The sequence below is a fragment of the Sorex fumeus genome, unplaced genomic scaffold (genome assembly GCF_029834395.1).
Source record: "Sorex fumeus unplaced genomic scaffold, SorFum_2.1 ptg000043l, whole genome shotgun sequence".
In the NCBI taxonomy this organism is placed as follows: domain Eukaryota; kingdom Metazoa; phylum Chordata; class Mammalia; order Eulipotyphla; family Soricidae; genus Sorex; species Sorex fumeus.
The window spans coordinates 6793615-6865703 of NW_026606100.1; the positions used below are offsets into that span (position 1 = coordinate 6793615).

Consider the following 72089-nt stretch of genomic DNA (forward strand, 5'->3'; position numbering starts at 1 on the left):
TGGGAGGAAGACACAATCTCCTGCCGAGCTGGAGCTGGGACAGTCCCCAGTCATGTGAACACATTACCTAGAGAGGGGGGCGACTGGTAGAGGTACCCGATTTATCACCACTGACGGCATGAAGGCCCATGACACCAGAGTTGGGTCTGTCCTGTTGGCTTACGGTACAGATGGGGACGCTGAGGCCCTGAAAGAAGACGTCTTCTGTCCTGCTCCCCAGCATCTGCTGACCCAGCCCAGGGACCAGGTGTTAGGATGGCAAGAAATAGAACCAGCACGGTCAGTTCCACACCCTGAAATGACCACGCCAGTAGAGCAGAGCCGGGCAGGTTGGCAGGGGCGGTATGGGCCCTGGGACCCCTGCAGACTGGTTCCAGCCCTGCAGAGGAAGCTGTCCAGGGCCCGGACAGCTTCCTCTGCAGGGCTGGAACCAGTCTGCACCCAGTGTGGGGAGCAGCCGTCTCTAGAATCAGATGCAGGGCAGTGATAGTACAGAAGGTCAGGTGCTTGCCTTGAACGTGGCCCATTGGGTTTGATCCCTGGCATTCCATATGGTCCCCAAGTGCCGCCAGGAGTAAGTCATGAGCACTGCCCATATGCGGCTAAGCATCAGATGTAGAATCAGAAGAGATGGGAGGAGGGATCCGGGCTGGCCATGGCAGCTTCTCCGTACAAAGGCAAGAAGATTGTTTCTGTCTGTCAAGGATCAGTGGGCGTCACATGGCAGGGGTGTGGCTTCGAAGGGAAGCATGGCAACGTCTGTGGGAAGAAGGGGGGTGAACGAAGCTCATGTGTCAGGTCCCTTCCTGCATTCCCTGGTGGCATCAGCTGTCACTAAGCTACAACCACACTGCAGGCAGCTCCATCCCAGAGCCAGGGGGCCCAGGTCACAAGACGAGGCTGGGGCTGGAGTCTCGCAGTGGTGCCCTAAAGATGCAACAACTTTGTATTTGAGCCACACCAGCAGTCCTCAGAGCTCACGCCTGGCTCTGCTCTCCAGGTTCACTCCTGGAGGGGCTCAGGGGACCACAGGGCATGGCTGGAGATTTAACCAGGGTAGGAGACATGCAAGGCAAGTGTACTATCTCTTTGGCCCCCAAGGCTCAATAATGTGACAGAATGGAAAACTGGCTTCCCAGGGCCTGGGAGAGAGAATAGTGGTGAGGGTGCAGGCCTGGCAGGTATCCCACTCGGGTCTGATCCCCTAAGCATCACTGGGTGTAGCCCCGGAGGCCCCTGGAGCACTTACTAGGGTGGCCTGAGTATCCCCAGCACTACAGAGCCTGGGCAGCAAGCACCCTCAGACCCTGTGCTGAACTGACAGCCCAGTGGGCTGAACAGCCATGGGGACCTCAGGGCTCCTGAGCACTGCTTGGGAGACACCTTCAAAATTAACAAACAGAAAACTGGCGGGCCACATGGTACCTGAGATTGAACTCAGGACTCAGGACTTCGAATAGGTAAGGCATGCCTGGTCATCCCAGGAAGGTCGGACACAGGCTCGATACACAATGCATGGTCTCAGACTCATGGAGACTCGGGAAACACCGTAGTACAAAGCTCTTCACTTACGGAATGTTAGAAAAGTCTCTTTTTTTCTTGTAGCCAGTAAAATTAGAAAGGAGAAGATAATGTCAAAGTTCACTTTGGAAGCAAAATTTCCCCTTTGGAAGTGGAAACGAAAATGTTTGGAGAACAAAGGCAATATTAGTGTATTCATATAAAAAGACAGAATTCAGAAAAACTGGAATTTAGAGGGAAAACTACATTCTCAAGTGAATTTTCCATTAACAGGATGAAAAGGGCAAAGAAAAAAGCTGAGGGCAACTCATACTGGCTCAAGAGAAAGAAAAGAAGACAAAAAACAAAAAACAGATCCTGATAAGATCATGACCCTTCATTACTTATGGGATATGTCTAAAGAAATTATTCACGAAAGTTTATAGCCAAAGTACACAGGCATATACTTGAATCTAGGAAAAATAATGGAAGACAGCGAGGCTCACCACTACACCAACGCTGCTAGGAACAGTAAAGGGACTGGACAGCACAGGTAGAGTGCTTGCTTTGCACACAACCAACCCGGGTTCAATTCCCGGCACCCCACAGCGCCCCCTGAGGAGCACTGGCAGGAATGATCTCCGATTACAGAGCCAGGAGTAAACCTGAGTGCCAACTGGGTGTGGTCAAAAACAGAACAAAAAGTGCATCTGAAATAAAGGCACTAGAAAGAAAAATCTGAAAAACAGAGAAGTTTCCATGCCAGTATTAAATACCAGATATGCCAAATGGTACTAAAACACAGAAAGGCAGCTTGGTGTACACACACTATTTTTGGAGGAGGAAAAGATATCAGAGTGTAGAGAAGCTTGTACATTCACACACACACACACACACACACACACACGTGTACACACACACTATTCTTTTGGGAGGAAAAGATATGAGAGTATGGAAAAGCTCCTATATTCTCACACACACACACACACACACACACCACACACACCACACACACACACATTTTTCTCTATCGTTTAGAAAAGCTCACTCTCTCTCTCTCTCTTTCTCTCTTCTTTGTTCTCTTTCCTATTTTCCACTAAAATAGGAAAAAAACAAATTTCCTTTCAATGGTTTATAAATGGGCTGGAGCAACGCGCAGCCAGCCCGGCTGAGCCGGGTTTGATTCCTCCGCGCCTCTTGGAGAGCCCAGCAAGCTGCTGAGAGTATCTCGCCCGCACGGCAAAGCCTGGCAAGCTCCCCGTATTCAATATGCCAAACACGGTAACAACAAGTCTCAAAATGGAGACATTTCTGGGCCCGCTCGAGCAAATCGATGAACAACGGGAGGACAGTGTTTGTTTGGTTTCTAAATCATATTCCCACATTCAGTCTCCGGGAATAGAATCCCCTCACTGGATCAGCCCCCTTTGTGAGTTCTGCTGTTTGCGGGACATGTCTGCAATTTCCCTCCAACAGGGCAGGGAGAGCTTTAGCTCTCACCCAGTCTAAGCAATCTCCTCAGCCCAAGCCCACTCCCTGGACCACATGTCACTCTGCTTAGCCACACTTGTTGAATGGCTGTTTCCTTAGATTACACCCAATCCTAAGTCACCCAAAGCTGGTGGCATCGCGCCCTGGGTTTCCTGCTCAAATATGTTATCCCGTAAGGGTGCATTGGTGTCAGACTTCTGGAGGCCTCGCAGGACTTGACAGTGCCTCATTTGTCAGTGCAGGGCACTGCTTCCTTTTGAATGTTGCCACCGCCCTTCTCTTCCCTTCATCTGTCATTTCTGTGGCTGGATGACTCCTGCTCCTTTGTATATTATTTTTATTCTCTTTGGAGGCTTCCAGAATCTTTGACTTAAAATGCTGATGTCTTTCTTCAAACAATACACAAAATTTTAATTCAAAGTGTGCAGGCGCTGGAGCCAGAGAGCCTAGTGGTAGAAATCCGGCTTCGAACCAAGACAGGGGCCACACAGTCCCCTAGCAACACTCCACATGCTGAGTGTGAGCCTGGCAGCCCTGAGCACAGGGTGCAAACCCCCCACACCCTGCAACTGAAGCAACAAGAGCAAAGGAAAGAGGAAAATGCAAATGCCTTCCTTTCCTACCTATGCACACAATTTCTATCTCCTCTTATCTGTTGCTTTCTCCTCTCCTTCTGATACTCGTAATTAGACACATTTGGCTGCTTCTCTCTCACTTGGATCCCTCTCTAATCTGCCATCTCACTGACCCCTTCCCCTTCTCTTCTAAGAGCCCCCAACCAATCTCCTGCCTTGAGAGGTTCTTCTGCTCTCTCTTCGGCCTCCCCATGAATTCATTGTTCTGGCATTTACATTCTTCAGACCCTACATCCCCAGCTGGTTCTTTTTCATCTCCGCCTCCATCTAGCGTCACATTTTCAATATCCTCCTGAGGATCTTTATTGTGTGTATGTAAATGATTCTCATGTTTGGTGGATTTATCTGTTGCTTCTGTTGTTCAGCTCGTGTTTTCTCCCTCTTCTCTCATCTAATCCCCACTGCCCACCCCTGCTCCCCATGTTCTCGGGGAAGGTCAGCTACCTCATCCTTCAATCCCAGTGCCACCCAGGGACCACCATGGACTCTCCCTATGGGTGGAGAGGTGCCCTGGACGGCCAGTCCATCAAACCACTCACCAGGCAGGTCTCGGTCTGCTCTGGCATTGCCCAGAGCCCTGGGAGGATGGGGCACCATCCCTGAGAAAATACTGGACTGTCTACTGCTCCAGATCAGTAGGGGGAGATCAGGCTACCTTCACGCTGCGTCGTGAGGTAAAGTAGCTATGCCCGTTGGAATGTCTTTTGCTTCCCTCTATGGAGCCTGTTGGGCTCTGTCTTCTGGGGATTTCTCGGGAATTTTCATCTTTTCTGGATCTATAAACAATTCCTTTTGTGTCATCTCCCAGGTCTGGGCTCTAGGAGATTGTGGGCAATTTGCCACACACAAATATAAATAAAATGGAATCTCTAAATTATATAAAAACTGTATCAATGTCAACATCCTGATTACCATGTTAAATTATATTTGTATAAAATATTACCACTGGAAGAAAGGAGGCAAATTTGTAAAACTGTGTGGCTGGAGTGACAGCACAGCAGATAGGGCGTTTGCCTTGCGAGCAGCCAGCCCGGAGGTTCAATTCCTCCGCCCCTCTCGGAAAGCCCGGCAAGCTACCGAGAGTATCTCGCCTGCACGGCAAAGCCTGGTAAGCTACCCGTGACGTATTCAAAATGCCAAACACAGTAACAACAAGTCTCAAAATGGAGACGTTGCTGGGCCCGCTCGAGTAAAATCGATGAACAATAGGAGGACAGTGACAGTGTGTGTGTATCTACGATCATACCACATACAATCATATTAATATGTAATCATATGTACTACATAAGATGAGACCAATAAAATCCCAAACTGGGAAATGAATAAAACCTACTTAATATAATAAGTAATTGTATATATTTGCTCGAGCGGGCCCAGTAATGTCTCCATTGGAGACTTTGTTGTTACTGTGTCTGGCATATCGAATACTCTCGGTAGCTTGCCGGGCTCTCCGAGAGGGGCGGAGGAATCGAACTCGGGTCGGCCATGTTGGCCGCTTGTAAGGTGAACGCCCTAATAAATAACATAAATTTTCCTCTGGGTCCCTATGTAACTGAGATAGCAATTCCTTGAACCAAAGTACTGACAGTGTTTCCTATACCTTTTCTATCTATTAGACTAACATACAAAATGTGTAAAATAAGATAAAATGTCTATTAAGACCAGTAATCAATCAAAGAACATAACATATGGCAGACAAAATCCAAATTATACCCTTCTCTAAAATACCATATTAAAGCTGAGTTTCAACTTACTGCTGTTTCCCCTTTTGGAAGACTCATCATAACAGAAAAAGCAAGGAGCTTATCCACAATCATCAAACATCCATCCTTAATAAAAACGATTACAAAGTTAACAGGAAAATATTTAATGATTTTTTTTTTTTTTGCTGGCACAAACAAACTGAGTCAGATGAAAGAAATGTGAGGGAAATATAAAACCATAAATTAAATTATTTTCAATTTTGGCATAACCCAGGCACTAGGAATGAACAGGTGTCCTATCAGCAGTTTTCATTTTTCCTTTCAAAGGCACAGTCTGGCTGGTGTATCCAATAAAAAGGTCTTCCTTGTTCTTTACACAGTAACACCGGAAACACCCACCTGTGCAGGTGCAAAGGGCGATCCGTCTCAGCTCACTTAGGCTGCTCCGCTGGTCCCTTTAGGCTGGACTTCTGATTTCTTTTTTCTTTCTGACCTTGAATTCGGAACAGCTTCTTCCTGAGATCCTTCTGTCGTTTCAGTTTTTCTTCTTCCTCTTTCTGCTTCATTTTGAAGTGTTCTTTATTGTGCTGGTGGCGCTGCTCCTTGGCCTTCTTCATCTTCTGACTGTGCACTGTACTCAGAGCATCAAGCAGTGCGAGGATCTGACAGGGACAGAATCAGAGAGCGTCAGAATATTCTTAGAGCTACAGCATATGTACTTCTAAATTTCAGGCAGCCTAAACACCTCAGACTAGTTGTATCAAAACGAGAGTCAATTCATACTACAAATAAATATCAAACTAGAGTAAATATACTCTGAACTAGGAAATTACATATGCACGAAGATAAAGTAGGAGTACATTTGCTTGATATTCAAATCAGGGCCCTCATCACACTAGCTTTGTTAAGTCTCTCTGTGGACACTGTGTACAGCTCAGATAGGGGATGTGTACTATTATTCCCCTCTAAATAGTTGAGCATGAGTAAACCAAGACAGGAAAGAGACTGGTCCTTTTTCTTCCCTGATGAAAAACAATACAACAGAGATGCCAATTGTTTCACCAAAAAACTAATTTTCACACGCAAATGCAGGCAGCAAGCAGCTGTCCCTTGACAGTACCTTCCTTTCATGAGGCTCCCGTATGACAGCTGGTCTCATCCTGTCCTTCGGCGTCTTGCCGGCCTTTGCTTGAGTCTTAGGCTTGCTCTTAAATGGCAGGGCCTTCTGCAAGGCTTTCGGAATATGCAGAGAATTAAAATGCTTCTTTTGCCTCATGATTGGCTGAAAAGAAAAAGAGCAACATAATTAAATCATAATCGACGTGTTTTAAAATTTGCAACCATTTGACTTCTCCACAAAACGAGTAGCACCAATATCTGCTAACCACAGAAATAATAGTCAAATGTGGACCGTCTCAACAGATACATATTTCTGGGCAAAAGAGGGGAACCAAGAGAATTTATTTGTATCTCTTTCCAAGAAAATTAACTGTGCTCATTTCTACTGTATAGTCTATGACCTATCACAACAGAGCAGGTGAATATATCTGAAGTTTTGTGTTTTTTTTTTTTTTTGGTTTTGGGGTCACATCTGGCTGCTCTGGGTTTACTCCTGGCTCCAAAGACCATATGTGGTGCCCAGGATCAAAGAGGGATACAACTCAATTGCCTTATCCTCTGTACTATCTCTCCAGCACCAACATGTTCTTTTAAAGGAAAATTAAGTCTGTCCTACAGCACTGCAGCATTTTTTTTCCAGGCTAAGTAGAATAATTTCATTTCCCCCCCGTTCTATTAGTCTATCTTAAAGCTCTTCCTAACAACAGCCAAAGTAATCCTATCATTTTAATTCCTCAATAATATGTCTCCAATTTTATTGTTTCTAATGAAAAGTCCAGTTGAAAAGAAAAAACAGTGAGATCTAAATAACAGATGGAGGCAAAACATTCTCAGCATTTAACTCTCTTTTTGTGCAGTACTAGGGATTGAACTCAGGGCCTTGTACATGCAAGGTAGTCACTGAAATACATCTCTAACTGCTACAGAATTTTTTCAGGTTGTTTTAAGTTCTATGCCTAAACTGATATGCACAAAGTTCTTACTTTTTAATGCAAAATTCTGCCTCTGAGATAGTTAACTAAGGCCAAGTAAATTATACGGAAACGACTTCTGCTACCTCCTTAAATATATTATCAAAGGTATTATCCATGATGTCCATGTTTTTCATCCTTTTAAAAAAGAGCAAAAATCAACAGGCTGGACTATGTCCCAAAGTGATAGGAATTCATAAAAGGAATTCATAAAAGATAACTCAAATTTTAGAAATCTTTTACTGAGAAAATAGTGACCGACCAAACCCTGAACTATCCACTTATTATAAAACATTAGGTATCTTACACATAAAAACAAATAAGGTCTTAGAGATCACAATCTAAATGAAAATGAGAATCCAGACAGTCACTGAGAACGTTAAAAAAAAAAAAGAAAACCAACTAATGGTGAAGATGTGAAATAACTAGAACTCTGATAAGCTGGTTGTGGGACATTACTCAGTATGACTTCAGAATGCCATAGGCATCATACATTGAAGCTGAACACAGGAATATCTTGCAATCTGGCAATCTCATCCTTGAGAATCTGTATAACAGAAATGCCAAACTTGAACGCTAAACAGATTTCCTGAAAACTGTCCATCAACAGAGAATGTAACACTATTATGGAGATCTACTTGACAATGATAACCAATGAATGTCTAAAGAATAACGAATCTTATAAAACTTAAAAATGCCAGGCAAAATAGAATATATAAAATCCTAAACTAGGAAGGAGTCATTTATATTAGCAGATAGGATAAGGGCTACCTTTGAGGTACAGGTGGGGGGCGTGACTAGGAAAACAACATCCCAAGAAAGAATATCTGTTAGACTGTCAATTCTACTGCTAGGTTCAAGTGATGGTGACGTGGGTGAGTTTGAAACTGAGTCATATACTTAAGTCTTGTAAACTTTCCTTTGACCATATTAACTATTCAATAACTCCTTTTCCTTTCTCCCAAACCCACAATGATTAATAAAAATACACTGTTTTGGACTAGAGAGACAGTTCAACACGTAAAGTGCTTGCCTTACATGAGGCTGACCCGGGTTCAATCTCTGGCATTTCAAATGGTTCCCTGAGCCTCACCAGGAGTGATTTCTGAGTGAAGAGCCAGGTGTAACACCTGGGAATTGCCAGATGTGACCTCCCACACGCCCAAACAAAACAAAAATAAAAACAAACAAGCAAAAAAATACATTGCTTTTAAAAGCAATGCGTGTGTAAGGTGGAAAAATTAGTTCAATGCACAGAAAATCATTAGTCTCACTTTCCTGTGTTCTTTTCAAAATAGTCCATGAATATAGAACATGTTTTATTCAACAAATTAACTTTACTGTCAGACTTTCTTATTTGAAAATTCAAAACACAGGAAACATCTGGACCACTGGTTTCCAGAGTTTACATGTGGCTGTACCTTATAGAGAGAATCCTTGTTGGGCTTTAGTTTGACACCATGAGCAAGCCGTAGCTGGCCAGTAGTCCGCATTCCTGACCAGGTGTCTTTTTCACCAACGGGTTTCAACAAAGATGTGACTGGATTATAGAAGGCTGGAATGGAAACAGGATACCAAGTTCTCATGAAGACGATATCTGGAAAGAGAGGAAATTTTCTTTAACATTTTCAAAAGAATACCCATATCAACTTGCCAAAAACCAAATCATTCACCCTAAATTTCTCTAGCAGGCTGTACAGTATTTATAGCAGAACTTCATCCAGTAAAGTATTCACATATATCACAAAAACACTGAATTGTTATGAACCAAACAGCCTCAGACATAGCACAACGCATAAGATGATCCAAATGGGAAGAACTAGTGTTGATTGATCTTTCAAAGACCTAAACTGTAACCTCTAACCCCACTGGCTAGAAATCAATAGGGAAGGTTAACAAGCTATTATGAATATACCACAAAGGATATTTACCGCTCATCAGTAACTTATCCTCAAAGCTGGCCCGGAAAGCTCCCTCTGGAGCCCGGAGGGCTTTCTTGATTTGTCCCCTTATTCCACTGACGGTTCGAATAACAGCACCTTCAAATTTTGCCACTTCTAAGGCAGAATTAAACATTCCCTACAGGTACAAAAACAAAAAGAAAAAAACCCCACATACAATTAGATACCTTACTTCTTAGTTCAGACATCCAAGCTCAGTTAAAATTTAACATTAATTGAAAGCCAGAGATAGAGCAAGGGTTAAGGCACTTGCTTTTTGTACATGGCCAGTTCAGATTTGATCTCTGGTCCCCTGAGCATTGCTAGAGCCAGGAGTAAGTCCCGAGTACTTCTGGGTGTGACCCCAAAACCAATCAATCAACCAAACAAAAACACCAACAAAAACCACCTGTCCCACCAGGAAAACAAAGCAAAAAAATCTCACTGAAAGGTTTTAATCAAAAAGAAAAAAAAATCAAAATATTCTAATTTACCCAAGTAGAATCACTATCTCAAAAAGAATGAAACTCTGCTGTATTTTCCCTAATTAGTATTAATCAAGAATCTAATATGGGATTATTATTAGTTATTAGATATCTGATTTTTCTCCTCCTTTTTGGGTCATACTCGGCAATGCACTCCTGGCTCTGTACTCAGGAATTACTCCTCGTGGTGCTCAGGGGACCATATGGAATGCTGAGAATCAAACCCAGGTTTACCACGTGCGAGGCAAACGCATTACCCGCTGTGCTATTGATCCAGCCCCAGTTATTAGATATCTTTGAGAAAGAGAGGATAACTGTTAAATATAATAGGCATAGACAGTCTTAGTTGTTATTTTACGAAGCTCCACTGCAACCTAAATCTATCAGGTGACACTTTCAGAAAATAGAGTTAGATAAATACTAGTGGTTTTACTCTATATTTTAAGAATGCTTAATGGTTATCTTAACCATTTTTAACAGAAGCAACTCCACTACCAAAATTTCCCACATACATTGCTCTTTCATAGTTTTATAAGGAATACATAATAGCCTCAAGTGCTAAATATTTTTCTTTACCTTCAGATTTCTGAGCATACTTCAAGATAGACTGATACAAGGAAGTGAACAAAAAATATCCAAGACTAGTTTTATAAAAAATTTCAAATACTCAAAAAAAAAACCCAAAAAACCAGAGCTTTTCTTAGAAGCATTGTTTATCCTCCTTTAACAAGAGTTATAATAAATACAATATAGAGATATACAGACCTTAATGAATGAAGTATTTTTGAAAATTTTATATGGAAAGCCAGTGAGCTTTAATTTTTTCACAATTTTTATGGATTTATCCAGATCAAGGACAACTCCTGTGGCAGCTATCCGGAAATCTGGCTAAAAAGGAACCCCAAATTATAAGAATACCAGTAAAACAAAAATAATTATCTTTCATGCAACAAATAAACAAAGTGCATTTTAATTACAATTACAGAAGAAAAAACAATCTAAACATGCGAAACTATTTGTTACAAGCATTAATACTTAGATTACAATACATATAACACAAAAATAAAACTAGTAACAATGTCTTGAGTATTTTCATTAGTGACTTCATAGCAACAATTTCATAATGGCCTTTTCAGTATGAAAAGAAAGATGAAAATCTGGTTATAATGTTTAAGAAGTTAAATTTTAGGCTTCTAGGGTGAATTACACCTGCTATTTTCTGTTAAATGGGGCCAATAAAACCTATTCTGGTTGATAGAATAAAGACTGTGGACACAAAATTAGCATTACGAGGGGCTGCTCATATTTAGCTGGTATCAAATGTATCCTCAGAGGTTTGTATTGGTGTTTAGCTGCGTATCACTGAGATCTTTTTAAAGAAGCCCCAAAATGCAAAATAAAATTGAGAGAAATTACTATATACTCTAAAACCAACAATTTCCTATGTAAAGTTTCCAGTAAAATCCCACATACTGCATAAAATAAAGACATGTGAAATATTTACCATTGTGCCACTGACAGACTGTATTGCCAGGAACCCTGTTCCCTGTGGAGTGATGGGACCTTAAAGAAAAAGGGGGAAAAACTATAAAATAAAATATTTTGGATTGTTTTAAACACTTAGTGTAAAAACAAAAGACCAAAAAAAAAAAAAAAAGAACTGAACTTTATAATAGAAAAAAGCAAAATTATAATGCTTAAACTCAAATGGTTTAATCTACAAACATGATATTCTAATCCTATTTACCCCAAAATGTTGCCCCACAGTGCATGTGCTGTGGAGTATATTTTAGAAGCCTCTGCCTTCCATTGTGGTCTTCGATATAATACAGTGGGATGGTCTGAAATCTCCTCCACCCTACAGAAAAAATGATTGGATCTCGGGACTTGAGGATTTTTTTATACCAGCGATGTTTCTTCAGACGCATCTGAATGGAGAAAAGATTTCAGTAAGATTATTGATGGAGATATGCCCAAAGACTCTTAATCGACAAGCAGGTTGCATAGAATCTTACCTGCACATATCCAACATTGCCTTCACTATTGCCCAAACCACCCAAAATAATTGGGTAATGTGGGTCAAAGTTAAGCACAAATTCACAGGGAACATTTTCTATCTCAATTCGGACGTACATCCCAGGTCGAAAACCTTCATACTGAACTCTGGCATCATCATCTTGATCTTCAAATTCTGCTCGGTTAAGCTATATGTTTGAAGAGGTGAAAAATACACAAACAGTATAAAAATCTATAATTATTGTTCCTTTTCATAAATGTTAGATTGGCATATTGAATACTTTTTAAATAAAGGAACCACAGAGATTTATTTACATTTTAAAAGTAATAGGCCTTCTCTTTAGTCTGTTCAGGATATGTCCCAACCATTGTCTTCTCTGTTGCTTCAAAATACATGAACTATAAAGAACTATGTAAAGAGCCCTTGACGTTGGTCAGAAACCTCAAATCCCCTCGCTTATACTAGGTTTTCTTTCCAATGGTTTCACTCTTCAAACACTGAGTACTTCCTTCTCATCCTCTTTCTCAGCCTTTGGCCGCTTCCTAATCTACTCCAACACGAGTCTCAGAGAACCTCTACCGGGGTTTACCACCACATGTGCTCTTTTATTACAGTTCTACACTGTTCAGCCCAAAACAGCCTGCTCAGTACTCTAAGCAGGAGCAACGGACTATCTCTATGTCCACACCTGGCTGCATACTCCAAGTAGCCTCTGAATTCTGCCCAAGATGGTTTTCAGAATCCCCTTCCCCAGAGAGCAGTGGTACAAACACGAGCAACAGAGGGGCAAGAGTCATTTAATGACTCCTGTGATTTAATGATGGTTCCAGGAAACAGTAACCAGGTGCTAAAGGAATGCTGCCTCCATCACTACACTTAGAGCTCCTCCAAGTGGCTGCTGTTATCTCAACAATTTCTGCTTCCTCAGCACTAAATTCTTGGCACAAAATATGCCCTGATTTCTCCTGTGGATTCCTGACTCAAGAAATAATGAGATGATATTAGACATACTGTGTCTTGATCTAGGGGTCCCAAGGAGAGGCACAGAAGCAGTTCAGGGAGCAGAAACCTAAGCACATTCACTACAACAGCACTGAGATGAAGAGAACAGGCACTAAGTTTTCTTACCTGTGCTTGCTTATGCATTTCTCCTTTGAGATCATCAAAGTATGTGCTCTCTCCTTCATCATATTCTGCATCAAACAACTCCTTCAATTTTCTCTTCTTCTCCAAATGTTTTTCCTTGGCGCTTTCTTCTTCACTGGGGTCGGTTTTTTCCTTGACTTCTTCCTCCTCATCTTCAATCTTAAATTTCCAGAAGAAAAAAAGATTTTCAAGAAGAAAAAAAGAGTTTGTAGAACTCTTTTCTTTAATATGATAGAAGACTGAAAACAAAATGCAGCCTTTGGTGTATATACCGGGCACTACTACAAGAGGCATTTAGCCTGCATTACAATTAATTGTCACTGTTTAATCTGGCTGAGAAGGGCAAAACATAAATAAAAATTACAAGTACCCCCAAAACTCAGCTACTCCAAGCACCATTCTAGAAAAATACTAGAAAAAAATAGGAAATTTTTATTTTTGGGGGGCACTTAAATCTGACAAAAGGAGAAAAGGTGCTGGAGAGATAGTGCAGGTGTTCAAGTGTTGCCCTGCCAGCAGATGACTCATGCCAATCCCTGGATCATAGCTCCCTGAGAGTACCACTGGGTGTAGGTCTTGGAATTGCTGGGGAGCCCTGGGTCATCCCTAGCACTTTATAAGGCCAAACAGCATCACATCCTTGGGCTTCACAATGAATCACTGGCCTGGTTGGTGGAGAGCTGCCAAGAGGCATCCCAGGCGACCTGAAAATCCCATGTAAAACCAAATAATAAAAAAGGAGAATAAGAAAAATAACGGTGGAGAGGAAGACAATGCCCAGAGGTAAAATATCAATGACTGAAGAATCATGACAAGAAGTAGCAGGCATCATCCAAAAGGTTATTTGATTTTTGGAAGGAAATACATTCAGTCTGTAACAGATGAGAAGATTCATGTTTTTTAATATGGGCCTCTCTCAGAACAGACTGACCACGTATCAAAGGGCAGTGGCTGAGGGTTGGCATGGGAGTCAAACCTGAGAATCCGAGTTGGGTTTTCCTTTGTGCACATCCCCCGTTTCCAAGTCTTCAAAGTCACCATAGAGCTCCTCTAGGGAAGAACAATCAAATGACTGTGAACAAGGTTGCATATGGCACTACAGACCTCCAGGCACCAGTGAGCTCTGCATCCCCATCTTTCATTCATTTGTCATCTTTCATTCATTTGTAACTGGATTTGGGGGCCAAAACCAACTAATAAATGTGTGTAAGGCCAAAAAAAAAAAAAAAGGAACAAAAATGGAATGGCAAACAGTGGGTAAAAAAGAAACATCAAGTCAATATAGTATACAGTTACTGAAAAGAATGAGGTTGCTTCAGATATGTGACTCAGAAGGATGTCAACACTTGTTTGAGTGACACATCTGCTGCAGAACATGTAAGAATAGTGACATTTTTTGTTCTAATGAAAATATGGTGTCACTCTCTTTGACTGAAGACACAATTCATAAGCTTGGAGGGACAACTCAGCACCTTTATGTTCCAAATTCTACTTTCAGTGTTGTACATTTTTGCTTTGGAACAATCTGAAAACATTGTTATTTTCATCTATACAGAAATGTAGAAATTAAGCAGAGGTTAATCCAAAGAGGTATGAATGTGGAAGAGATTAAATAGATCACAGAAAATGAGATGAATTGCCTTAGATTCCATAAGGAATAATATATTTGAGAAATCAGAATGGCAGAGGAAGAGTAGATATCAAATAGTACAGGGACAGCCTTATAGCTAAGATTTGATATGTGTGTATAGATATATGCACATGCACACAACACACACATAAATAGATCATGAACCAACATTATCCCTTATCTCCCAAGTTTAATGGAGATGCTGTGATTTACAATACTGTTAATAACAGAGTTTCAGGAATACAGTGTTTAATCACCCCACCCAGCACACATGGGCCTGCATCTCTCCAATGTCTCGGGTTCCCCCTTCCCCCAGTCCTCTCTGTTCAACTCAATTCTGCAGGCCAACTCGGAGTCTGCTTTATAAACCAACATTATTCAATCAACAGTGATAGAAAATGATGATCTGTTAAAATTATACAATTTGCCACCATGTGGATGGAACTAGTGAAGATAGGAGGTGGAGACAAAGAAAATTATTTCTCTCATCTGTAGGATATAAGGAAACGTAGTAAGGTGATAACAAATGCCCAAAGGCAGGAGGCTGGAGAATTTCCAACAGATGTGAATTTATCAAAGTGGGGAGGGGGAACAGGAGAGGTCCATGGTAGAGGGAAGCTGAAGTCTGACTCTCCAGTGGTGGCAGAACACTGACGCATGACACACATCAATACAACTTGGGGGGAAATAGAAAATATTTGAGGGAGGGGGAGTTGATCCTTTGGCCAGAGAACAGCTGAAAGGGATGGAGTGTATACTCTGCATGCGAGAGCCCCCAGTTTGACCATATGACAAACCATATGGTGCCCACCACCACTGGGAAGTCATCCCTGAGCACCTTCAAGGTGCAGTCCCTGTGGACTGCTTAGTGTGGTCCCAATAAAGGTTTGATTTTGACCAAAATTCCAGACTGGATCAAGTTAAATATATCAAGGAGAACTATAAAAAGTGACTCTCATGCTAGTCAAGGAGGAATTAAGAGCTTCAGGAATTGTGCTTTGAGGGTTCACTGTGAAGTAAAGGCCTTGCGCCATTTATTTATTTTTACAGGGGGTGGTTTGGGTCACACCTGGCTGTGCTGTGGAGACTAGAGGTGGTGTTGGAGATTGAAGCAGGGTCACTTTGCAGCAAAACAAACACCCTACCTGTTGTACTATCGCTCTGGCCTCTTGTGTCATTTCTAAGAGTTCTCTCAAGGTAAGGACCCTTGGTCAGTGTACACGAGTCAACGTTTGGTCAGCATATGATCAACTGCTTTGCAACCTTGGGTTCAAAGAGTCTGGGGATAAATTGCTTAAGGAGCTTTACTGATCAGAGTTCATTGATAATAATGAGATTGAGGAGTTGAGACTGAGCTCAGCTCTTGAAGCAGGTTATGTACTGGAGTATCCTACTGAGACTAGCACAATGTGAAAACTCCCAATAAGAGTAGGCTCCCAGGTTCCTGGAGTTCAATGCCAGACACAGCGGCAGGCTTGCAGAGGGAGGATGGCTGGAGTGGCTCCTGGCCTCGGAGACCTGGACTGTGTGGAAGCCAGCACTGATGGAATAGTTCATCCTTTACCAGTAAAAAACTAGATCTGTAAGCACTGTCAATTTGGGTCATGCTTATTTTAATAATGGAAATCAATAAACTTGCCCTAATTAGTGCTGTGCAAGAAAGATTACAGATAAAAATGAAATGAACCTTCCCATCCAACATATAGTTGATAGATCTAACTACACACTATTTTAAAAGTTATTTAATGCTCAGGTAAACAAAACTTCACAGTGTAATAATAAGAAAAATATTTGTAACAAGGTTAGGATAAATATCTTTTAGAGCTAATTTTAAAATCAGCATACCCCCCAGTAGAGCCAGAGAGATAAGCAGGTAGGGCACTTGTCTTGCATGCGACTGACCTAAATTTGATCCCCAGCATCCCATATGGTCCCCAAGCACTGCCAAGAGTTAAGAATCAGGAGCACGCTCTTAGCAATGCTGGGTGTGGACCCAAAACCAGAACTGAACAAAATTATCCCCCAAACCTCACATTAACATCTTGTTGAAATAATGGGCAAATGGGGCTGGAAAGACAAGTGAAAGGGAAGGAGTGTTTGCTCTGAACCACCTTCGCCGCCTGCCCGTGGCACTGACTGCTGTCGTGGTGAGGCGGCTTCTGAGCAGTTGCCCCTCAGAGCCCAGTGCTGAGTTTGTTGAGAGTGACCCCTACACTCCTCCCCTATATGGTCAAAGAATACGAACAAGGAATTCACTACTGTAGTCAATATGCCTTAAAGTTCACGGATCAGGGCATACGTGCCTGACTGAGGTTTGGTCCCCAGTACCACGCGGCCTCCCAAGATGGGCCAGTGTAGTTGTGGAAGTCCATGAGCACTGCTGGGGTGGCTGTGGTGGTCCCCGGCATGACAGAGCCTGAGCAGCACTGCATCCTTGGGCCCTAGCACTGAACCTCCCACTGGCTGGCCAAGTACTGCCAGGAGTGGCCCCAAGGTCTCCTGAGCACAATTCGGAAGACAACACCCCCCCTCAACAAAAATAAAACAAAAGATTTTACAAATTCTCAGTACTGTCAGTTACAATATTAAAAACATCTACCAAACTAACAAAAATTTTCTCATGGGTATTAATCAATATTGAGTAAACATAGTACACCAAGTGTAGGTGATCCTTGAATAAAGCGCGGTTGGCTCAAACCCTGGGAGCTGAAAATCCTTGTATAACTCTGCATGCATGGATTCAATCAACCTCTATCTTGAAATCTACAGTGAGAGGGAAACTGAGGATAAGTGAATCTATGCAGCTGAAACCTCTGTATCTTAAGTATCCACTAGATACATTATGTCATAGTATATAAGAAAAATTCCAGAAAAATCTTTTGATAACTGTGATCCTACAATTCTAAATCCAAAGTGTCTCATCAATTCTATATTTCATGATATCTGACAAAAAACACAAATGTGATTCAAAGGTTATTTCAAGGTAGACCAGTGTAGTTATTCATAATCTGGACAGAATTGTGTATCAAACATTAGAGCTGTAAACTGATTTAGAATGACAAAATACCTAAATCATAAACATTACATTTAAAAAATTAATGACACAATTTATAAGATATGATTATGACTAGGAAAGCATATATATATATATATATATTTTAAATGACCACAAATACCTCAGCAGGGTAACATTATTTTTAGGGACAGTGGGAGTTATGGTATGATGTTCTTTTTAGTAAATTTTTTATAAAAATGCACAATACTCTTTGTCACCCAAAAAAAAATTTTTTAGTACATTTTTCACACATGAAAACCTCATTTTAAGAAAACAGAGGACAAGATTTATGAAAAACTTTTAAGATTCACATCTAATAAATCAGTTAACCAGGGACAGAAAACAAGATGAGCATAAAAGCAGAAAACACAATTTTACCCCTAACCCTTGTAAGAGATCCCAAAGAGAATTTCATAACCATTTTCAACTTGACTACAAAAGTGGTAAGAGAGGGTATAAAGTCTTTTCCTAAGATGTTACTTACCATCTTCTGCTAAGATCTTGGCTGCATCTTTATCCTCTTCCCACTTCCCAGTCACAAAGCAATCTCTGATACTGTTCATAACCTTACAGAGAAAAGACAGCAATGAGCTGGTATAAAATAAGTGCTACTAAGAAACAGTAGACATATGGGTAGCCCAACAGATACATGAAGAGATGCTCAACATCATTAATATTCAAGAAAATGCACACAAGAGCTATAATCAGGTATTACCTTACACCTGTTAGAATGGCTATTCAGGAAAAAAAATCACAAGACACAACTTATTGAATTTTTTTTCTTTTTTATTAGCGAAACACCATGAGGTACAGTTGCAGACTTACAAACTTTCGTGCTTGGGTTTCAGTTATACAATGATCGAGTACCCATCTCGTCACCAGTGCCCATTCTCCACCACCACTGATCCCAGTAGCCCTCCCACCTCCACACCCCATCCCCCCCCCCCCATCCTGCCTCTGTGGCAGGGCATTCCCTTTTGCTCACTCTTTCCTTTAGGGTACTTTAGTTTGCATTAGCGGTATTGAGTGGCCATTGGTTCGGTTTATAGTCTACTTTCAGCACGCATCTCGCATCCTGAGAGAGTCCTCCAAGCATCCTTTACTTGGTGTTCCCTTCTCTATCTGAGTTGCCTTTTCCCCCAGCATGTGCTGCCGGCCTCCAAGCTGTGGAGCAGACTCCTGCTTATCTCAACCACTCTTGGGTGTTCAACTCCCATTCTGTTACTTTATATTCCCCAGATGAATGCAGTCTTTCTATGTCTGTCCCTCTCTTTCTGGCTCATTTCACTTAGCATGATATTTTCCATGTAGAGCCACTTGTATGTAAATTTCATGACTTCATCTTTTCTAACAGCTATATAGTATTCCATTGTGTAGATGTACTAAAGTTTCTTTAACCAGTCCTCTGTTCTCAAGCACTCAGGTTTTTTCCAAATTTTGGCTATTGTGAACAGTGCAGTAATGAACATAGAAGTGCAGATGTCTTTTCGACTGTACTTTTTTGCCTCTCTGGGATATATTCCCAGGAGTGGTATTGCTGGGTCAAATGGGAGCTCAGTTTCTAATTTTTTGAGAATCATCCATACTATTTTCCAAAAGGGCTGAACCAGACAAGACACAACTTTTATGTACTGTTGGTGGGAATGGAAATAGGCCCAGTCATTATGAAAAGTATTGTGGATTTAAAATTCAAAACAGATTAACCATATGACCTAAGAAGTCCACTTTTTTTTAATGGATGAATAAAGAAATTATGTGGGTGTTGAATATACTTTCCCTACTGAGTATGAGACAGAGGGGTGTGTGAGTGTGTGTGTGTGTTTGGGGGGGGGGAAGATAGAGATTGGGGGCAATAGAAAGGGAAGAAACAAAATAAAAAGGGGTGAAAGGAAAGAGATAAAAAGGTACAGAGGGGGCCAAAAAAACAACTTTCTGTTACAAAATTAAGTCACAGAGATGCAATGTACAGCATGGATGTCTATAGCCAAAACATGGCGCTATCTGAAAGTTGCTAAAAGAATCTTAAGTTGTCACCAAGAAACAAATTTTTCTTTAATTAAGCAGAGCAACAGATGTTAATGACTGACTCACTGTGATCATTTCGTACAGATGAAAATATTTAATTATCTTACTGTATACATGAAGCTAAAGTCAATTATACCTCAATTTAAAAAACAGTAGATGAATCCTGGCCTTATAGTACTTTTCAAGAAACCTCTACAGATTCCAGATGGGTGTCTGAGAAAACTATGTAACATTTATCAGAGATAAATGTTATAACATAAAGCAGGAGACAGTGAAAGTACTAATTGTCCACTGACAATTTTTCTTCTTTTTTTTTGCCACTCTCAGCAGTGTTCAGGGCTTATTCCTGGCTCAGGTGTCACTCCTGGGGGTGCTCAAGGTACCACTGTATTACTGGAGGTTGAAGTGAGTTGAATATGTGCAAGGTCCACTAGACCATCTCTTGAGCAAGCCCTAGTCACTCACTTCTAGTATCAACAGATATTTACCAAATCAACCGATTTTAAATGTTTACTAGTGTTCCTATGGCAATGCAGTTAGGAGTTTCAGAAAGTTGATCTTACCAATTGTTAATTCAAACCTATCAAGATGTTTCAAACCTTAATTCCTCTGACTAGTGACAACATTCTGATAAAGACAAAGTGTCTTGCGTGAACACAATAACGCACTAATGCAAAGAGTCAGGCCGAAGTGGTAATACAGCAGGTACGGTGTTAGCATTGTACATGGCTAAGTCAGGTTGATCCCTGGCATCCCATATGGTCCCGCAGCATCACCAGGAGTAATTCTTGAGCACAGAGCCAGGAGTAATAACTGAGCATTGCCAGTGTGATCCCAAAACCAAAAACCAAACAATGCAAAGAGTACTGATAAAGTTCATAGTCCCAGATGATCAGTATACACATGTAGGGGTGCTAGGGAGAGCTCTCAAATACAGCATAAAACCTTGTAAGCAAGTTTCAGAGTCTGCTTCCCAAGGAGCCAATCTAAGATAGATTTGTGATTGATTTATTTTGTTATTTGAGTAAGTTGAGGTAGTCATTTATCACCATGGTTCAAGACAGAAACCTTACTGTAGGTCCTTATTTTTACCTCTACCACATTTTGGTCATGGCTAAAATATTCCATATACTACTTCAAAGAGTAGCCTTGAGGTCAACATGATTAAAAGAGATATAATAGGAAATTTTCACTAAAGTTTGTTTACCAACTCCTTGCCAACATTTATGAAATGCACTGAACATCTTGCTCTGTCCTAAGAAGCTTTGTAGGCACTAAGTGGTAAGCTGTTCTAAGAAAGCATTTGCTTTTAGGAAGCATAAAAACTGACAAACAGGGACCAAAGTGAAAACAAACTAAAAAAAATCAGGTCCTGCATGATAATAACAATCAATAAACTAAGAAACAGTAGGGTGCCTCCTTAACCTAATTAGGGGATTATTTAAAAAGAAATAAAAAATAAGACCTCCTAGGCAGGCGAGATACAGCTCAAAGGTCCGAGAACATGCTTTCAATGTGGAGGCCTGGTACATCATATGGTTCCTGTAATGCCATTAGGACAGACCCCCTCCCCCCCCCCCAACACAGACTAGAGAAGCCCCCGAGCACTGCCAGGTGTGGCTCCAAAATCATGTGGGGATTAAAAACACTGTTAAGATTTCTTCTATTTTCACCAGTCTGTGGGAACAGAAAGGCCAAAAATCACTGTACTAGAAGTTCTAGGGAATTAGAGGTAGGAAATTGAAGTAAGAGGCATCTACTTGAGGAAGATGTGAGTGGGGGGAAGGAAAAGAAAAACGTGTTCATGAGAGAGAACACGAGCTTGACCAGCAGAGCCACAGAGACCAGCAAGAGAGCTGCGTGCTCAAGGGAGAACAAGGGCTTGAGATTGGTCAAGCACAGCTCGATGGACTTAGCAATACAGACATTTCTTTAAAAGACCACATGAAAACATGCTTGATAAATTAGCCAGCAGGGAAAGGAAATTAGGAACTGCAGTGAGATACTACTTCAAACCTTGAGGATACCTATAATTAAAACAATTAAGTATTGGTGAGGATGTGAAAACAGAACCCAAGTACACTGCGAGTCTTTCTGGTTTGGGAGCCACAGCAAGCAGTGCTCACGGATCACTCCTGGCAGGACTCACTCCTGGCTCTGTGCTCAGGGATAACTCCTGGTGGGGTTCAGGGGATCAAACCTGGGTCATTTGCATAAGGAAGCACCTGACCCATTGTACTATCTCTCTGACCCCTCAAAATCTAACTATACTTTGAACATGTTGATAGCTTAGGCTGCAAATTTTGCTGTTTCTGGGGAAAACCACTGTTGTAAAAATGAGAAACTAACAACAGGTAGGTAGACAATACTGAAATAACAAAATCTATTACAACAACTCAGTTCTCACAAAGGCTAACATACTATTTACATTTAACCTTACCTCCTCTAAATCCCAATCATGAGGGGCCTCCACGTGAAACCTGGAGCAGTCCAAAGAATCAGCCTTGTGCTTACACTCCCTGGCCGGCTGGCTGACACGAAACAACCCTCCAAGCTCTTCCCCATCATCACCATCTTCTTCATTATCTTCTGTCACTAAAAAGACCACCATGATGGAAAAGTAAGAATGACTCTACCCCCAGAGAACTCAGAACTGATTGTCCTTGTTTGTTTAGTGGCCGGGAGACAACAGACACAAGCAGAAAGGTCAGGACATCTTGGCAGAGTGTGTTCTGCAGCAGAATTTACTGAGAAGGCAGAATATTAGAAGTTGAAAGAGCTCCCAATTATCACAGAATTTTCCTCCAAGAGAGCTCAGTGTTAAGTAACTAAAAACAATTAGGCAAAACCTGGCTGGAAATTAGAACACACCAATCCCCTGACTCTATACTTCCAGCTCATATGTCTAACACTACAATCATGTGGTAATTGGGGACCACAATATAAAACTACCAATTTATACAAAACATCTTTAATGGACCAATATTTTGGGGGTACTAAAATATACATAAAAAAATTTCTTAAGGATTTTGTATGGAGCTACAAAAATGACATAACAGGCAGTATTTCTAATAAAGTTTTATGGCAAATCCATAATTCTACTTTATATAACTATTTAATGGTATTCATGGGCTACTGATATAAAAACACCTGCCAAATAAAAACTGATAGCTGGGAATAGTTTACAGTTAACAAAAGCAATACTCAAATCCTCTAACCAATTTTCTCAAATTCCATTTCAGAAAATGAACCAAAATGTTTCTAGATCTAAACCAGAACTCTTTTTTACCTGTTCCATAAATGAGCTTTCGGAGGTTTGGAGTTGTCTGCTGCTGCCTTAGAAATGCTTCCGCTGCTTTCCTGGAAAGATCTTCCTTCCACTTGAGGGCTCCTGAAAAAGACCAAGGCCAACTCGGGTTACGTCTGTTTATCTGTCCTCAGCTTCAAGCTCACTGCTCATTCATCCTGAAATCCCATAATGCAATATGGAATTTGAACAGTAAACACATCTCCCAAAGAGTAGATCCCCAAATCCAGGCATTCTATTTGTAAAAACACTTTCAACTTGAAGCTTCTAAAGGCAGCTACCATAAATCATACCTGAAGTTTCTACAGCAGAGTTGTTTTCTTCCTTATAATCATCTTCCTCTTTGAGTAAATCTTCTATATCACTGGTCTCATCAATTAAGTTCTCTGAACTCAGTTTCTGACCACTGATTACTTGAGGTGGCTTAGGAAACTTTTCCCCATTATCTTCTTCATTTTCTGAATCCTCTTCCTCCGCACTGAGAGAGGAACTTTCTTCAGATTCATCTTCAGATGCAAATGCCTCTTCAGCTGTACAATGACCTGAATCTGAAATGGTGACGGTTGTTTTTCGCAATGCTGAAGACTTCTCCAGATTCAAACTGTCCCTCAAACCACTAGCCTGTAACTGTCCCACCTTACCACCTTCTCGGAGAGCCTCAGGCTCTAAAATACCCGTCTTTCCTACAGGGGAATCCTCGTCACTGCTTTCATCAGCTTCCTCTGCTTCTCCATCCTCTGAACCCCTCTCCAGGTCATCATCGCTATCAGCAAATGCTGGCAAATCCACCTCAGCATCTTCTTCCATCTCTTCAAGTCTCTGTCGTTTGACACGTTTCCTGGTCACACAGTCTTTATCAGGCATTTCAGCATCTTCCTCCTCTTCTGTTTCATCATCAGTAGAGCTATTTTCCAATCTGTCGTCTTCAGACATTTCTTCATCATCTTCATTATCACTATCGCCAGACTCATCTTCTTCATCTCCAAAAACAGCTTTCCGACGCACTCGTCCAGTTTTCAAATCCACATGTTTTTCCTCTTTTGGCATCAACAGTCTGTATTAACAAGTAAAAACAAAATACGTTAATCTGTACAATAATTGGCTGATCTACAAAAAGGAAGTCATAAATATGCAAATAAGACAATGAGGAGCTAGATTCTATTTTATTATTAGTTGAGGGAGGGGATTTTAGACTGCACCCAGCAGTGCTCAGGGGTCACTCATAGTTGTACTGCGGGTAGTGTATGTGGTACAGGTACCAAATCAGGGTAAGACGCAAGTGGAGCACTTTAATGCTTGTGCTACCTCTCCAGCCCTGAGGAGTGGTTTTAATAAAACAGAATGATTTAAGTTTTAAAAAATGAAAAACAAAAATAGAAAAACCCTTTAATGTTTAAAAGGGAAGTGAGGGCCAGGAGAAGAATAGCAGTACTTGTCCAAGGCAGGTTTAATTCCTGACACCACGAGCTCCTCAGCATTGTCTGGCAGAGCCCTGGAGGCTACCAAGCAGTTTGGTGTGGCCCTGAAGGCCCCAGCACCTCCAGGGTGGCCCAGGTCAATCTTGGTACCGAAGGCCTAGCTGCCCACTTGGGAGAGAAGTGAATATTTAATAAAATATTTAGAAAATTGACCATTTCTAAGACTGAAGCTAATTTCAGGTCCAAAGAAAGATCACATGAGGCTGGAAAATCTGAGCACTTGAGTCAGAAAGTAGGTAAGTGATCAAAGGCCAGCAGGGATGTGCCAAAAGGAGGGAGGGCATAGAATGAAGACAAAATATCATGACCAAAAAGATCAGTGATAATAGAGGGACTAACAGAAAATGGAATTTTTAAAAAAGTTTAACAGTCAACTATGAGACCATTAAGAAGGGTGGAACTAAAAGTTCTGTTTAAAAAAATACTAGCAAATGTTGGAAAAATAACAAGAATATTGAAAACACTACGTAATACAGTGGGTCAGCTCTCTGTCGCCCAGTGGTTTCCATATTGTGGATTCAACCAAGCTCAGATTGAAAATATCTATTATGCAATTATGCCTATGATGGTTCCAGCTATACCGAACATGTATATAGAATGTTTTCTTATCATCATTCCCTATTCAATTCTATTTAGATACCATAAGCAACCAACGAATAATTTAAAACACACATGAAGATGTGTGTAGATTATATGCAATTATTTGGAGCAACGAAGGATTTGAGAATCCATTGGGTCCTGGGAGCTAGTCTCCCCCAAATACTGAGAGATAACTATCTGATAAATAAATGTTCAAGATCCAAAAATCAAAGGCTAAAAAAAAAACCACTATGAAGCTATTTAACGTAACAAGATATATAAAACCGTGGGGGGTGGGGGGAATCAGGAAAATATTAAAAACTGTACTAAAAGAGAATGGCTGTTAGAATACATGAAGAGCAAAATGATGACTATAGAAAAGGGAATGTTCACAATGTGACTACAAACACTTTGTACGAACTATGACTGTAACTATGATAGAAAGAATATCCAAGAAGAATGACTATTGAATACTTTAAAAAATGCTAACAACATAAACTGTCATAATGGGGATCTTAAAGTTAATAGTTATTATCTTCCAGGTTAACTAAGCAGTGTATGTGCACTATCATATTTTTAATCGTCAGTACTCACGTTGCTATTATGGAATGGAGACTTTTTCCCCAAACTAGTGAGCAAGCCTCTTATACTCAACTATTATGGCATACTCTCCACTAGGGGGCAGGATGATCCCAACCGCCCTCTCCCACACACACACACACACAAATTTCTTCAATCTCTACATATTTAAGACAATTAAAAACTACATAACTACCATCATTTTTTGATTCATACTGGGAATCATAAAACACAATAAAACCAATGTACCCCCTTTATACGTGGAATACAACGTTCCAGTCCAGATTGAAATTCACATGAATCAGACAATTAATGGCTATCAATCCACCATAGATTCCACAATATAATCTAAGTAAAACTTTCAGAGATAAGATACGAGCAATTTGAATGGCTGTGTCCGCCCACCCCCCCCCCCCACCCCCCAAATAAGCTTTCTGACTCTGCTTGTTCTCTGCATTTTGGATACTATCAAGTGGTCTCAGGTCCCTAAGGAAAATTAAAAAAAAAAAGCAAGCAACACTAACATCTGAGGTGTATCTGAGGTTTATCAAATATTGACTTCTACATATTTCTCCCATGTAGTATTATATGAAACCTCAGAAATAAATGTACATAAAAAGCCAAGTAAAACAAAAGAACTTGGAGTGAATTCCACTGAGCTGTGTAGTAACTGTGACATAATTATTTATGATTTAATAGAAAAAAGCCAACTTACCCTTGATTATTTATATCCTCTGACCCCAGTGGTTTGGAATCAGAAAAAAGTGTCACTCTACTTGAAGCCATTTTGGCATCAATGGTGGCATGAGTGGAAATAAGATTCTGGACCAGTTCATGGGTGGGCCTCATCTCATCCTGTAAAGACCACCAAGGAAGAGTGAGTGAAGAGCACACAGGATTCTGAAGACAAACAAGACTTATTGTTTTTGACCAGTTTCTCAAAATTATTCTAAACATACTTTCTGGGAATACTTTTTACCTCTTCAGAAAAATTTTAATTAACAAAACCCTAGGGGTCAGAGAAATAGTACAGTGGGCAGGACGCTTGCTTTGGACACAGCTGACCCAGGTTTGCTTCTCTGCATCCCATAAGGTCCCCTGAGCCTCTCCAGGAATGATCCCATCACAGTGAGGCAGGAGTAAGGCCTGAGCACCGTGGGTGTGACCTCCTAAAGAAAACAAACCCTGTAATTTTTATCAGTATTTTAACACTTTTGGAGTACATGGACCTGATAAGCTAAACATGCCTAGAAAGACCTTAGGTACCAATTTATTTGAAATCCTATTTAAAAACTTTCAAATGAAAATATGAATCTGTTAAAAAAAAAACCTGCTATGTTTTGATCCCAAATTTATAAAAGAGATCGCTCACAGTAAATAAAATTCCAAGTTGAGGGTGCTCACTACAGCAATGTTTAAGCCAGGGGAGGTTAACCTCGTGATGCTTCTAGAGCTGGCTCATATAAGAGATGCCACACAACTTTGAAATGACAGGGCAGCTGTCTCTATAAATATTAGCAGATAGGCCATCTTTGAAGCGTTCAGCCTAAGGACCACATGGAGGGTGCGGGAACCACAGATCCCGGAGGGGGAAAAAAAAAAAAAAAAGGTTCCAAAAAGAGCCGAGATCACCGGCAAGTTCCAGATGGAGTAGGTGCCGCATCCTGCCTCCCCCAGATGGAACCCCGGTGACCAGAAGCCTCTACAAACGCAGCTCGAGTATGCGGGAATGAGGACTTTTTCTCAAAACCACCCAATCTTTCTCCCTGAAAATCAGAGTTAAGTTTGGAGCACGGCCACAGCCCCAGAAACACAAGGACTTAATGCAGAACCCAGCAGCTTAGAGCAGAAAAGTGAACGGACGATGCGTTAACCCAGGCCATCATTTCTGCCCAGAGGGGAAAGGGTGTTGCCCCATTCGCCCTCTCTTCTCTGGAAAGAAGGATGGCGGCCACATGGGAGCCTTGTGGACAGCAGGTATGAGCCGGGGGTGTGGGGGCGACTAAAACCTCACGAGAAGGGGGGGCGTTCCGGTCCGTCCTTCACGCCCTACCGAGGTCAACACTTGCCCCCCACGAGCGGCTCCCCAGCACGGCCACAGTCCCTGAAGCACAAGGACTTAATGCAGAACCCGGCAGCTTGGAGCAGAAAAGTGAAAGGACTATGCGTTAATCCAGGCCATCAAGTCTGCTGGAGGGGAAAGGGTGTTGCCCCATTCGCCCTCTCTTCTCTGGAAAGAAGGATGGCGGCCGCATGGGAGCCTTATGGACAGCAGGTATGAGCCGGGGGTGTGGGGGCGACTAAAACCTCACGAGAAGTGGGGGCGTTCCGGTCCGTCCTTCACGCCCTACCGAGGTCACCAGTTGCCCCCCACGAGCAGCTCTCCAGCACAGCCACAGCCCCAGAAGCACAAGGACTTAATGCAGAACCCAGCAGCTTGGAGCAGAAAAGTGAAAGGACTATGCGTTAATCCAGGCCATCATGTCTGCCCGGAGGGGAAAGGGTGTTGCTCCCTTCCGCCCTCCTCCCTCTGGAAAGAAAGATGGCGGCCACATGGGAGCCTTGTGGACAGCAGGTATGAGCCGGGGGTGTGGGGGCGACTAAAACCTCATGGGAAGGGGGGCGTTCCGGTCCGTCCTTCATGCCCTACCGAGGTCACCAGTCGCCCCCCACAAGCGGCTCTCCAGAACAGCCACTGTCCCAGAAGCACAAGGACTTATGGAGCAGAAAAGTGAACGGACTATGCGTTGATCCAGGCCATCAAGTCTGCCGGAGGGGAAAAGGTGTTGTCCCATTTGCCCTCTCCTCTCTGGAAAGAAAGATGGCGGCCACATGGGAGCCTTGTGGACAGCAGGTATGAGCCGGGAATGTGGGGGCGACTAAAACCTCATGGGAAGGGGGGCATTTCGGTCCGCCCTTCACGCCCTACCGAGGCCACCAGTTGCCCCCACGAGCGGCTCTCCAGCACGGCCACAGCCCCAGAAGCACAAGGGCTTAATGCAGAACCCAGCAGCTTGGAGCAGAAAAGTGAAAGGACTATGCGTTAATCCAGGCAATCATTTCTGCCCAGAGGGGAAAGGGTGTTGCTCCCTTCCGCCCTCCTCCCTCTGGAAAGAAAGATGGCGGCCACATGGGAGCCTTGTGGACAGCAGGTATGAGCCGGGGGAGTGGGGGCGACTAAAACCTCATGGGTCGGGGGGCGTTCCGGTCCGTCCTTCACGCCCTACCGAGGTCACCAGTTGCCCCCCGCGAGCGGCTCTCCAGCACGGCCATGGCCCCAGAAGCACAAGGACTTAATGCAGAACCCAGCAGCTTGGAGCAGAAAAGTGAATGGACTATGCGTTGATCCAGGCCATCAAGTCTGCCGGAGGGGAAAGGGTGTTGCCCCATTCGCCCTCTCCTCTCTGGAAAGAAAGATGGCGGCCACATGGGAGCCTTGTGGACAGCAGGTATGAGCGGGGAGTGTGGGGGGAACTAAAACCTCATGGGAAGGGGGGCGTTTCGCTCCGCCCTTCACGCCCTACCGAGGCCACCAGTCCCCCTGCGAGCGGCTCTCCAGCACGGCCACGACTCCAGAACACAGAAACCAATTTCTTAAGTATCTGACTTTCAGTAGAAATACTTCCAGGGTCAATAGGTAAAATAGCAGAAATCCAAAACCAACATTTAATTCTTGAACCCAGCTGTAGAAAGCAAATCACTTCACAATGCTTTTTCAGCATGTCTGATTTGGGGGGGGGGGTAAACTCTAAATAATAGTGGTGAATCTTTTATTGAAACAATGAATCTAATCAAAGCAGATAGAGTGTTAACTAGAATTCATCTGCCTCACAGGGACGGGGAGGGGTGGGGGGTGGGGTTTTATTGGGGTTCTTCATGGTAAAAAATAAGTATTGGTAAAGGGAAATGTGTTTGATATTTGCATGACTGAGACATAAACCTGAAAGCTTTGTAACCTTTCCCACAGTGATTCAATAAATAAATAAATAAATAAATAAAAAATATTAGCAGATAAAAACGGAATCGTCACACCTTTCAAGTACCCCCAAGAGCTGAAAAAACATTAATTCTAAGCAGAATATGCCACATATATGTATTCATATATAATTAATATCATACACCAAATAATGTGTGTATGTTTAGAGAAATAGGAAAACATTGAAGAAAACTGAAGTTCAGTCTTTTGGTATAAAGGGATAATCACTTGGCAATGCTTACACTGAGACCTGGGCTCCCTTGTGCAACCTGGCACGGAGGTATGGCAGACAGAACTTAATGTTGAGCTGGACAACTAAGTAATGAGCGGATTTATAATACACATTGGGGCCTTTGTCACACATATGACTAAAGATACAAAACTTCAGTGGATAAAGGCTGATGCAATGACTCTGTCATTTTCCTCCTACCGATTCCTGGAAGCCATGGCTGCCACCAAGGTCGACATAGACAGCATCTTTGTCATACAGCACACCACCAACTCCCGAGAGAGGGGCATACACCAACTTCTCCTTCTCATTCAAACAGCGCTTCTTTTGTTGTTCAGGAAGTGCACAGGGGTCGGGGAGGAAACTCACATCACTTACAGCAAAATCCCCTACACCTGGAAGTGGATTACACGTAGAATGTTTATCAACTGTCAGCAGAAATGACAAGTTTACCAAGTGTCAACAGAAACTGTCAGCAGAAATGACCCATCAATGGAACGCTTCAACAAGTAACGAGGGTATCAATTGACACAAGCACCGTCTCTCTTGCTGGGCCATGCTGAGCAGAGAGGGCGCTGGGTCAACTGAGCTGGCTGCTACAGGTTATCTCAAAAGTTTCTAATGAGTGGGTGGAAAGACAGCACAGTGAGCCAGGTGATTGCCGTGCACGAGGCAGATCTGGGATTGATACCCGACATCCCTTATCCCTGAGCCCCACCAGGAGTAGTCTCTGAGCAGAGCCAAGAGTGTGCCCTGAGCAAGGCTGATGTGGCTCCAACCTCCTCCCCCCACCCCCCAAAAACTCCACCAAAATCAAAACTCTAATATGGATCTATCTTATTTGCCCATTTCTCTTTTGTAGGGCGCGTGGAAGAGCACCCCCAGCTCTGTGCAGGGAGCCATGTGGTGCTGGGGACTGAGCCTAAGGCCTCCTGCAATCAAAGCAGGCACTCAGCCCATCGAGCCGGCTCATCAGCCCCCACTTTTCAGTTTCCTTAAAAGATAGAAGTCATCCATCACAAGAATTCTACATAAAGAGCTCATTCAACAACCAGAAAAAATGAATACCTGGTATGTGGATTTGGCTTTTGTTTTTCAAGTGTGCTCCTCTTAAATAACCATAAAGAGATACCTTTCGGTCACATTTGTTATTTGTTCGAATATCTTCTGGGTTTGTCAAATCTTCCATCCTACAAAATAAAAACCAATCACAGAATGCTGAATTTTCTATAAATCCCATGCCATGGGTAAACGATGCACTTGCTTTCACCTAGTTCACTAAACATGCTGTTTAGGAAATTCAGAAATAAATGAGCAGTTTACCATCTACCGAAAAAAAAAAAAAGGAGCCATAAGTCTCCCAAATGCTACTTAATTAGGCCCAAAGTGATATATATATATATATATATATATGTAGATATAGATATATAGATATATATATCTACCAAAGATGTGAACATAGACCTGGAGCTGGGAAAGAGTAAACATCCCCCCCCCCCCCCAAAAAAAAAAAAACCCTCGTGGAAGACAATTTAGCTTTGATCTAGAGTTTTTCGAGTGCCTTGATTCTTGAAGCACAGGGCAGATATGGGTGACGAGGCACTATGGCACAAAGATCGTTTTTGCTGAAAAGTAAAGCTGAAAAAGGAGGTGGAGCCACATTCTACAAGGCAAACTGGTTCAACCCTTATATTTTTATAAACACCTTATAGTTAATTTACTCCTAAAGTCACTGTATCCTAATGATACAAAAAGAAGTTACTTGTTCCCCACTGTTAAAAAACATCCTAACCGCTGTGCTATTGCTCACAGGCCAACCCGGCTGACCCGAGTTTGATTCCTTCACCCCTCTCGGAGACGCCAGTAAGCTACCGAGAGTATCTCGCCCGCACAGCAAAGCCTGGCAAGCTATACCAGTGACATATTCAATATGCCAAACACAGTAACAACAAGTCTCACGATGGAAACATTACTGGGCCCACTCGAGTAAATCAATGAACAGTGGGAGGACAGTGCTACAGTGTTAAAAAAAAAAAAAAACTCTACTAAAGTTTTTTCCTAACCTTTTTTAGCCTTGAAATACATGGGAGATAAAAAAACGTTTACATTCACTTTTTACCTGTCCGCCAGGATATAAGGATGAGAGGTTTGCCATGTAAGAGGCCTAAACTTCATAACCGTAATAAAACGTCCCAAGTTGTGAATTTCTTGGTTTTGGTATTCTCCGTGCACCATTCCGGAGAGGTAGAACAGTTTGGCACCCTAAATGGTAAGAAATGAATATATTTCAATTAAGTCTTTGTTCGAGTTCGAGATAGCACAGTGGTAGGGCGTTTGCCTTGCACGCAGCCAACATGGCCGACCCGAGTTCGATTCCTCCGCCCCTCTCGAGAGCCCAGCAAGCTACCGAGAGTATCTCGCCCGCACGGCAGAGCCTGGCAAGCTCCCCGTGACGTATTCAATATGCCAGACACAGTAACAACAAAGTCTTCAATGGAGATGTTACTGGGCCTGCTCAAGCAAATCGATGAACAACGGGAGGACAGTGACAGTGACAAGTCTTTGTTAATTCTGTGTCAAAATAAAGGTCTCCAAATAATCGTAAGAAATAAGACTTCCAGCAAACCAGTGAATCAATGTGTCAAAAATTCTCTGGCTTCTTTCAACACTCATTAGCAACGGCTGCACAGAAGCAGAACTGAAAGTACATTTCATTTCAATAATGATCTCTGGTCAATCAACGACACCTATCCGGAATTAATATGAACACGTGTCAGTGAAGTTTCTGGAAACCAAATAAAATCTGAGCTTCAAGAGTCATAGTGCTCTGGAGGAGGAGAGAGGAATGAGACAGTATTTGTGCACAACTATTACTGTTCTATGAAAACTTCTGCATAACTTTAAATCATAACCATTTAAATCAGACAGCGCATGGTACCCAGAGGTACAGAGACAACTGGGATGCCGAGAGGTCTTGAAATAGTCTCTAAGGCAGTATTCCAGTGTCTATGAACAGATACACAAAGAACATTCAAGAGGAGAGTCCTATAGAAGTGTTTTATCTCTCTTACTCATTCTATTTTTAAAGACAATATTGTTATTAATAATTTATTCTTTTCCTTACTGGGTAGACTTCTGTCCAAAACCTGTGTTTTAATCTCTTCTTTGTCTTCTTGAGTTGTTTATTATATTTGAAGGAATCAAGATGAGTGAGAATGCCCATAATTTTAGGAAAGCCATGTACTTGGCAGATATTTAGAAATTCAAATGTTTCCATTTCAAATCCAAAGCTGGCATCGATGAGCATCAGAACCTAAAAGAGAAGATTCAAAGGAAGCCACTGACAAGAGACTATCAGCAAACACTGGGCCAAATGTATTTTTGGAAACTGAAGTTTTATATAAACACAGCCATGTTAACTCACCTATGTATTGTCAATAGCGACTCATGGTCCTATATTGCAAAGACAGCTATTTTAATGAGTTTTAGTTGGCTGTGTTCACTACAGGTTTTCTGTTTGTGGTTTGCTTTTAGATTTGAGAGCACATTTCACAGTGCACTTTCCACTACAACAACAGGAATAATTACCATACTCAATAGTTCTCTATAACAAAAACTTTCCTTATTTTCAACATGGAACAATCTATAATGGTGCTCTACATCCCCATTAGAAATCATGCTACCCTCTGACTTACCAAATCTGCTACTTTAGCCAGATCAATCATCATGTTTATGTCACAATCACATTCAATAATGGTCAGTCTGCGTTTTTTACCTACGAAGTGAAAAAAGCATTAATTTTATTTTAAAACACTCTTCAATGAATTATAATTATTATTTTATATGCATCTAGTAGAGCACCGTACACACACCTACAGGAGTACACAAGTTCATTTTTGAAGAAAACAGAATCAAATAAAATAAATTCCATCTTGTAAAATAAATTTCATCTACCCACATGAATAAAATGTCCTGAAAGATAAAAGTCCTATCAGAACAGGCAGACAAGATAGGTACCTCTTGACTGTGATCCTGGTTCAGCAGCACCACAATGCTTCTAGTTCTGGAAAGTTTCCCAGGCTCCCATTACTGCTAAAAACATCCTTACACCTAGTTTAACAAGTGTTCACTCAATAGTCACTGTAGCACTGCACTGTTCTTCCGCTGTTCATCGATTTGCTCGAGCGAGCGGGCACCAGTAACGTCTCCATCTGTGAGACGTGTTACTGTTTTTGGCATATCAAATACGCCACAAGGAGCTTGCCAGGCTCTGCCATGCAGGTGGGATACTCTCGGTAGCTTGCTGGGCCCTCCAAGAGGGGTGGAGGAATCGAACCCAGGTCGGCCGCTTGCAAGGCAAACGCCCTACCCACGGAGCTATCGCTCCAGCCCTCACTCAATAGTCATTACTTCAAAATGAAGCTGCAACAAATCAACTAGGATAGGAATGCCTTAAAGAAAAGCTTTAATCCAACTATCTACAAGAGATCTCTCAGCACTGCTGTTTTTAGAAATCTGCTCCATTTTCCCCTCAGACTGAGAAAGATTTCCAGAGCTTTCATAAAGAGAGACAAATTCCCTCACTTACAAAGAAATGCAGTTCACGAGGGCAAGCAGATACTATGTGGTAAGTGGAGATGCTTAGCACAAACCAGCCACGAGTGGTCAGAATAGAACACTGCCCACATTACGGGCAACTCTGGGAATCTGCCCTTTTCTGAAACTACAGTCAACTCAGCAAGAGAGGCTAACATGAAGTGACAGGATTTGTTTAAACTTAGTAGTCAAATTTGCCACAGAAGATCCTCCTACCTGACACAATGGTTACAGGACCTCTGATCTCTGTCAGCTTCTGCCTGGTGAAGTTCCGTATGAGGCACCGGATCAAAGTACTCTTTCCAACTTTTGGAGGCCCCATTACTACCACCACTATTGGTGGGGGCTCTAGAGGGGTTCGATCAACCACTGGAATATGATGCTTTTTTGTCTTTAAATCCTGAGTCCTAGTTGTATAAAAAAATCACTTTTTCAAAATACAAAAGGCATCATGCTTTAAGAAGAGCAGAACATACATGTGGATGGACTGTGAATGAGGGCGAATGCAAACATCCGCATTAAGGAAAACAAACAACAGAATCACAATAGAGTGCTAAAAACTAAACACACCTTAAACGTGATTTCATCAGTTGACTACAACAGTTTAAAAAAGAAAACAAAAAGTAAACAACGAGGCAGTACCACAATGAGTAAGAGCAGAAGCTCTGGGGTTAAATTTGATCTTTTCTGGAAGAAAGCAATTTAACCATGGCTGGCTTGTTCTTCAAGCTCATGCTCTCCCTTGAACAAGTATCTTACTGTGTCTCTTTGCTTGTTTGCTCTTTCAAGCTTATACTCTCTCTTGAACACATATTACCTTCCTTCTCCTCCACTCACTTTTCTGGGGCTTGTTTATGGGCCATATCCAACTATACTCAGAGCTTACTTACTCCTAGTTCTGTACTTAAAATTATCACTCCTGGCAGACTCAGGGCACTATATGGGGTGTTGAACACTAAGCCTGGGTCTGCCACGTGCACAACTGTGTTTGATTAAACTATAAAGTTCAATAATTTTTCCAACTAAAAACTTGCTTTGATAAAAACTACCTTGTTTCACACACCAATTTCACATATAAATAATAATAAAGTCACTGTCACTGTCCACCCGTTGTTCATCGATTTGTTCGAGTGGGCCCAGTAACATTATGAGACTTGTTACTGTGTTTGGCATATCGAATACATCACGGGTAGCTTGCCAGGCTTTGCTGTGCGGGCAAGATACTCTCAGTAGCTTGCCGGGCTCTCTGAGAGGGGCGGAGGAGTCGACTTGGGTTGGCTGGGTCTGCCACGTGCAAGCAAACGCCCTACCCACCGTGCTATCGCTCCAGCCCAATAATAAAGTACACTACATATAGGAGCTGGGGAGTAGCTTAAAGGGCTGGAATGCAAGCTTTGCATGCATGAGATCCCTAGAATAATCCCTGTCACTGAATGATTCCCAGGCCCCAATGCACCTAAGCAGTACTTCACTGATAAACCGAGCTCAAACATTGAATTACCCAGCCTCCTGGTTGGCCATTAGTGGCTCTGTGCACCCTGAACACTTCTTGGGAGGTGCTCTCAAAATATATTTAAAAATTCAAGAACATGCATCTAACAATTTACAAAAGCTACTTCATACTAGATATAATTATATAAAACTGTCCAGAATTTAACCCACCTAGTCCCATTAATATTATTTAAAATTTAGCAGACGGGGGTTGGGCCATACCTGACAGTGCTCAGATTCTACTCCCAGCTCTGTGATTGGCTTGGAGGACCACAGGGTGCTGGGGACCAAACCTAGACCTCCTGCATGTAAAGCATGCTCTCATACCACTGAATCTCTTGTAACCCTTACAAACAAATTCTATAAAAGTCAAGTCAAGCTCCTTTCCTGGGCTAAAAAGGCAAATCGCTGTGCAGATGCTGCTGTCCAGGTAGCTAACAAGTTTTGTTTTGTTTTGTTTTTTAAATAGACAAATATAGTAAGAGTTCCTTGAGAGCTGGACCAGAGTCATGAACCCAAATGTTATCTGTTTAAGAAGAACAAATGATTCAGAACTACAGACTCCAGCCTAACACACCTGTGAAAGGAACGAGCCATCCGCACAGCAGATTGTACTGCAAAAGCTTTGGGGTTCCTTTTCCGGGCATCTTCCTCATCTCCAAGTTGCAGATCTTGCAGGTGTCGTTTCTTTTTCTTCTCAGCTTTGGGCCCACTGTTTTTCTTTCTGTGTTTCTTCTGGTCCTTACTCTCCATTGTGTCTCTTTTACCAATTCACAAGTAATGTTAATCTACACTGAATGGAGAAGGGTGGGGTGAGAAAAGCTTGGCATAACATATACACATTAATATATTTATGCATAAACATATACATACCCAACAAGGGTAGATGCTAGTACTATTGCAGTAGTCACTTTGCTCTATTATGCTATTAAGTTATCTATCTCTGCTTAGGTTTCCTTTTATTCATTGTAAGTGTCTACCCCGGTACTGTTTTTTGGTGTCAAGATGCAACCATTCTATGCTTTTCAACGTAGTCGCCACAGCCACATGTAGCTAATGAAACATAAAATGTACCTATGTACATTTTATGTAAATGTAAAATGGGCATGGAAAAACTAAATTCTGAATGTTAACTTAAACTGAAATAGCCATTACTAGTGGCGATCAAATAGAGTAAGACTGGAGAGGCAATTAGACAAACGAAGTTGTTCGTAAACAAAATATTTTCAAGATCAAGATACTAAAAAACGTTAATAAGTCATTGTTATTTCCAGTGTGGCTGACTATAGCACTGTCCTCCGTTGTTCACCGATTTGCTCGAGCGCGCACCAGTAACGTCTCCATTGTGAGACTGTTTTTGGCATATCGAATACGCCACGGGGAGCTCGCCAGGCTCCACCATGCAGGCGAGATACTCTCGGTAGCTTGCTGGGCTCTCCCCCGCGAGGGGCCGAGGAACCGAACCCAGGCCGCCCTACCGCTGTGCCAACGCTCCAGCTGACTGGTGGCGGGCTGCAAAACCTTCCAATCGTATGCCCTGTAAAGACCTGCAGACCAGTCAGATGACCAGCACGGAACTGGGATCCATCCCGGTTGATGCCGCGAGAACATGGGTTTGAACGAAGCTTACGAGTGACTTCTGGGGGGGTCCTGGAATCCAGGGCCCGTCGGCTGGGAACCACGGGACTGGCAGGTTTCTAAAGGAAATCGGGGTGCACGAAGCCCCAGGTCCAGCGACCTCCGGCCTAAAAGGGGGGCAGGAGGGGGCCGGAGATGGTGCGGTGACACTTCATTTAGCAAAGGTACTGAATGAGCTTCTGCACTGCCCGGAGAAGGAAATCGGAACTCCTGTCTCCTGTGCCGGGTGACAGGCCGCGGAGTCAAGTGCCCACTGCCACACGTGCCCAGCGAAACGCGCAGCTCGTCGACACCCGCAGACGGCCAGGAACTGCGGCTGCCGGTGGGAAATGTGGATCCTTGGGGGAAGGACCCTGAAGCCAACAGAGCCCTGTGGTCGGGGCGACAGCCGAGCTGCCCGCGGGGCCCGATCGAGCCTTTCTCCTCCGGGGCAGAGCCTGCAGCCAGGCAGGTCTGAGTTCCCCGGCGGGGCGAGCGGGCAGGACAACCCCCCGCCACACCCCCGCCGCCTCCGGGACTCCCGGGAGGAGAAGCCCGTCCGGGAGGACGCGCCGGCGGCCCCGACCACACGCTCCACTCACGAGGCGTGCAGAGTCCCGGACCCCGCCGCCCCTCCGCGACGACCGCCCCAGCCCACGGCCGTTACCGGGTCCACAACCGCTGCTGCTCCAGCCCGCATGGACGCCACCGGAAGCGGAAGTGCCCGCTCTGTGCGCAGACTCGCCGCGCCGACCGGAAACAGGCAGGTGAGGCAAAGGGTTCCGGCGCGGGGATGGTTTTGAGGCGCAGCCCAAAGGCAAGGTCAGGATGGGCCGAGACTAGCGCGGGCCAATGGCTGTCCTTCTAATCACCCGGCCCTCTCCAAACCCAACCTGGCATTCCAACTAGGCAGTCCTGGCACACCCGCCTCCCTCCACCCCCAAACGGGATCCTTTGGGACAGTGCGTCCAGCTAGCACTCTTTCTCGGTTGACAAAACTCAGAAGTAGCAATCCTTGGAATCCTGGCATCCTCCCCGGAGCACCGCACAGACACTAGGTCCCTCTGCTGGTCTAAAGGAACAGAACTGGGCTGGGAGTCACTCCTCTGGCTCGTGGTCACCATTAAGAAGGCAACGCTGCCACAGAGGCAGGGAGGGATGGGGGGTGGGGGGTGGGAGGGATACTGGGACCCGTGGTGGTGGAAAATGGGCACTGGTGGAGGGATGGGTACTTGATCATTGTATAATTGAAACCCAAGCACAAAAATTTGTAAGTCTACAACTGTACTTCATGGTGTTTCACTAATATAAATAAATAAATAAATAAATAAAAAGAAGGCAGCGCTGGAGCTTTGTGTGTTCCATCTAGGCTCTACTGCTTTCTCTAGTTTTGAGCGCACAGCCAGCTCCAAGGACAGGGGCACATCCACATAGCACGGAACAACGCTATTCCTTCTCTATCCCTGGGAAAGGAGTGGCAGCTCCAAGACATCCGCAATCAGACAGTGCATATAGTTTTTAGAGAGGACCCTGAGGCTGGGAATATTGAAACTTTGCTTTGCCAATCCATACTCTATGATCTTGAGCTTTCTTAACCCGGAACACCTTGCTGTCTCCATTCCGTTCTGCACACCAAACCTCGTTGAGAACATGCCAAAACTAGAAGACAGTGAAGTTGCCAGGGATGACGCTGGGCATGTCCTGTCATAATAAACACTGAGAGACACTTGTCTTGAAGAGTAGCAAGGAAATGGAGAAGTGGACAAGAACAAGTGGAAGCTGGGAATCATAGGCCCTGATACAGGGCACTTCTGAGGATATTCAACCTCAATAACATAATCCAATTCAAGAGGCAGAACCCTGGGCCAGAGCAATTATACAGTGGGTAAGGTTTTTACCTTTTATGAGACCAACCTGAATTCAATTCCCAGCACCCCAAACAGTCCTCCAAGCACTGCCAGGAGTGGTTCCCTGAGCAGAGAGTCAGGTGTTAGCCCTGAGCTGGCTGTTGGGAAAGGCCCCCAAACAAAAAGAAAACAAGCAAGAGAACAAACAAAAAAACAAGAGGCAGAACTCATTGATTTAGGTTCCCAATCTTCCACCGTGGGTGGGGATTGGGCCCCAACAACCCTGTTGCTCCTGCTCAAAACCATGGATTTAAAACTTCAGGTCCTGACTTCCAATTGCCCTGGGAATGGCTCCCACGGAGCCAGAACCCTAGGAACTTCTGATTTCCCTGTCCCCATCATCCTGGTACCTCCCCATCTTGTTGGGACCTAGTCTTGTCTTCAGGCACTGGATGATGTTGTCTAATGACAGAGATGACCCCTAACTTCATCCTTCTTTGATCCTTTGTCTTTGTCACCCATCCAAGTTCCACTCTTCCTCTGACATACCTTATAGTTTTCTTTTCTAGAGGCAGGTAGTGGGCATCTGTTTCCATTTGTACAATGATGGGCTGAACCAGTGCCTGCACTGTCTGGGTGTGCATGGCTGGTTGTGGTAGGAGAGCTGCCCTTCCTGTGTCTTCTGAGCGGCTCCTGATGTGTCTTCTGCTCTAGGGGACAAATACTACTAGATCATGTAGCAGCAATGCTGCATGTTTGTTAAAGCAGTCAAAAGATGCTGTGAATTCCCTGGGATACCCAATCCCCAACACTTGCTAAAGAGGCAGACAAACACTCAGTCTTCCAGAAATGGCAGGTGGTCAAGGGAGGAATGGGTGGTGTGTGTTGAAGACTTTATCTGTAGAAGATTTTTGTTTTGGATAGAGACTTTGTTGGAAACATTATGACAATTCCTATAATGAGAGGGTGCCCCAGTCATTGGAGCACCATCACAGCCTATGGCAGCTCTTTCCCTTGGTGCCTTCTGATCTCTGCTCTGTCAGGTTTCCTGTTCAATCAGGACCTTCCCTTGATCTTTTTTCGGGGTTAGTTCTGAATTACTCCCCTACAAGTGCTTATGTTGTCTGTACATGAACCTCTAGCTATGGGCAGACAAAAGAGAAGTTATCCACCGAGGCCTCACTCAATAGCCTCAGATCATGGGACTTTGCCTTAACATTTATCATGCGGTCTCCTTTCTCCTATCTTTGGAGGGCTTGGAGGTCTTGGGCAAGGAGCAACCACTGACTGCAATGTTGCACCCACAGAGTCAGTGTAATGCTTACCCACATCCTGTTCTAGGTTTCAGGTTGGGGGAGGCAGAGGGACTAGATGGGCAAGGGATGGGAATGGATTCTCGGAGGTCAATCTCTGATCTCTGACTATAAGCTCCGCACATCACCCACTGCACACAGGTCTTTCTTGAAGAAATAGCCTCAGACCTTGGACAATGCAAGACATAAGCTATGGGTCTGCCAGCTCTACCCCATGCATAGACATACAAATCCCCACTCAGTTCTTTGAAAAGAGACTCCTTGGATTGAATCAAAGCCTCAGCCAACCTATCAGTCCCATTCTATTTGGGGGTAATGCTTCTATCTAGGGGGTTACAAGATTTGTGGACACTGTCTATTCTGCTGGCTGCCTCTTGTGAATAATTGACTCCTGAGGAGATGGAAGCCCTGGAGGGCAGGATTGCTGGCTCTGTGCACTGGATAAAACTCAGTTTCTAGAAGTTTCTTGCCTAGTGGGACTCTGGTATAAGATCCCTCCAGACTATCACAGCTATCAGGGTCACCTTGATGGATGGCTTCCCTCTCCCCCTCTTGTACACACATGCACATAAACAAACACACACACTCACACACGTGTATACCAAGGATTCCTGGCTCTGGCTTCTTCCAGAACAGGGATTCCCAATCAGAATCTCAAACCCCCTTTCCAAAGGGAAAGTGGCTCAGGGCCAAGGAGAGAGAGGGGAAGCTGCGTCAAGAGGAAGAGGACTAAGGTCCATTAGCACAACCACCCCACTGCTTACAGACTTTTGCAGAGAGCCAGAATTCCAGAAAGAACTTTCCAAGAAAGACCCCATCTTCTAAGCTTCTAAGTCTTTCTTCTAAGTCTTTCCAAGAAAGACCCATCATCTAAGCTCACTGCTTAGAGGAGCCAATTTAGCCACAGAAAGGGGGACTGGCTTCCTACAAGTCGCAGCTGGTCTTTGAGTGACCACGGTATGATGTTTATTTTTCAACCTCCTTTTCGGTGGCCTTCTACCTGCCAAGGGTCTTCATGCTTCACATCTTGTCATCAGTCACTAAGGGCTTGAAGGTTTGATTTGAGCTCAACCTTCAACTTTCATCATTCTGCTTAGAAGCATACAATTTTAGACAGAGATTAAAATTTAAAAAAACAACATGCAGTCCACGTGTGTGGGAATAATTCCTGTATGATGAGGCCTGTCCAAGACAGAAAACACAGTCTGACATCTGGTGCCTGTTTCCCCAGCAGTGGCTCTTCCTTCATTCACACCTCCCTGTATGTCTCCACACCTTTGTGTTAGCAGAAACTGGACCAGATGTTCACCAGATGAGCCCCTTCAAGGAAGAGTGGTGATCAGGGCATACTCCCAACTTTGAGGTAAGAGTTCACTTTTGGTGATGCTCAGGGGACCATGCAGAGGGCCAGACTCCCAGATTGTACTCAGACTTTTTGAAGAATGCAAATGCACTCAGCATTTGAGCCTCCAAGCATTCTTGTCACATCAATATAATTCAAAAAGTTAGACAGACTTGGACTAGAGAAGTAGTATAGTGTTATGTTATCTATATGGATAATCATGTTATGTTAATCTATACTCCACAAATGAGTGCAGTCCTTCTATGTCTGTCCCTCTCTTTCCAACTCATTTCACTTAGCATGATACTCTCCATGTCTATCCAATTATAAGAAAATTCCATGACTTCATCTCTCCTAACAGCTGCATAGTATTACATTGTGTAGTTGTACCAAAGTTTCTTTAACCAGTCATCTGTTCTAGGGCACTGGGGTTGTTTCCAGATTTTGGCTATTGTGAACAGTGCTGCAATGAACATATAGGTACAGATGTCATTTCTACTGTGCTTTTTTGCGTCCTTGGGATATATTCCCAAAGTGATATTGTGGGGTCATATGGGAGCTCAATTTCTAGTTTTTGAAGGACTGTCCATATTGTTTTCCAGAAAGGCTGGACCAGTCGGCATTACCACCAACAGTGAAAGAGCATCCCTTTTTTCCCACATCCATGTCAGCACTGGTGGCTTTTGTTCTTTTGAATGTGTGCCAGTCTCTGTGGTGTGAGATGATATCTCATTGTTGTTTTGATTTTCATCTCCCTGATGATTAGCGGTGTGGAGCATTTTTTCATGTGCCTTTTAGCAATTTGTATTTTTTTTTTTTTGAGGAAGCTTTTGTTCATTTCTTCTCCCCATTTTTTGATGGGTTCGAGGTTTTTTTTTCTGATATAATTCAACTAGTTCCTTGTATATCCTGGATATTAGTCCCTTACCAGATAGGTAAAGGTAAAGGTAAAGGTATTGGGTAAATATTCTTTCCCATTCTGTGGGCTCTCTCTGTATTTTGGTCACTATTTCTTTTGAAGTGCAGAAGCTTCGTAGTTTGATGTAGTCCCATTTGTTTATGTTTGTTTCCACTTGCTTAGTCAGTGGTGTTTCATCCTTAAAGTTGCTTTTAGCTTCAATGTCATGGAGGGTTCTGCCTACACTTTTCTCTATGTACTTTATGGATTCATGTCTGATATTGAGGTCTTTAATCCACTTTGATCTGACTTTTGTGCCTGGCACTAGACAGAGGTCAGAGTTCATATTTTTTTTTTTTGCAGGTAGCTATCCAGTTTCCCCAGCACCACTTGTTGAAGACGTTTTACTTGTTCCACTTTTTTTCTGTGTTGCAGTTGAAATTCAAGTATTGCTGAATTGGATATATTAAGGAATTAAAGAAATCATAAATGATATATCAAGCCATTTATTGTCTTGGACAGTTACTCAAAAAATTGAAAAAAGTTGCTAGAAAAATAGAATGATTCAATGTAATTCTACACATATGTTCATTTTCCCATTTTCTAAAAATTTTTATTACTTAAATAAAGATTCCATAAAAATTCTTTGATTTTAAATACTATTTTCTTCAACCAGAAATACACAACTGTGATGAGAACTAACACTTTCCTTCCCTACTCCCCGTAGCCTGGGAAGGATGCAGACCTTGTTCCTATTTTCTGCTGCAGAATCAAGGATACTGACTTAGGTAGTCACCAAAATTCCACACTTGGTATGAATTGCTGCACTGTTTTTTTTAAATAGTATGAGCTGATATTATGACTTCCATCTAATGGCACCATAGAGCATTCAAACTCACAGAATTTGTTTAGATCTATTTGCAATGCTGAAACTGTTTAAGTTTGAATGACTCAGGGTCAAAACCTTGGTGCACAGGACAGTCTTGCCATTTCTTCTTATGTGGTCTCCAGGGGGCAGTGTGTGTTTGTGTTTGTGTGTGTGTGTGTGTGTGTGTGTGTGTACTTACATATTTAAAGAATATTTATTTGCTTTTATTGTTCAATTTATTTCAAATCTGTGCAACTGTACATGTAACAAATTAAGGTAATTACTCACTGGAACTAGTCTCCCACTACACATGCAGATAAAATTATAAACAGATGAGGGAAGGTAGAGTTGAATAATAGCATGTAAAATTAACCCAAATGAATTTAACATCTTAATTTCATACTACAATTGATAAGATTAATTTAAAAAATGAATAGCAATCTTCATAGCCTTGTATTCGGTATCAATTTCTTTAAATTAACACAAAAATAAACAAAAAAATCAATACATTGGACATCATCAAAATAAAAAAAAATTGTGCATTGAAGAATACTCTAAGTAGGTTGTAGAGACCAGCCACCAATGTTAGAAAATATTTACAATTTATATGTATTAGAAGGGTCTTTACTCAGAATGTATAGTGTTGCAATGCAGCAAATGAAAGAATAAATAACCAAGGATAAAGAAAAAAAGCACTAGACAGGCATTTTTCAACAGAAGATAGCCAAATGGACCACAAAGATAGTCAAATGAATGACAAAATAAGATTAGGTGTTATAGAAATGTAAATTAAAACCATGCTGAAATTCCTTTCATTGTGAGAAAGGGTAGAATGCAACTATTTGCAAATAAATGAATTGTTAGTCTCATTATTGGGAGAAATGAACAAAGATACAACCAAAGTCCAAGGCAACATGAATAGTTAGGCATGAAGTTCCTGGTTCAGTTATTCTATTCCATGGTACATAACCAAGAATTTTATAGAAGTGTTCAAACAAATGCTTGAATATAAATATCATAGCAACATTATTCACCTTTAGCAAAAGGTGCGAACAACCCAATTATCCATGAACAGATTAATAACTAAACTCAAAAAATTCTTTTCAAATAATGGGTGATTGTTTAGTCACAAAGAAAAATGACATATTATTGCTCCATGTGCTTCTTGATTACTCTGGAAACCCTTGTTCTGGGGGTAGAGAGTCACTAAAGAAGTCTGAGGGTGATTTCAGGCTGGGTTCAGCTCCATCTCCTCACGCTTGAGACCTGGACATTCCTACAGCTTCCATGAATCCTGTTATGTAATATAAAGGCCTCTTCTATGCATCAGAGCACAAGTAGGTCCTGTGGTTGCAATTGAGAACTTCACGTGCATGAACACAGTCAAAGTTTAGCCTTTGCTGGGCCAGTCCACAAAAATTATCCAGCACCACTTCCTCACTCTAGTGTCTATTTCACTCCACTACAGTCGCATCTTCTCCATTCTATTTCTGACCAAACCCTTGTCACCAAGGTAAGCTTTCTACTAAAGATCTGTTCTCGGTTTCTGTTGCCTTGGGTGCATTTATTATTTCTTTACTATTTTTTTATATCTCATATATGAGAGAGATTATTCTGTGTCTGTCCATCTCCAGACTATCTTCACTCAGCATGAAACTCTCTAGATCCACCCACGTAGGAAGAAATTTGAATAATTTCATTTTATACCTAACTCAGTAATAAGAAAAGGTCTATTGTATATATATAGATACATATAGATAGATTATATATACATATATATAGTACTTCTAGACTCTGTGTATCATCTTCAAAGAGTTCCCTGTTTCCTTTCCATTTTCACTCACAATCCCATTCCCTACAATTTCTAAGTAACTATCACTTTTCTTTTCATCACCAAAGATTACAAATTTTCATGACATTAATATTAGAAAAGAGATTAGGTAATCATGTTTTAGAGAGAAATATTATTTTGTCATTAGCACTTATCATGAAATAAAAACATAGTCCAAAGTTTCCAGTTTTTATATATGAAATGTCCCAAAATTCCAAATGGGATCGGACCATCGTCTCCTTCATGCAAAATTCTACTTCACAGAGTGGGGAGAAAGGGCTGCAAAGTTTAAGAAGAGAACTCCCAGAATGATCACCAACTGGGAGCTCTTTAACACTATTGCAGAAACAGGAAAGATGCCATCGGTGACAACATTGACAAGGAATATGATCGACTGGTTCAGCACCTCCATGATTGTGAGAGGAACACCGAAAGAGAGATCACTTATCACTTAATCACTTAACTTCCCGTTAGTCGTCTATTTGCTTGAGCGGGCTCCAGTAACGTCTCCATTTGTCCCTGTCGCGTGCTAGTGTAGCCCAATGGCATCTGTTCGCTCCGGGAACATGAAGGGCCTCAAACCGATCGTTCATGATCTTGACGAAGAAGTCTGACCATCCGGTAGGTGGGCGGCCACACAGTAGTTTGACATCCCGTGGAATCCAGTCGGTAACAGCTCTAGTCCAGCGGTCGTCTTTAAATCTCATTACGTGACCAGCCCATCTGATTTTCGACACCTTGGCAAATGAGACAGCGTCCCTGATCCTTGATCGTCGACGGATGTCAGAACTCCGGATTCATTCTCTCATTTGAGTGAAACGTGATATTCCAAGCATAGCTCTTTCTATTCTTCTTTGGGAGACCTGAATAGCGTTCTCATCTTGTTTGCGTAGGGCCCAGGTCTCTGAGGCATATGTTAATGCAGGAAGAACAGTGGAATCAAAGAGATGTGCCCGGAGCCGGAGGTTCTTCATCCTCTTAGCTATTTCTTCGACGTTCTTGAAGGCGTTCCAAGCCGCTCTCTTCCTCCTGAGCAGCTCGGGTGCCAGGTCATTTGTCATGTTGACCTCTTTACCTAGGTACACATAGCTGTTGCATTCGGAGATGGTCGTTCCATTGAGAGCGAATGGGGCATCAGGAACAAGGCTGTTTCTCATAAACATTGTCTTCGTAAGATTCAGCTGTAGTCCTACCTTTCCACACTCACGGTCAAAGTCGGCCAGCATTTGTGCCGCTTGGCTGATGTTTGGTGTTATTAAAACAATGTCATCAGCAAAGCGGAGGTGGTGTAGTTGCCGACCATCTATCTTCACTCCCATTCCTTCCCATTCCAGTCGTCGCATGATGTTCTCGAGGGTGGCACTGAAGAGAGATAGCCACAAAAAGATGTCTGTCTTCGAAAACTTTCGAGCTCATTCGCCAACGTGGCTTGGCGCAAGCCTCAGGCAACCACAGGCGAACATCCAAGCTCGCAAAGCAGTACAGAGAAGCGATCAAGGAAGACCTCAAAGAGAGAAGAGCAGCAGTGCTGGCAGATGCAGCAGAAGCCGAGAAAAGCATTCGCAAGGCCCACCTGTCCTTCGCCAACTACAAGACCAAGATGACTGCCCTCCGACGTCCTGATGGATCCATCACATCTTCCAGAAGGGCAATGGAGAAGATTATCCATGACTTCTACTCAGATCTTTTCGATAGCCACGTCCACCTGCCCACATACCAAATTCCACAGGATGGATATGTTGTTCCCAACAGTCTCCCTTCTGAAATCCGACACACCATTTCATCAGTAAAGAAGCAAACAGCACCTGGCCCAGACAAAGTCAGACCTGAACACCTGAAGAACCTGTCATCAGTACTCATCAATACACTGGCTCAGCTCTTCATACGCTACCTGTCTGAATGCAAGGTTCTGTCCCAATGGAAAACCAGCAGGACTGTACTTACTGTTCAAGAAGGGAGACATCCATGACATTGGCAACTATCACCCAGTCTGCCTGTTGTCTGTTGTCTACAAGCTGTTCACTCGAGTCATCCTGAATAGGATTGGCAGAACACTAGATGAAGGACAACCATGCGAGCAAGCCGGTTTTCGAAAAGGATTTAGAATAATCACCATATCCACACGATAACCAAACTCATTGAGGTTTCTCGGGAGTTCAAGATGCTGCTATGTCTAACATTCATCGATTTAAAGAAGGCCTTTGATTCTGTTGAGATGGAAGTGGTCATCGAGGCCCTAGCAAAACAGGGCTTTCAAAGTCAATACATCAGGATCCTCTGTGAGCTGTATTGCAGATTCACTACCAGGATCTCACCATTCTGTAGGGAGGTGATCATTGACGTCAAAGAGAGGGGTTCGGCAGGGTGATGCTATTTCACCAAAACTCTTCAGTGCCACCCACGAGAACATCATGCGACAACTGGAATGGGAGTCAAAATAGACGGTCGGCAACTACACCACCTCTGCTTCGCTGATCACATCGTTCTTATAACACTGAACATCAGCCAAGTGGCACACATGCTGGCCGACTTCAACTGTGAGTGTGGAAAGGTTGGACTACAGCTGAATCTAAAAAAGGAAATGTTTATGAGAAATGGTCTCGTTCCTGAATTCCCTTCACTCTCAACGGGATGAACATCTCCAAATGCAACAGTTATGTGTACCTAGGTCGAGAAGTCAACATGACGAATGACCTGGCACCTGAGTTGCGCAGGAGGAATAGAGCAGCTTGGAATGCCTTTAAGGATATTGAAGAAATAGCTAAAAGAACAAAGAACCTCCGGCTCCGGGCACATCTCTTTGATTCCACTGTTCTTCCTGTATTAACATATGCCTCAGAGACCTGGGCCCTACGAAAGCAGGATGAGAACACTATTCGGGTCTCCCAAAGAAGAATTGAAAGAGCTATGCTTGGAGTATCATGCTTCACTCAAATGAGAGAAAGAATCTGGAGTTCCAACCTTTGTCGACGGTCAAGAATCAGGGATGCTGTCTCATTTGCTAAAGCGTCGAAAATGAGATGGGCTGGACACATAATGAGATTTGTAGACGACTGCTGGACTAGAGCCATTACTGACTGGATTCCACGGGATGTCAAAAGATCGCGTGGCCACCCAGCTATGAGATGGTCAGACTTCTTCGTCAAGACCCTGAAGGTTTGAGGCTCTTTGTGTTCCTATAATGAGCAGGTGCCATTGGGCTACATTAGCACACAACAGGGATGAATGGAGACATTGTTGGCGCCCACTCAAGCAGACTGATGAGTAACAGGATGTCAAGTGATCAAGTTATCAAGTGATATATGAAATGAAAAAAATGTTGATCTGTATTTATTGTTTCATCCCACTTCCCACCTTTTCTTTAGGGGTTGGTTTTGTTTATTTATAGCCTAAGTTTTATTATTACTGTCTCCCAACTGCCTTTATTTTTTTATTTTCTTTCTTTTTCTAGTTCTGTTATGCATCATGTAGAATTTGACTTAATGTCTTTCAATGTATATTTTTAGCTTAATACATTTGTGTTTTATCCCTTTTTATTTATTTCCAGAATCACACCATTGTGATCTGAAAAGATACTTGACATGACTTCAGTTTTCAAAAATTACTGACCTTGGTTTTGTGTACCAATGTAATGTCTATATATGAGAATATTTTTAGTATATCTGAGAAGAATGTATGTTTTAGTGTTATGAGTTGGGAAGATCTATGTAACACCTTCTAATTTAATTTGCCATTTAAGTCCATTGTGTCTTTGATAATTTCTGTCTGAATGGCCTATCCAATGATGTAAGTGGAATTTTAGAACTCAGTTGCCATTAGTTCCTCTCTTTAGATCTGTTAATATTAATTTCATTTATTTTATACTTCCATACTGGCCATGAATACACTAATGGTAGTTATGTTCGCTTAATGTATCAATCCTTTTACATATATATGCATATATATACACACAATGCTAATTTTTGTCTATTGTTATATAAACTGGAAGTTTGGAAGTCTGAAAGTCTATTTTTATCTCATGTAAATAACCATTCTGTTTTTAAATTTTTCTTATTATCTTGCACTACCTTTCCCCTGTATCTTTACTTTTACTCTATAATTGTCCTTATAACTTAAGTGAGTGTCTTGTTAGAGCATATGTTTGGGACTTGTTCTTTACTTTAAAATTTTTTTAATCATCCAATTCAGTTGGCAGTGATTTTGTTACAATAGTGGGGGGATAGTTTTGGTACTGACAATGAGATAAAAAAGGGGACATCTAGACATCATCAAGGAGTTAGTAGTTAATCATCAGAGAGATGCAGATCAAAACAACAATAAGATATCATTTCACACCACAGAGACTGGCCCACATCCACAAGAACAGAAGCAACTGGTGCTGGCGCGGATGTGGCTAGAAAGGGACCCTCCTTCACTGCTGGTGAGAATGCCGGCTGGTCCAACCCTTTTGGAAAACAGTATGGACGATTCTCAAAAAATTAGAATTTGATCTCCCATTTGACCCAGCTATAGCACTCTTGGGAATATATCCCAGAGAGGCAAAAAGCTATAGTCGAAGTGACATCTGCAATTGTTTGTTCATTGCAGCACTCTTTACAATAGCCAGAATATGGAAAAAAACCTGAGTGCCCGAGAACAGATGACTGGTTAAAGAAACTTTGGTACATTTACACAATGGAGTACTATGTAGCTGTTAGAAAAGATGAAGTTATGAAATTTACATACAAGTGGTACTACATGGAAAGTATCATGTTAAGCGAAATGAGTCAGAAAGAGCGGGATAGACACAGAAAGATTGCATTCATCTGGGGAACATAAAGCAACAAAAAGGGAGACTAACACCCAGGAATGGCTGAGATTAGTACCAGGAATTTTGCTCCATGACTTGAAGGCCAGCCACACGTGCTAGGTGAAAAAGAAGCTCAGATAGAGAAGAGAACATCAAATAAAGGGTGTTGTGAGGACCCTCCCAGGGTGGGAGAAGCACGCTAAAAGTAGTCTATAGACCAAACATGATTGCCACTCAATGCCTCTCTTGCAAAACACAGTACCCAAAAGAAGAGAGAGAGAACAAGGGGGAATGCCCTGCAACAGAGGCAGGGTGGGACGGGGGGATGGGGGGTGGGAGGGATGCTGGGACCCGTGGTGGTGGAGGATGGGTACTGGTGGAGGGATGGGTACTTGATCATTGTATAACTGAAACCCAAGCACAAAAATTTATAAGTCTATAACTGTACCTCATGGTGTTTCACTAATAAAAAATTTTAAAAAATCTTTGAGAAAAGAGAAGAAATAAAAATAATGAATGAAAAAAAAAGGAGTTAGTAGTGTATTTAGAGTCCAGTAGGAGTGGAGTTGAGTCTGGGAAACCCATTATAGGAATGGCTACTAAGATCAATAAAGTCTCCTGGACCCCAAGCATGTGCAGGCAGGACCAACTCATGTCCTCAGTTTACTCATCTTATTAACTGCTCATTATAATACAATTGACATTTTGGTTTTGCCTTCTTAGTAGGCTTTTATGTGTGGATTATGGGTAATCACATGCACATAAACAATTTGGCTATGTAATATGCACCTGTCAGGCATTAACCTCAGTTTCAAATGAAATTCCTCTCCAAAGTGACATAGTCACTTATTTCACCCTAAAGTTACAGTATAAAGGCATAACATTTTAGGCATAGCAGAGTTGGTTATTACTTGCGCTTCCAACCACTTCCACTCTTTTGGAGTGCTTGAAGCTCACTTTCTTAATTGCTAGCAAACTTGTCTGTGTGATCATCATAATTTTGCTGATCATGCACAAGAACTAAGAACTTCTCATCTACCAAGTATCTGGTAATGTTGTGATGCCCTGATAGTCAGGTGTCCTCCCTGTGACGATTCAAAATATGAGAAGTTTCAAACTTGTTCCCTTTAAAAAGGATGCTACCATATATTGCATTATATAAGCAGACTCAAAGACTACAAATGAGAAAAGAGAGCAAGGGTAGAAGGCTTCAAGGATCAGAGAATGAAGAACGTGGTTGTGGAAGGTTTCTCAGGAAGCATAAGAGACAAGAATCTTCAGGGGATGAGTGCTGCAATTGTATGTGGATGCTTGAAGGGTTTCTCGAATGTGACTCAGTGATGAGAGTATCATCTGCGTCTGGATAGAACCAAACAGGATGCTCTAAACAGGTCTGCTCTTTTGTAGGATCACTCTTCTTCCGCTTATAGTCAGAATCACCTTGTTGAGACAATAATGAAGAAATATATCCACCCTGAAGCCAGAGGTTTCAATTTTTTCTGCAACTCAGCCTACCTGCCTTACATGTTCTGGATTTTGTTTCTATTTTTATGTGCTTGTTTGGGGGACACATTTTGATGTGCTCAGAGCTTACTCCTGTCTCTATGCTCAAGGATTAATTCCTTTGAAAATCAATAAAGGAAATGATAGTGAAAAAAAGAAAAAAGGAGCGTAGTCCTTAAAGAAACTGTATTTACAGTTTGTACTAACCAACTGACAAGAGTTGGGTAGAGAAATTAAAATAGACCATAAGTTTACTGCCTGTGGAATGGTTTTGAGCACGTTGGGAAAAGGGGGCTGATATGATCTTTCATGGACAACTCTGAGACTGAGAAATAATTAGTATTACTTGGAATTTAGACAGTGATGAGTATTATTTTCTTATTCCTCCTTAAGTGCTAATACATATGGGATCATTTTTAATGAGATATCCATAATAGAACAGTGGCAATGAATATAGAGAACGGTAGGATGTATTGGAGTAATTTGTGGGCACTGACGGGTATTGGCACTGTAGCAATACATATAATAATGTTACAAGATAATGTTTGCAGTGTGTTCATCAACAGCAAGGAGACACCTTTTGGGGAGTTGTTATTTATCTTCATGAGTATATAAGGTGAGTCAAATATTTTGGATTGGGAGATGCACTTAAGAGCCAGGAAAACGCATATCATTCTGTTCATGTATCTCCATTTGTTGTTGTCTCTGGGATAGTAAGATTTCATGAGCAAAGAGCTAGGCACATTAATTTTATCTTCTAATTATTTACTGAGAGTGCTTAAAAAATATCAAGTGTAATTTGCATGCATATCTCCCCCTACTCTTTCCACCATTTTATTTCCAGGATCCCATTCCAGGAAGGTTTTGGGAAACAGAGTATTCAAGGACAAGGTATGTACTGGTATGGATATTTAGCATACAGATACCAATTGGTTGGGTGCAGAAGCTCTCAAAAAATTCTGGTAATTGAGTCTGAAAGATTTATGGTATAGAAAAGTGTCAACAAAGGAAGATCACTCCCCTATGTTCCATGACATTATATTTATTTATGAATGAATTCTTTGACTTGTTTGAGATATCTAGACACAATTACTATTAATCTCAGGTGCATAATTTCTTTATTTTTTTTTCTTTCTGGGTCATAGCCAGCAATGCAAGGGATTACTCCTGGCTCATGCACTCAGGAATTACTACTGGCAGTACTCGGAGGACCATATGAGATGCTGGGATTTGAACCCAGGTCGGCCGCATGCAAAGCAAACCCTGCCCATTGTACTATCTCCCAGCTCCAGGTGCATAATTTCTTAATGCAGAAAAAGAGCAAAACTTATTTTATAGAACCTATAATTAAATAATTTTAAAAACTAAATTGTTACATAAAGTTTTCTTTATATAATAAAAGGTTTGTATACAGTAAAGTGAATTGAAATATCGTTCATACATAGATTTTTTTGTAAATTTAAGCTATATAATATGTTGACTCCCTATATTTATGTATTATGATTTATTTATAATTTAATATAGTTATCATTATTTGTTTATAGGAAATAATAAACACACAATCTTCTAGCTAGTTTGCAGTCATTTTCTTAGTCTATGTCTTTGCTGAATTTTTTTTTATTAGACATCAAGTATCAAATAGAGGGGGTGGTGTTCGGTTATCTTCTAGCTATTCTGGAGATATCATATCCCACATATTCTTTTCTCAGTTAAAGATACTGAAGGACCAAACTTCTCAGAGCTTTTACTTGCTGACTATATTTGTTCATTTTGCTGCTGAAGGAACTCCAAAATTTGCAAAGCCTGAGAATCTGTTCTATTTTTAGAAATTCTTCTTTTGGCAATATCATGCAATTTCTTCTTCATCTGTATTCTTCTGTATGATTCAATGTTTATTTTTATGCCCTCCATGTAGTGGTGGATGGCATCATCTTCACACCTCATTTGATAGAGCTGGAAGTTGCCATAAACTAAATGGAGGTTTTGCTTAGCTAAAGGAGGAAGTTCTTTTTCGAATTCTCGTTGGAAGTAATGTTCTGCTTCCTTGTATTTACCTGCTATTCCATGGAGGAAAGCAAGATGGAGGTTGACCTTTGAGAGATTTCTGTTATCAGCTTTCTTAAGATGATCTATACCTTGTTCTATTTGGTACTGTAATACGTTGTCACTTTCTTGACACATTTTATTATTTCCGCAAACTATTTTGAAGACTTTATCTTTATAGCAAGTCCCAATAATGTAGTGTAGGCGAGTATTGTTTGGCAACATTCCTGAAGCCCTTTCAAGCAGCTCTATAGCTTTGTCCTGGTCTCCTCCATTTCGATAAAACTTAGCTGCTTGTTGAAGCACACTTGCATCATATGGGCTTTTCTCCAAAAATTCTTCAACTAACTTCTCTCCTTTGGCATTATTCATCTGCTGAAGTTTCAGAGCCAGGAGCAATTTAACATACATGTTATCAGGATTCAGTTCAACAGCTTCACACAGAAGTTTCGTGACATTCAAAGGTGCTGGACACTCACTTTCACGGTGCCTTGCAATGGCCAGTCCACTGGCAAATTCTGGGTCATGTGGGTGTTTTTCCAGAGCCTTCTCAAAGCACACTATGGCCCTTTTAATTTGGCTGTTGCCACACTTAAGCCGTGCCCACCCTTCCTCAGTGTCCAGCTCAGTACACTCAAGACTGAAAGGATTTGAAAACTTCTCACACACCCGTTTCACCTTGTCAACATAAGCCTGAGCTTCTGGGAGTCTGCCCAGGTGATAGTAGACCCAGGCATAGTTTCCCCAGGTCACCAGGTTCCTGACTTCTGCCTGGTCAGAGTGCTCTTGCTGGAGTGACTCTTCAGCCTGCTGTAAGCACTCCAGGGCCTCCTCGTTCCGACCATCTAAGTGTTTTATGTAGGCCAACAAGTTGTACATTGTGCCTTTGGACTCAGAGTATGAAGATTCAATCTGCTCACACACTTTGTCTTCCAGATCCTCTGGGACATCCCTTTCCTTAAATAAATTCCACGTGAAATGACATTTCAGCTGGAGAAGGATTTTTTCCAGAGAACGGTTGGCCACACTATGAAGAAAATAAACATGGTCACTGTGATGCGCTTGCCAAGCACTGCAACATGTGATGAAATTCCAGGTTAATTTGGTGTCAACTCTGCTGGGCCATGGGGTGCCCAGATATCTAGTCAAGCATTTGTTCTGGTAAATATTGAGGAGTTTGCCAAAGGGAATTCACTCCCTTAGTTCCCAAATGGACTAAAGGGAGAAAGGAAAGCAGCTATCAGATACTTGCTGAGTGGCTGAGCAGAATCAAAGGCAGAGAAAGGCTGGATCAGTGCTGCTGGGCTGCTGATGCTGGAACATAGTTTCTTCTCACTCAATAGGAAGTTAAAGCACAGTGCTCAAGTTCTTAAGTCTTCTGACTTTGTGGGACTATAACACAGGCTTATTGAGTCATAAATTATATACCTATGTATTTCTTTATTGGTAATCTTCTAGCAAACTCTGTCTACAACACACCTGCATTTTCCAAAAGATCAGTTAGGATGCTTTTCTTTTCTCTTTCCTAAACATATGCTCAGTACAAAAAATCACTAAGAAGCTCCCTCACACTGTGTGGTTGTAAGGGCAGGTGGTGAGGTTGGTGGATGAATGAATCTGGTGGTTTTCTGGGATTTTGGTATAAGTGTTAGAGTTTTCTCCACACTAAGCACACTAAGGCCAAGTAGTAGAACCTTGGGAATGGGACCAAAATAGGGAGAACTTGAAGTCTTGTGTGCCTGCCTAGGCCTTGGCACAGAGGTGCACAGACAAGTATTCAAGGTATATAAGTATACCTCTACTTGTCTTCATGTACTCATCGACAGCCATCTGTAAGTATTTAATACATACACTAATCCAGTACATACACACATATGTAAGAATTCTTTGCAGTGTCTTGTATAACAGGATGTACCCCTGAGGGAACAAACTAGTGGGAAGTGAAAAGCAGTGAGCTAAGGGATTCTTCACACTTCTGCTGCCCCTGGACACCAAGACGATGCTAGAGAGGCCAGGGAAGGAGAGGTGGTGGCTTGAAGCCCCAATCCCTGAGAGAGAGTGTGAGCAGATTGCAAAGCACCAAACCAGCAGAGATGCAACTAAGAAAGAGAGGGGGTAGAAAGAAACAGAGAAAGAAACAGAGAGAAAGGGAGAGTGCAGTGAGCTGCCAAGGTCAGTGCTGCCACAAAGGGCTATTGTTAGGAGGATCCTGAGACAGAGTGGGTGGAGTTGAGAGCCCTGAGACAGTGCACAGCTATAGGAAAGAGAATTGTTATTACTGCTATAGTAATAACAATGAAAATGTGTGAGCCTCCAACCGTAGATACCCCCCCCACCCCCCCCCCCCCCCCAGAGCTGGGAATTACCTAGGAATAGGCCAAATACTGCATGAAAAGTATCAAACTTTCTAGCCAATAGGCGTAGTATCCCTGGATATATCTCTTGGGTCCCTTGAGAACTGATTCCCCAAACCCCCACTCACCACCCCTCATTGCTTTGTGTCAGTTTCAGAGATAAGGGAATGAACCTAAGGCAGGGAGAAGAGCGGGACTATTGCCAAGGTTGTTGTTCTCTTTATATATGTCTTGCAAGTCCTTATTATTCTCTTCCTGGTCCTTTGGTTAGACCCCCACGCTGCTAATGTTTTAACTCTCCAGTTAGGATTTACCAACTAGGTTTGACCTAATAGTTCTATCCACTTTTTACAAAGGTATATAGGTATAAGTAAGAACGTCATTATAAGGAAATAGACATTAAGGCTAGGATACAGAAATGACACTGAGCAGATTTATTTATAACTTTAGAAAAATAATACCTTATTAAGTTGAGCAAACTGATACGTTTCTATAAGCATTCACCCTACCAAGACTGAATCATAAAGTAGTCTAGGCAAATCAATTACTAGGGTACATATTGGCCAAACCACATAGATTAAAAAAATCTACACCAGAGGTTTTATGGTGAACTCTATGAAATATTAAAGAATTGATAATAATCCTTCTTAAACTTTTGCAAATAATAGAATAGGATGGAACACATAAAACTCATTTTACAGGGCCAGTGTCAGGCTGATACCAAAACCAATGAGGACATTATAAGAAAAAAATTTAATAAAATCATAGGGCAGAACATTAAAGTATAAAAACAAACTACATTCTTTGAGTTAATAACGATCAGAAAGAGAAAATTTCCTCACAAGCAAACAGTACCACTTATAACAGAATCTAATTAATAAATTCCAAGGGGGTAAATCTAACCAATTGGTGAAAAATATGTACATTAAAAGCTACTATATATTTCACTCTTTCAGAAAATGGGAAGTGCTATTCTCTACCAAGCACTGGAATGATCAGAGGGATGTTGTAACTTCAAATGCAATCACGCAGTGCTTTCTATTTGCTCACTTGAAGAAAGGTAGATTTCCAGTGGTTGCTGAGTTAATTTTTTTTCTGAGATGGGGATAGTATGTCAAATAAATTTGGGAACCTCTTAGAAACACAAGAAAACACACAAAAAAGGAAAGATAACCTTCTCAATAAATTAGAAGAATTACTATTGTTAAAATAGCCATACTACCCAAAGCAATCAACAGATTTAATGAAATCACTATCAAATTCCCAATATACCAAGAAATCTGAGGAGAAACCAAAGCTGAGGGCATCATATTTCTGTTTTCAAACTAATTTTTTTAAAAGTCATAGTCGTCAAAATGGAATGATCTTTGTATAAAAAAAAAGCATAAACCTGTGAAGCAGTGTAAGAATCCCAGAAATGCAAGCACACACATGCACACATAGCTAGATAGATATTTCTTAAATTTATGGAGCCAGAATTTTACTAAAAGAAGAGAAAAGTCTTTTCAATAGATAAATTGGGATAATTGCAGAAGGAACACTACCTTAGTCCAAATACAAAATTAACTCTAAATGGATTTAAATGTAAGACTCCAAACCATAAAATTCTTTTAACGGTACTTTAGGGGAAAATGATTTCACTCATTCTCAGCAAATGTATTTCTAAATTTGGCATATTTTTCGTCTTTTTAAACATTTTTATTGAATCACGGTGATATAGATCCCTTCAATGCTGTTCATGATTGAATTTCAGTCACACAGTATTCCAATACCCATCCCTCCACCAGTGTCCATTCCTCCTCCTCCTCCTCCTCCTCCTCCTCCTCCTCTCCTCCTCCTCCTCCTCCTCCTCCTCCTTCTTCTTCTTCTTCTTCTTCTTCTTCTTCTTCTTCTTCTTCTTCTTCTTCTTCTTCTTCTTCTCCTTCTCCTCCTCCTCCTCCTCCTCCTCCTCCTCCTCCTCCTCCTCCTCCTCCTCCTCCTCCTCCTCCTCCTCCTTCTTCTTCTTCTTCTTCTTCTTCTTCTTCTTCTTCTTCTTCTTCTTCTTCTTCTTCTCATTCTTCTTCTTCTTCTCTTCCTCATCCTTCTCACTCTCTCTCAATTTTGCATATTTTTAAAATCACTGCTTGACAAGCATAACTCAAACCACTCCTATCTACTCATCCTCCATTAACAGTGTTTAATATGGTTTTTATGAATTTCAGATCTCAGCATAGTTACAAAAACATTCTGCTGGCATTCCCAATTGCTACAGACACATGCAAACATGGGCTTCTGCAAAAACTTTTGGGTAAGTTGGATTTCAAAGTCTTGGACAGACAAGGTCTTGTTCTCTGATCAACCCATTCCTACAGACCCAGCTAACGTCACTCATGTCCAGGAGCCTAAATCAGGGCAAAGGGCAACCTGATGGATTCCTTTCCTCAACCCAGTTATGAACCAGCAAAATATTTGAGAATTCTGATCTTTCCTTCCTAAGGTCCTGAGTATCACTTGGACCCATTTCTTTACACGGTCAATCTCTCAACAGGTCCTTAGAGACATTTGGTTGGGTAAGGCTTTATTTTTACTCAAGTCTCCTTTTCCCAAGGCTCTCTCTGGTGATGACTTTTAGCATATATCTATGTACTCTAAAAATTGAGGTTCACAAAGGTTTTATTTTATCTACAAATAAATGCACTTATTATAAGGGCTGGAGTGAAAGCAGAGTGCATAGGGCATTTGCCTTGTATGCGACTGGCCTGGCCAACCCGAGTTTGATTCTTAAGCCCCTCTCAGAGAGCCTGGCAAGCTACCAAGAGTATCTCACTCGCATGGCAAAATCTGACAAGCTATCTGTGACGTATTCAATATGCCCAAAACAATAACAACAAGTCTCACAATGGAGACATTACTGGGCCCGCTCGAGGAAATCAGTTAACAACGGGAGGACCGTGCTACAGTGCTACATTATAAGTGTTAGTTTTGACAAATATATTTATCTAGGTATTACCCACCATCACTCACCGTAGACTCCTAGTGTTATCTGCAAAGCTTTTCCTCTATACTTTCTAATCAATCCTATAAACACACTCTGCTCATTCCAAGATACTAACAGTTCATCTTAGAAAAGAGATTCAATCATTATTTTTGGAAAAGATAGTATTTTCTGATGCTCACCAGCTCTTACCACAGCAATCAAAACAAATTTTGAGTTTTGGGATTATTTATCACATAAGAATTAGAAATTATCTATGTATAGAAGTTCTTCAATTTAAAGTGATCAAACATTTTTGCAGGGCAAAGCTCCACTGAATATGAATTAAATTTACAACATCAATCCCATCTTTGATAATACATGATAAAAGAAACACTTCCTTTAATAATTATAAATTTTGAAAAAGCATTTTCCTTGTCTGTTTAAATAAAATCACAACAGAATAACCCAAAAAGAGTACTCTCAGGTGTAACTCTGAGTCAGCAACCACGGGCTACTTCTGTGAAGCTTCCCCCATCCAGACCCTGGTGCCCAGCTCCACTCACTGAAGAATCTAGAAACCTGAGTGTGCACACCACAAATAGCCACAGAAACAAAATACCCAAACTGATAAAGGAATGTTACATCTCTAAGACAACACATCTCACTGCCCCCCAGAAGCTGTTTACAATTTGTCCCCAAATCAGAATTACTAAACCTTCCTGTCTCACTGACCTCATGATGTCAATTGCTTCTCTTATTCTGGAAGACTAGGTTCCGGCTGATTTCTTCTTTGGAAATCTCGCTAGTCTGCCTGAATCTACTGCCCAAGGAGCAATACAAAGAGATGGTAGGTGTGGCTGTGGCAAGGTGAACCCGTGTTGCTTCTTATCTGTTCTGAGTAGTTAGTTGATTTATGAAAGGGGACTGGGAATGGAAATTGAAACTTGAAAATGAAGGGGAGGAAAACAAAACTAGGCTGATGTCCGTGATGATTCATCCCAAGCACATTGTTATAAATATTCTGTAATGACTGGTAGCACATGAACGCAGCCTAGGACTTTGACCTTAAAACTGAGATGGACTTCAGTAGTCAGTATGTTTCATAAAGTCCATAGGAGATCTTGTTCAAGATAAAAATTTTAAAAAGTTGTTCCCTTCCAGTGAACTTATTTGTGGGAAACAATTTGCATCCAAAAACTTGGAAATAAGTTTGTGTGCTCAGTTGCCTTGTCAAGGTTACCCATTTGGATGGGTTTGGACTCCTTGTTTAGTGATTTAAATTTTATTTTTGCCCCACACTAAATATAGGAAGCTAAGTCTGGAGAAAAACACCAGCATTTAGATCTCCAAGGTCTGAAAGGATCATTTATTTTTTCTAGGGGAAAAATAGGACATAGGATAGCAAGTAGTGTTGTTTAATGACATAGCTCATAGATTCTGGTATCTGCACTTTGAGTTTTGAAAGAGTTATATTTACCCTGACAGATTTTCTTTTAGTTTTTAAAAACGTTCAATCATGGTGTAGACATTCACATAAATCTAGATGGCATATTTCTTAATGCTGATTGGTCAGACAGGTCAACAGGTTCCTTCATTCCTTCAGCAGTCATAGTCCTGTGTAGCAAAACAGTCATGTCATTTTCCAACCACAGGGAGACTCTTACAATACTTGGTGTTTGGGATTGTTGTTATATTCAGGGAACATCACCTCTAATGTGTAAAGGAAAACAATTGGAGTCATGTGGAAATAGTCTGGAGTAGGATGAAGTGATAAAACAGTGGGAAACTGAGGTTCAGTTGCTGACATTCTATCTAGTCCCCTGAACTTGGCATGAATTATCTGTGAATACAGAATCAGGAGGAACCTCAGAGCATTGCTGAGTGTGGCTCCAACACAAAAATTAAAATACTCTGGAGAAACTCATTGTAGAGTAAATCCTTTTCTGACCCCTTTTAAACTATGTCTGACTCATGAACTATGCCAAAAAAATCTGAATTTATCATGGCAGGGAGACAGGAGTGGGTGGGATTTGACAGGGCCCCTGAGACAATGGTGGAAGGAAGCAGACAAACAGTCTGGTGGAGCGTCTGGGGTTGGAACGTTGTATGAAGGAAACCCCATCATTCATAGTATAGTAAGTCACAGTGATTAAACTAAACACTAAAAAAGGGAAGGACAAAAACGAAATCTCCAATATTTTGAGTAGTCAATTAGGAGTGCATCCTGTATCAAGAACTGAGGAAAAGAACCTTTATCTACTTGTACTTTGTAACCCCTCCACTTTCCCAACCACTTTCACTCTGTAGTTTATTCATTCTCTTCACATCCATTACCTTTTCCTCTAGCCCCTCGTTTTTCTCCCCGCCCCCCCACCTCCGCCCAATAGATTCATCACTCTGGGTTCTCCCTTTGGGGCAGGTTTTAATTTTCTACCTAAATCTGTGTATGCTTAATCACCACAGTGTGTTACTTCCAAAGAAGCAGATTTCTTGGAACCTTCTATGACTGAAGGTTAACTCAACAAACTGTGTTCTTTTTTGCTCTAAGCGATGTACATTAATCCTTTGTTTGCTTTTCTCTCTATTTCTCCTCTTCTCCTTCTCTCTTTCATCCCCTTCCTTTCTTTTTGCCTCCACCATAGTTTGACATGGGTGTTTCACACAGAGAGTATGCAGATTTCCAGTGACTAATGAGGGTTCTGGAGAAAAATTTGACTAGGAAACCTTGTCATGGAGATTTTAACATTTAAAATTAACTCAAAATTGAAAATAGGGAAGAATCAAATCCACTCATTATCTTTCAGTGTACAGATTAATGTTATTTTTATTCTCTTGTTATTATTATATTATTATTTAATGGGGGCTCTCAAGAGGTGCTGGGGGTTGGAGGGCAGTGATGGGAGGGAAACTGGGGACCCTGGAGCTGGGAAATGTATACTGGTGGAGAGCTGGGCATTGGAACACTGTATGACTGAAACCAAATTATGAACAGTTTTGTAAAGATCTACCTCAGAGTGATTCAATAATAAAATCTTTAAATAAAAAAATATGGGAATTATGCAACCAAGTTGAGTTTTAAAAAGTAGGATTTATTTCTCTAAGCCAAGGGGACAGAGATATTTGGACAGGAGAAAGCAAGACCATGGTTCACTCAAGCAATAAAGGGTAAGCTTCACACAAGGTCATGGTGACAGCAGGCTTTTATGCCTTCCCAACCAGGATCAGTTCTAACTAGTGAATAGTGCTTCTGGCTGCTGCCTGATTCTATGGAGTAAGTTGGAGGAGTAACAGAAACCATAAAACATTTAAAAGTCATTCTTGAGCTTCTCACTCTCTGGTGGGAGGAGAGAGGAACAGAGGCTAGAATTCCTAAGGACTTTTCCCTTGGCTTCTCACCTAGCTAAAGCAGTTAGGCAGGCTAGAGACAAAAGCAGCACTCCTGGGCCAAAAAGGGCTCTTGGTACAAAGAAGAGGGCAAAAAAACCGACAAAGTATCTTAACGGTTATAATAAATAACATAATAAAACAGTGTCCAGAAGGTAGAACAGCAGTTTGGGTGTATGCCTAACATCCCCAACCCCTCATGGTACTCTTGAGAATCTCTGGATACATTTCTCAAGGCCCAAGAGACTTCAGTGTGACCAGGATATTCCCAGCTCTACTGGGAGTGATCAACACTATATTCTTGGGCCCTTGCAATGAAAAAGTAGGGTTTATTTCTCTGAGCCAAGTCTGTTTGGCCAAAACTGGCTATGGGCATTTTCTTCTCTCTCTCTCTCTCTCACTCACTCATTCTGTCTGTCTCTCTGTCTCTCTCTAGTCTGTCTCTCTGTCTTGGTTCTGTCTCTCTAATGTCTCTCTCTGTATCTCTCTGTTTCTGTTTCTGTGTCTGTGTCTGTCTCTCTCTCCTTTTGGGCTCTGTGTTTTGCAGTACAGATCCTGAAAGGTTATTCAGTATATTCCTTTACCTACTTTTAACATTCAGTTCTTGTCCAGCAAGATCATTTCCAGCTATTGTTGTCATCCTGGTCCATTCTCTATCTTACCTACCCTCTGACTACACACACCTGTGGTTGATTCCATCCATTGACAAGTCTTTCTAGACTTGACCCTGTTTTCCCTGGCCATCGATATGTCTTCTAATATATGTGTGTATGTATTTGTGTGATATATATATATATATATCTCACAAGTGAATGTAGTCATTATATATCTATTCCTTTCTTTCTGACTAATTTCACTCAGCATGATACTCTCCAAGTCCATTCATTTATATGCGAATTTCATGACTTCATGTTTCCTAACAGCTGTGTAGTAGTCCATTGTGTAGATGTGCCATAGTCTCTTTATCCATTTGTCTTTTCTCAGGAAGAATTTACCATCTATGCCAGAAAGACAGTACAGGATTATCTGCCATGCATTAAGTATTTGCTATGGTAAACACTCTGATAAACACTCAGCTGTGTAGGCAGTTAATTTATGGCAAAGGGGCTCAGAGCATGGAGCAAAGTGTCTCTTCAACAAATGGTGCTTAAGAAATTGGATAGCCACATGCAAAACAAAACAAAACAAAAAAATCAGACCCCCATAAAATGCTTTACATTGTGGTGAATTTAAAACTGTATTGGAAACATTGATATCGAAGCTGTACCTTTAAAATACATTGGGGAAAACATAGGTAGGACTATCCAACATCTAGACCTCAGAGGAATCTTCTGTAACACATCTCCCAATGAAGAAAACAAATGTAGAAGGAAATAAATGGGAGTATATCGAACTACAAAAGTTTTTGCACACAAATGAGGTCTATCCTAAAAAGATCTCTCTACTGATTGGGAGAAAATATGTGTACATAACACGTCAGAACAAAAACTATTAGCCAAGATATATAAAGCATTCTCAAAACTCAACAACAGAAACAAAACAATACCTCACAAAATGGGAGAGAAGGTAGCTTCTCAAAGATTCCATAAAGATGGACATCAGACACATTAAATATGTTTGCTAACCCTGATATACTTTGTTATGTCATTTTTATATAGTTTCATACCAGGGAAATTATATTTCCATATTAGAGAAATGAAAATAAAAATAGCAATGAGGTATCACCTGATACCATCAGTACGGTTTTTATCAAAATGCCTGACAAGGGTGTGGCAATTAAAGGGGTTTTTATTCACTTCTGGTGGAATAGTTGCTTGGTTTAACCTTACTGGAAATGTTTCTGAGACTTCAAAAATTTAAAGATAGAGCTGAACTTTCTTTTGACCCTGCAGGTATACGCTTGGGCATCTACTCCAGAGCAATCTAAAATGACATATGAACACCTATTCTAATTATAGCATTATTTTAATAGGAAAATCTGTAAAATAGCCAACTTCCTGATAACAGATGAGCAGATCAAGGAATTGTGATCTATCTATCTATCTATCTATCTATCTAGTGAATTACTAAATTCTAGTGAATTACTACTAAATTATGAGTAAAGATAAAAATCTTGCAGTTTGCTGCAACTTGGATGGAATAGGGAAGCCATGTTAAGTGAAGTGAGTCAGAAAGAAAAAGACAAATAGCAAATGATCTCATTTATGGAGTATAAAGAGACAAAGCAAGGGGTTAACTATTCCTCAGTGGAAAAACCTTGGGAGATCAATAGAATTGTGGTCTAAAGATGATAGGAATGGTGTGAAATAATGGTGGTGTTAGGCATGGTAAAGCCATTCCAAGTGTAAAAGAATATTGCTACTGTTGTTAAAAAAACTGAAAGAGTTTAAAAATAATTTTTCTATCTAAAATATCTTTCTCCTTAGATGCAATTAAATTTTTTGTTTGTTTATGAACCACACCCAGCGATGCTCATATGTTTACTCCTAGGTCTCTGCACTCAGGAATTACTCCTGGCAGTGATGGAAGGGATAAGGGATGACAGGAATAGAACCCAGGTTGGCTGCAAACAAGACCTTACCTCCTATTCTATCTCTTTGTCCCCCAAAGTAATAATTTTTAATAAAAAGAATTTGTCCCTGGATAATTGTCCTTTAACATGTAGTAATTAAAATTATCTTAATTTTATTCTGTTCGTTTTGTTTTGGGGTCTCACCTGGCTGTGCTTAGTGCTTACTTCTGGCTCTGTGCTCAGGAACCCTGTGAAGTGCTGGGATCAAACCCAGGTCAGCAGTATACAAGGCACGTGCCGTACCTTCTGGACTATCTCTCCACCCCCCTTGATTACATTTCTTTTGTTTTGTTTTTGTTTTTGTTTTTTTAATTATATTTCTACACACAAAAACAAATAAACAAAACAAACTGGACAATTCAGTAACTTTCAATATCTTTTAGCTGTCACCTTCAATCCTCCCAACCACTCCAGTTCTACATATCAAACCCTTCATGTCCTTGAGAATTTCCTACCCTGGACACATCAGGTATATAGAATCATATGATAAGTAACTTTCTTATTTATCACTGAATTACTTAGCATAATGTTTTCAGGTTCGTATGTCATATGGCAGAGTCTCCTGCCCCCACGCCTGGCCGTCTTCCCCGGGGTCTCTTGAAGGATGGCGGATTAAGTTTCCCTCTCCACCCTGAGCAGAACCCCGGCCGCTGAAGACCTCCAGGACCCAGACATAACCATGCTGAGAGCACTCTCCACACTCTGAGATGAGCCTCACACATGAAGGAACCAGCAAAGGAACCCAGGTGTGCGGGACCTGGGGCTGAGATCTCCAAGCCTGGTCAGTTCGGAACTGGGCTTTATCCACCCAGATTTCCCCATCTTCCAGTAGCTAGACAGTTACACCCACCAACTGCTGTGTGACCCCATCAACGGCCAGGATCCAGAGACTAGAAAACCAAGCTCTCTGTTATTCTCTAGTTCTTACTCTCAGAGAAAGCGGCAGGCTACTGTGAGTAGTCTGCCTGCATATATGCCTGACTGGGAACATCTGTAAAGATGAGTAGAGGCTGCCTCGAAAGCCTCCATACCTCTCAGAGAGCCCAGCAAGCTACTGAGAGTATCCCGCCCACAGGTAGAGCCTGGCAAGCTACCCGTGGCGTACTCGTTATGCCAAAAACAGTTAACAATGATGGTCCTCATTCCCCTGACCCTGAAAGAGCCCCCAATATGCCATCGGGCTACACTAGCACGTGACAGGGACAAATGGAGACGTTACTGGCACCCGCTCGAGCAAATCGATAAACAACGGGGTGATAGTGATAGTGATGTCATAGAGAATGTATCAGTTAATTATTTATTTATTGTCCTATTATATTCCCCCAATGGGGTTGCCTTATATATACATCTGTTCTTTTGTTGATAGATCCTTTTTGGGCTATTATGAATCTAGGAACCTCCTGACATAAGATGATGTGAATATATATTATTAAAGTAGAGTTATATATAATTATTAATATATATTAATGGTAAGGCAGAGCCTGGAAAGCTATCCGTGGCATATTTGATATGCCAAAAACAATAACAAGTCTCACAATGGAGATGTTACTGGTGCCCACTCGAGCAAATCAATGAACAATGGGACGGCAGTGCGACAGTGCGATATATTAATGGGATCGCTAGGTTATATGTTAGCTGCATTTAATCATTTGCTATCCATTGCCTTTCCAAACTGGTGCACCATTTTATATAAAGGATTTTAGTCAGTTTCCCTCTTGGCAGCATCCTAAGGGGTTAGAGAGTACCAGCAATGAGGCATTTCCGCTTCCCAACCACATTCATACAAAGTTGATCTGTTTCTGCAATTATAGAAAATAGTCAGATTAACATGACTTTCAGCAATCTCAGAGCCTCTTTAATGTTTTGCTTGATAGGGCCCCATTTGGCAGTGTTCAGAGGCTAATTCTAACTCAGTGTTCAGGGGCTGCTCCTGGCATTGGTTTGGGGACCATGTAGTGCTGTCGAGCCAACCCACCTACAAAGCATGTTTTAGTCCATGGAGTCTTCCTGGCCTTCATAGCAGTTTTTCTTCTACCAACAAATAGTGCTACCAACAAACACTGTAACTGACACAGACTTTAGGACTTGTGATAGAACCTTTCATCAAACCTTGAACTCACCTAGATGCTGGTGTCTCAAAAGCAAAACCACTAACCCTATTTATTCCTTTGTCCTGTATTACTCTTTCAAATAGAACCAAAGCAAGAATTTCACATCTAGCAAGTCCCTGAGTTCTGATAGGTGTGGCCCAATCGTTCTTGCTCCTCCCCAAATTTCAATCACTCTGGCCCTGCATTTTTTTTTTTATTTTGGAGGAGACCACACCCAATAGGCTCAGGGATTTACTTGACCAGAAAAGAAAACTATCATCACTCTGGGCCATGCTTCTTGTTGTTATCTTTTGCATAGGCCAGAGGGATCGGTATAGTTTAGGGTGTATCCATGTGTAAAATTTCTTGCCCCCCATGATATTTTAAACAAAGCAGTTCTGTCCAGAGTGATGGATTTTTTTTTTTTTAGCTATTGTGGGCCTCACCCCGTAGTGCCATAAATGTCTTTCCTATCTTTCTTACACTTTTACTTTCAGAATCCTTATTTGGAAGGTTTTAATGACAGACAGAGAATGAAAAGTTTATATACATGTGTGGTTGGAGCGATAGCACAATGGGTAGACTCATGTTTGATTCCTCCGTCCCTCTTGGAGAGCCCGGCAAGCTACTGAGAATATCCTGCCTGCACGGCAGTGCCTGCCAAGCTCCCCGTGGTATATTCGATTTGCCAAAAACAGTAACAACAAGTCTCACAATGGAGACATTACTGGTGCCTGCTCAATCTAATCGATGAATAACAGGACAGTGCTATAGTGCTACATGTGTGGTAATTACTTTAGTATACTGAAGTTATTAATGGTCTATTCCGAGGTGTCTGTACCTTTCAGTCTAAACTTCTACTCATCACTCTCAGTGATTTCTTCTGTAAATACCAGATCTAATGATCAATTATTCATGCAAAGTCAAGTAAACCTTCCCTTGGAGCATCTACTTGTCCTTTCAGTCCATCAAAACTGGTTTACCTTTGTAACTGGTATTTGGCATTGGAGAAAGCAAGGTCAACTGACCTAGCAGGTTCATGACTTCGTGTCATTTTTACTCCTTATTTAATTCTTCAGTCTACATGTCGATAACCTCCAGGATGAGGAAAAGGAATCAGTGATAAGACACTTTTCTCGGATGGAGGTCAGAAAAGAGAGAACGTGGATGGGTGCACAAGTTGTGAGGAATTGAACAGAGAGAAGTGCAATCACCCATCCAGCATCAGTGGTCAGTGGTCAGTGTGGGGATTGGTGTTTACGTATCCAAGGGTGCATGATGGTGGGTGACAGGTGTAAGTTAAATGCCTGAATTCTAAAGGTTATAGAAAAAAATATTGGAATATTCAGTAGTTTCATTGTTAGACCAATGATTATGTGGTTATATGGAGTCAATTGCACAATGGGTAGGGCGTTTGCCTTGCACGCAGCGAACATGGCCGACCCGAGTTCGATTCCTCCGCCCCTCTCGGAGAGCCCGGCAAGCTACCGAGAGTATCTCGCCCACACGGCAAAGCCTGGCAAGCTCCCCGTGACATATTTGATATGCCAAACACAGTAACAAGTCTCACGAAGGAGATGTTACTGGGCCCGCTCGAGCAAATAGATGAACAACGGGAGGACCGTGATACCGTGATGGAGTCAATTGATATCCAGGCTAATGTTTCATTTATCAGTAGGTAAAAGATTAAAATTACAACAAAATTTTAGAAATGCCACAAGACCCATTTATATTCTATCACAAAGATTTTTAAAATAAAACCTATCCCTTTTTTTTAAAAAAGTAACTTCATTAAATCATTAGTTTAGTTACAGACATTCAATATTCCAACACCGATCCTACCACCATTGCACATTCTCACCTTCATTATTTCCAATTTTTGCAAGCACTCCTTGAGCTGTCCCCATGGCAGGCCCTCAATACTTATTTTACTTTGCTTGTTATAATTTGCTAAAAGGATGACCCAAAGGTGTTTCCTTAGAAGAAAGTATCTCACCATGGAGCTCTTGGGCGCTTGTGTAAAAGATTACTAAGGTGTTGTTACACATTAAGTCTTCTGTGTTTATATTTTGTTAATTAAGATTGGTTGCCTTCTATATTCCATCCCATCTAATCTGCTATGCTGTCCTGGTTTATCAGTGTTACAGAGTCTAGATGTCACATGGCGATATTTCTGGATGAGACTTGTCGGAGCAGCTGAGTCTAGCTGGGAACCCAGTGGCAATTGTGGGATGTGGAGGTTTTCAGCTGCTGGTGCTCTGTTTGGGTGGGTGTGGGGGGGACTCATTCCTCCCTTCCTGGTTGCCCTGGGTAGACTCAGACTTCTGAGGGATCTGGGGGAAATTCTGCCACCTATAGATCCCTTTAACGATTTATTTCTGAGTCTCTGGACCATGGCTGGTGAAAGAACTTATATGGCACTTGCAAATCTGTGCCATTTTTCAGAAATCCATACATGCATTCTGATGATCGCAAGTGTACATAGTGTTAGTTTTAATTAAATGCACAAAAACTTTGTTACAGTGGTTTTAAGTTAAAACATTGAATTTTATATAATATTTAAAATCACATAACAAGTAATCTGTGCTTGGGCCAGAGAGAAGATAGTACAGCAGGTAAGGTGCTTTACTTACCTGTGGTAGACCTGGATTCGAACTCCTACACCACATATGGTTCCCTCAGCACTCAGGAGTGATCCCTGAGCAAAGAGCCAGGAATAAGCTCACTCTTACCTGAACACTTCTGGGTTCACACCAAAAGCAATAACAAAAAAAATATTCTATACTTAAATACATTAAAAGGTAAAAGCCCTCCCATTGATCGTCGATTTGCTCGAGCGGGCCCAGTAACGTCTCCATTGGAGACTTTGTTGTTACTGTGTTTAAATACATTAAAATAAGTTTTACATAGATTATGCATTTTCAGAATATACTATATGTTATTTTTATACATTTCTGTATTGTGATACAGTTGGCACTGTGGGAATAACACCTCTACAAGGGAATGTAACTAGATTATTTTTTCAGGTGGGAGTAATTAAGTCTTCTTAATAAGCTGATGCTATAATGATATTGTTATCTATATTCATTATTCTGTATATAGTATTATAAAATTTATTAATGTGTAGTTGTCAAATATGTGTCTTCTAGCACTCCCCAAGCAAAAGTCAAGTTAATACTTGGCCCATTAGAATTCCTCCATAATCCAAATCTAGTACTTTATCTGTGGCTTTTGTTCACCTCTTTGCCAAATCACTCAAATACTTGATGTTACTGACTGGAAGAGTTTAAATTTCCTTCCAACTGTCTGGGAGACATCACATTTCAGATTGTCATTTCTCAGACAAAGATGCTAAAGGACCAAGGCTTTCAGAGTCCATAACATTCTCAGAGCAGGTTACTGGTAACTGCATTTGTCCATTCTACTGCTGAAGGAATTTCAAAAGTTTCAAAATCTGAGAATTCATTCTATTTTCATTACACCTATATTGGGCAATTTTATGCAGTTTGCTTTTTATCTTTTCTTTTTCCTTTGATTTATGATTTATATTTATACCCACCATATAGTGGTGGATGGCCTTATCTTCACCCTTCATTTGATGGAACTGAGAGCTGCCATATTGTATTTGAAGCTTTTGTTTGGCTAAAGGAGTAAGTTCTTTGCCAAACTCTTGATAATAATGATCTGCTTCTTCATTTTCACCTGCTATTGCGTAGAGGCCAGCAAGATAGATATTAACCCACGAAAGATTTTTACTTCTTCCATGAGCTTTTTTAAAATGACTTATAGCTTGTCTTAATAGGTACTTGAACTTCTCACTTCCCCAATACATCTTACTATTTGAAGGACTAACTCCCATAACTATTTGAAGGACTTTTGATCTACAGCAGAGCCCAATATTTTAATGCAGTTGGGTATTGCTTGGTTTATCTCCTAAAGCCCTTTCAGGAAGATCTATAGCTTTATCCAGGTCCTTCATGTTTCGGTAAAATTTGGCTGCCTGGTCAAGTACATCTGGGGCACATAGGTTACTCTCTAAGGTTTCTTCAATGAGCCTCTTTCCTTCACCTTATTTTAAGGTCCATTAGTACAACCACCCCTCTGCTTAGAGACTTTTGCTGAGAGTCAGACTCCCAGAAAGAACTTTCCATGAAAGACCTCACCTATCAGCTCACTGCTTAGAGGAGCCAACTTAGCCACAGAACGGGGGACTGGCTTCCTCCTAATCACAGCTGGTCTTTGAGTGACCATGGTACGATGTTTATTTTTCAACCTCCTTTTCAGTGGCCTTCTACCTGCCGAGGGTGTTCATGCTCCACATCTTGTCATCAGTCACTGAGGGCTTGAAATTTGATTTGATCTCAGCTGTCCATTTTCATCCTCCTGCTCAGAACCATGCAGTTGTAGATAGAGATTAAAATAAAACAAAACAAATCATGCAGTCCACATGCATGGGAGTCATTCCTGTATGATGAGACCAGTACAAGACAGAAAACACAGTCTGAACATCTGGTGCCTGTTTCCCCAGCAGTGGCTCCTCCTTCATCCACACCTTCCTGTGTGTCTCCACACCTCTGTGTTAGCAGAAACTGGACCAGATGTTCACCAGATAAGTCCTTTCAAGACAGAGTGCAGCTCAGGACATACTCCCAACTTTGAGGTAAGAGTTCACTCTTGGTGATGCTCAGTGGACCATGCAGAGGACCTGACTCCCAGATTGTACCTGGGAT

General features: G+C 41.6%; 2 protein-coding genes across 3 annotated transcripts; both read right to left on the reverse strand.

Moving 5' to 3' along the window:
* Nucleotides 1-5481: 5481 nt before the first annotated feature.
* BMS1 (BMS1 ribosome biogenesis factor) lies at nucleotides 5482-38289 on the reverse strand. 2 transcript variants are annotated; one of them, XM_056120756.1, is made up of 23 exons: nucleotides 38237-38289; nucleotides 36530-36745; nucleotides 34678-34868; nucleotides 33561-33640; nucleotides 32990-33178; nucleotides 31985-32127; nucleotides 30934-31055; nucleotides 30067-30260; nucleotides 26376-26515; nucleotides 23318-24078; nucleotides 23007-23108; nucleotides 22158-22312; nucleotides 18177-18258; nucleotides 13984-14057; nucleotides 12990-13166; nucleotides 11860-12048; nucleotides 11592-11772; nucleotides 11349-11407; nucleotides 10610-10732; nucleotides 9351-9498; nucleotides 8841-9016; nucleotides 6450-6611; nucleotides 5482-5991 (listed from the first exon to the last, which is right to left on the reverse strand). In XM_056120756.1, exons 2-23 carry the CDS (start codon nucleotides 36703-36705, stop codon nucleotides 5761-5763), a joined length of 3855 nt encoding a protein of 1284 aa, XP_055976731.1. In that variant the 5' UTR covers nucleotides 36706-36745; nucleotides 38237-38289; the 3' UTR covers nucleotides 5482-5760. The 2 variants fall into 2 exon arrangements, with proteins under 2 accessions (XP_055976731.1, XP_055976730.1); XM_056120755.1 differs by having other exon boundaries at nucleotides 36530-36740; nucleotides 38237-38273.
* Nucleotides 38290-53549: 15260 nt separating this feature from the next.
* Nucleotides 53550-55011, reverse strand: LOC130029873 (interferon-induced protein with tetratricopeptide repeats 2-like). The gene has a single exon (XM_056120961.1). It carries the CDS (start codon nucleotides 54880-54882, stop codon nucleotides 53716-53718), a length of 1167 nt encoding a protein of 388 aa, XP_055976936.1. The 5' UTR covers nucleotides 54883-55011; the 3' UTR covers nucleotides 53550-53715.
* Between the last annotated feature and the right edge of the window lie 17078 nt (nucleotides 55012-72089).

What these genes read in the sequence shown, in the direction of transcription:
- BMS1 (XM_056120756.1), bottom strand. Translation starts at nt 36,705, where the DNA reads ATGGAGAGTAAGGACCAGAAGAAACACAGAAAGAAAAACAGTGGGCCC. An exon ending in CAAGATCTTAGCAGAAGATG is followed by an intron (nt 14,058 to 18,176) that starts GTAAGTAACATC and finishes GTTCTTCCCTAG; the next exon opens with AGGAGCTCTATGGTGACTTT. An exon ending in GGATAAGTTACTGATGAGCG is followed by an intron (nt 9,017 to 9,350) that starts GTAAATATCCTT and finishes CTCTCTTTCCAG; the next exon opens with ATATCGTCTTCATGAGAACT.
- LOC130029873 (XM_056120961.1), bottom strand. Translation starts at nt 54,882, where the DNA reads ATGTACAACTTGTTGGCCTACATAAAACACTTAGATGGTCGGAACGAG.